Here is a 71,570-nt window from a genome sequence, read left to right on the forward strand (position 1 = left end):
GTAGATTGTAGTTTATCGTGTTTTTAAAATGCTTTACACGCCGACCTTTCTCAAATTTTTGCCGCTTCAATCTTTTGGCGCTGCACGTAGGTTCAACAGCGATTTCTGAAATTTTTGGAGCCGTTTGATGTAGGTTGCGGAAAAAGTAGCGTAACGTTTTAAATACCTTTCCAATATCTATAAAATTTCATTAATATATTTTCTATCATTCTGTAATAAAACCTCGTAAATTCTGGTTTTGGTGACAATTCCTCTTTAAGCTAAGTTTCCAAGGGCACTTGAAAACCTAAACAAACTGGCTATCTGTCCTTCACCGAATATTGCCTATAGAGATTTTCAAAATAATTAATAATTAAGGTTACGGTATAAAATTATGATATATCTAACATTTAACAATGGTTATTCCGCAATTACCGCGTTACGTAATTTTTGGATGGCCCCATAAATTGACCTACAATTATACGAGTAAAACATATCATGTGACTTAAAAAATCGTCTCGGTGTATTTATATACGCGACTAATCTAACTGGTATAAAGAAATTGATAGTAGACAGATTATGCTACCCTTCATAAACGTTTTGTGAGAACTTGTAGGAATGTAGATTGTCCCCCATAAATTGACGTCTACACTCAGCTAAAAGTTTTCCCTACACGCCTGTCTATTTACGCTGTATTCCCCACGAAATTTAATTAATCATATGATAAGGCTTTTTAGCCAACCGAAACAGAATATCAACTTCTCATTTTTTATTTCAATTTCCGAACACAACGCCCCTCAGAGCCCTAGGCTAATTTCGTGTTAATTTCTGTTCTTTCGTATTTATTTTGTTCCAGAGGTTTGGTCGAAGAAACATGCCAAATTTGAGTGGAAAAGTAGCGCTAATCACGGGTAGCTCGTCGGGAATCGGCGCCGCGACCGCTATCCATTTCGCGACCTTAGGCTGCTCCGTTGCCATCAACGGGAGGAAAGTCGAGAAACTCGCCAATACCGAAGTTAAATGTCTCAAAGCCGGTTTGCCCAAGGATCAGGTTCTCCTTGTTCCCGGTGATCTAACTCAAGATGAAGATGCTGTTAGAGTTGTTAATAATACGCTGGCGCATTTTGGAAAATTGGACATCTTAGTCAATAACCATGGTAATTTTCTTTTGGGAGTTATCTGATTCGTATATTTAATCAGGGCTGATTTACGGCAGGTGTCGTGAAGATATCAGATATTTTGACTGATCCGATAAGCGACTACGACGAAGTTATGAATACCAATATGAGGTCTGTTTTGAGAATGACCCAGTTATGCGTTCCGCATCTGCAGAAGACTAAAGGGAATATTGTGAATGTATCTAGCGTCGTCTCTGCTACCTGCGCTCCCACCATTGGCGCTTACTCTATAACTAAGGCTGCGTTAGATCACCTAACCAGGTAATTCTATTTAATTTAAATTGAATAGTTATAATTTGGTGTTAAATTTTGGTTGATATTTTTTATCAGGACTGCAGCTTTGCAGTTGGGTTCGTCTGGAGTTCGAGTAAATTCGGTGAACCCTGGATATATTTACAGTGATTTGTACCTAAACATGGGTCTGAAGGATGACGACGAGGCTAACGTATGGAAAACAGGTGGACCGAAACACGCCTTAGGTCGAGTAGGTCTAGCTGAAGAAGTGGCCCAACCAATTGCGTTTCTAGCTTCTTCAGAAGCGTCTTTCATCACAGGGACGACGCTTCTTGTCGACGGTGGTTTTTCGCTTATGAGGCCGAAATAATACTTGTACATGGCATTGATTTTTATCATAAGCCTATCATGAATTCCCCCAAAGAAATATTTGGCTTTTTTTTTTCATCTACAAATAGCATACTTATTTCAGCATAATTATTAGTAGGCTATAGGTTGATAATCATGAATATGAGGCAAACACGTTCATATGTATCAAATATTGACGTTCTACAAAGTAGTGATTGTTTATAATTATAGTAAATAATAAGTTTTCGATAATCCGTCATTATTTTGCCGAAGTAAACTATCCTTTTTAATATGCATATTTGAGGATATCGCCACCATAATGTTTCCACTTCCACTTCGGGCTCGTGATAAATTAGACAATTTGGGAGCTTCTGATAAGCTTATGTAATTATGAATATAATCCATTGAATAAAATATCGTTTCATTATTTGGTATTAACATTACATAATTGGCGTAAGTATTTCACTTGTAGCTTTATCCATGAAAATGTATTACCTCCTTAGTTGGATTACCAAATTTAATAGTTTTTCTGTGTATCTTTTTCATGCAGTTTTCCTATATTAAATTTACTGTCTTGTTTACTATTTTAGATTTATCTTCTGTTGCTTAGACAATAGACACTTAAATAAAACCTGTTCAGCGGTTTGACTAGAAGTAGTAATCCAGACGAGGACATTGCAAAAGCGTTATATTTTTAAAAACGCGAACAAGTAAAGAGACCAAGAAGTGGGGGAGAAAACTAAGCTTTATTGGGGAAAAATATGCATATTTTTCCCCAATAAAGCTTAATTTTCTCCCCCACTTCTTGGTCTCTTTACTTGTTCGCGTTTTTACTCCTCACTCTCTAGACCATTGGTGGTTCTCGTGTTTTTGCTCTAGCTGTTATATTTTTAAAGCGCACGCTGCTTAATATTTCACTATAGTAGGGCTCGTTCAATTTCGCACGCGCCTCCTGGAAGAAAAAAAAAGAATTCACTATCATAAACAAGTGACTTTTTAATTCAGTGACTCGCGCGTAGGGAGGGGGAGGGAGATGCATTTATTGAAGTGCCAATTCAATGTCAGATTACTACTGTGAGGAGAGGTTGCAATAAAAACATTTCACAAGTGTCATGCTTAATAATTTAATTACTTTCAAGAGCCCATAAAACATAAAACAAATACTGATTAGTAAGTAGGATATTTAGAAATATTTAAACTTTAGAAAATATGGATATAATTTTAAAAGTGTGATGCAGATGTTAAAATGCAAGACCAATGCGTTTGAACAAACTGGGTGAAAATTAACCTCTTTTTTCCCTGAATTGTAAACGCTGAGCTTTGAGGTCATATTAACGTAGTAATTTGTTAAAAGAGTTTCAGTCATCGGTAAATAATTTTCCTTCTGCCCACGCGTTTTACGTCACGATAACTAAAAAACCGACTCTTCCATCCGATGAACATGATGGCTCCTTAGAGATAGAAAAGAAATAGAGGCACTATTGTATCTGGCGAAGTTGACCGCGAGTGCCGAGCCCCTTTTCGCCAATGTAGGAAGCCATGAGATGGGCAGATTACGTGGCGCCATCGACGCGCGGTGAAAAAAAATACATTATGCCTTTTTAAAAATCAACTGTCATTTGATGTAAACAAAGGAAGGATAGATGGCGTTGCAAATTCTGCCCATCTCCGCTTTCATACATGCGCGGGGGGGGGGGAGGTTTATCTTCCCGGTCAAAAACAGGGGTGCCTTAACGCGGTAATCTTCCCTCTATTTCTTTTCTATCTCTATGGATGGCTCATCGATGAGCATCGTGACGTCCAAACCGGAAACACAAAACAGCGTACAGTAGGAAATAACTTATCCCTTTTCGTATCTCGTGATAGCAGATCCTGCAAATTATGGCTGCGTTCAGTAGGAGTAATCGGACCTGCAGCGGTATCTGAACCATTGCATATCGTTTGCAGCGTTACGTGAAATGCTACTGAACGCTTTTCTGTACTCACGCAATCGGTTAAACGCCATTACTTTCCTTAACGTTGTGACGTCACGATACAAATGAACCGGCTCCCCCAGCAGGTTGAAATGGTTTTAATCGGTTGAGCAGCGTAACGTCATACCGTACAGTAAAAAACCGGTTTCTAAATCTTGAACCGTTGAATTTGTTGCAAGTTACTGAACGTTCCCCAGATTCTTGGATTTTTCAAGTCCCATTTCCACATCTAACGTAGAAAGAAGTTAAATTTTTACGGTAATGTGCTCCTTTATGCATTGGGGGAATAACAGGGGTACCGAAATAGAGAACGAGTGGAGAGTTGCTATTAGGCTGGAGCCCCGCCCTTCAAGCCGGCGTAATTTTTGCCTTGCACCATCTGTATTCTCTATTGGTTTTTGAATTTGTTTTCAATATACAGGTGTTCAAAAATAGCTTCGAGATCGAAAGTGCCACTCTTAAAAGCTAAGGTTTATTCCTTTTGAGAAAAACAAAACGAGAAAAACCTAAATTGTTTGTGTGTGTAAACTCGCACAGTTTACGAGAAGATCTAAACTAGGAATATGAAGACTAGCCGTACCATCTTCCTAGATCTAAGGCTCTAAGCTGGCCGTGACCATAGGGAAACGTTGCCAACCGTACTATAACTATAGTACATTTCGATAATATTACCTTTTGATTTAACTATATTTCCGATGTGTGTGCGATAATTAAAGAAATTTTAGAAAGTTCCTTTCTGTTAAGAACGCTGTTTCAGTCTGTTATATTACTCCTCGTAGGCTAAGAATGGAAATATTATACTCCTTGGCCGTGGAACTTGGAAGTGGGTGACTGCACGGACTGATACATTACCCACTTCCAAGTTCCACGGCTAAGTATGATCAAGTGCTACAACGCTATAGCGAGTAATCAAAGTTGGCCGTACTATAATTTTCTAGAAAATTTTATAATTTTTGAGCTTCGATATTATGTTAGGTGGTTTCTGGTCGCTTGTTCCGGGATTTCTGAATAGGGCAGGAAGAGTCATTTTACTCCGATTCTGTAGTGGCGAATAGTTTAAGTCGGAGTAAAAATGTTTTTCCAAAATGGCTGCAGAAGACCAAATCCGATTTACTCCTTTACAAAAGAGTACACTTTTAGTCCGAGAACAGGGATTCGCAATTTGACTGTGCTAGTGTTCAATTCGTTGCGTGTTTTTCTCCCTTGTTCCCTTATAGTACAGCTTGTGATTCGCTAGACCTTTGCACCGAGTTGCGGCCGGTGCGAGAAGATAAAATTTCGTACGTTGACTACGTTCTATTAATTTATTTTTGTTCTATCTGTGTTCCTGTCTATTTTTATTTGTTTTTTGACTTCTCTTTTTCCTTTGCCCCGAAGGGGGTGGGTTTATCGCGCCATGGGGAAGAGCAAGTTTCGCAAATCGCCGTCACTATCGTCCCCGCCGAAGAAGAAATCTACTATTTTCCCACATCGCTCCCGGCTTCTTTCAACAGGGCTTTCTGACGAGACTATAGAGGTTGACGAGATTCCTCCTGTCCAACAAGTAATATTGACGATTCAATCCTCCAGTTCTGCCGAAATTACTCGCGTGTCTTCTTCAGTCTCTTCGGTATCTTCAGGGGCTCCTTCAGGAGCAGCCTCTATTCCTCCGGCTTTTCTGTCGACTCTCATTTCATTTTTGGTTGACGTCCTCATGGCGAACGCGTCGTCGGGTGTTCGCTCGTGGCATTCCTCGCACATTGATGCTTGTGCTGGTAAGCACTTGCGCCCCTCTCCATGGGGTACGCTTCTATGGAATGAACTCAATGCGGTTCTGTTTCCGATCGGTTCCTCCCTGGGTAAGTCGGCGACCGGTCTTTATGCTTAACTATGGCATGGTCTTCCCTTTCTTTGTTGCAATGGAACGTGGTAGGTATTGGTTCGCATTACGGGGCGCTGGCTAACCTTATCCTCGAGGAATTGCCTACCGTGGTATGCCTCCAAGAGACTTGCCTTCACAGCGCATCTCGGTCGAATTTGAGCCTAGGTGTGTATCAAGTTTACCGTCAGGATCGCCCGCAGCGAAGCCATGGTGGTGTGGCGCTACTGGTTAATAATCTTTTCTATCAGTATCGCTTGGCATGCCCCTCCCTTCAGTCTTTGGAGGTGATAGCGGTTAGGGTCCATCTGTCTTTTGGCTGGTCTGGTGCACCTTCGTTAATATTTACAATCCCCATGGGGCAGCCCCGGCTGCAGATTATAAGGCACTGACTCCTCTTTTGACTGGCACTTACTGTATTTTTGGGGATTTCAACGCCCATAACTCTTTTTGGGGCGATTCTCAGGACGATTTGGCGGGTAATATTTTGATTGATTGGTATATGGCCCAGGATACTATGGTGCTCCTCAATGATGGGTCTTTTACCCGTCTTTGCCACCATGGCCAAAGCGACTCTGCTATCGATCTCACGTTTTTCAGCAGTGATCTCGCCCCTCGCTTGTCCTGGAAGCGGAACAAGCTGTTCCTCGTTGCGGGGGTACTCCTCCGTCTGGTTGTCCTCACCCTCCTCCCTGGTGGTCGACGGCATGTAAGTACGCTCTTCGCTTGGCTGCTGCCGCTCGTCGTCGTGCCCTCCGTTCTCTTAGGGATGCTGACCTCATTTTAGCTCGCCGATTAACGGCCCAGGCCAAGTGTCTTGTCCGTTAGGCTCGGCGGCGCTCCTGGCGTTCGTTTTGTTCTACCATGACCAGTACCTCCCCTCTTCCAGTCCTTTGGCGTAGGGTTCGTTCGTTTAAGGGTGCCTCCGGTCCTCAGTCCTCTACTCCGCCGCTTGCCCAGGATGGTGTCCGGGTTAGTTCAGCAGCTTCGGCTGCGGCCACTTTAGCTACTCATTATGCTCAGACCGCTTCGGCAGATGATCCTCGCCCGCCGTTGGTGGTCGCGGACTGGGCCACCCCCCAAACGGTCATTTAGCCACTCTGAGTTTTCTGCTGCCCTTCTTCGACTGAAGAATACTGCCCCGGGTATGATTATGACGTTGCTGTTGCGGAATCTCCCTTCGCAAGCGCCAGACGCCCTGCTCTCTCTTTATAACTTATGCTGGAGTACGGCCTACATGCCCTCTCGTTGGAAATCGGGGGTGTTGCTGGCGTTCATTAAACCAGGAAAGGACCCTTGCCTGCCGTCATCCTATCGTCCGATTACCTTGCTCTCCGTGCTTTGCAAACTTTTCGAACACCTCATTAAGGCTCGGCTGGACTGGTATTTAGAGACTACTAATAAGCGTACCCAGTTTCGGTCTGGCTTCAGACGTGGTCGTCGGGGAACGGATAATTTAATGAATCTTTTTCACACAGCTCGCCACTCCGTCTCCCTTAAGGGTGCTTGCCTGGCAGTCTTTTTAGAAATTCGGGACGCGTTTGGTAGTGTTCGGCATTCTCATCTTTTGCTTAAACTTTCGATGTTAGGTCTCTCAGAGCATTACCTTCGTTTCTTTGTTTCATATTTGACTGATCGGTCGTCTCGTGTCCGTGTGGGAGGTTCCCTGTCCCCCGCCTATGACGTCACCCGAGGGGTGCCTCAGGGGGCGGTTCTTAGCCCTCTTCTTTTTAGTTTTCCTCTTGATGACCTCCCAACGGCACTCCCGGATGGTACAAGTATTGCCATTTATGCTGACGATATAGTTTTATTCCTGTCTGGCTTTTCTTTGACGCTGTTGCGTCGGCATATGCAGGAAGCTCTGCAGAACGCTGTCTCATACTTACACGCCTTAGGATTTTCTCTGTCGCCTGACAAATGTGTCTGTATGTGCTTCTCGAAGAAGCGTGATATCTCCGAGGCGGGTCCCCTGAGAGTTTCTGGTACTGTCTTCCCTTTCAGGACCCAGTGCCGCTAATTTGGCGTAACTTTTTATAGTCGTTTCACGTGGCATCCCTATATTGAAGACTTGCGCGTCCACTGTCTACGGCGTCTGTCTCTCCTTCGGGCTATTGTGGGTACCCTTTGGGGCCCGGACCAGGCCACCATTCCGCTCTGATTCGCAGCCTCCTTGACTATGCAGCGGTTGTTAACTGCACTGCGGTGCCTTCCTTCCTCCGGCGCTTGGATTTGATTCAAAATGTGGCGTTGCATCTGATCTTGGGAGTCCCTTGGTCGACGGCAGTCTCGTTTATGGAAATCGAAGCGTATGCTTCCCCGTTGTCCCTTCGTAGGGCCTCTCAGTGTTTGCAGTACGCTTTTTATTGTCTTCGAGCCCCACCTTATCACTTGGCTCAGGGCTGGTTTCGTGGGCAAGACCTACCTTATATCTTGCTCCGGGGTACTGTCAGTGACAGTGGTTGCAGTCTGTCACTCATCTGGTGCAGAGGTGGGATCTGAACAACCTTTTTGATAGCGTAGTTTCGCAACCACTTCGCCCCTCGTGGCCGGTGGACACACCGTCTCCTTTTGTTCTGGATGTTCGATGGTTGCCTGGGCCCAAATCGGACTACACTGCCCACTCTTTGGCATCGGCTTTTTACTGTTATCCCTTCCCTCAGAGTGGTGTCTTGTCTTTACCGATGGCTCCCTTGTCCCGTCCTCTGCTTCCGGAGGGTTTGCTTTTGTAATTCCTAGTCTGGGTGTAAGCCGGAGTTTTCGGTGCCCTTCTCGTTTGGCTATTTCTCGGATCGAGTTGTGTGCCCTTTATGAGGCGATGTCTTGGCTTCTTGACCATGCTATTTACACTGCGATCTTATGTTACGATTCTCTCTCCGCCCTATATACTTTAGCGGACAACTCGTCTGCGGACTCGTTGGTCCAAACCCTGTTTGGGAAATTCCTCTCCCACACTACTGTCACCTATCGTCTCTTGTGAACGCCTTACCATGTGGGTATTGGTCCCAATGAGCAGGTGGATGCCCTTGCTAAAGCAACCTCCACTGATGCAGTGGCTCCTTTGTATGTCCTGCCTCCAGATACTATTACTATTCGTCGCCGGTGCTCGTCTGCACTTATCCGGATGCGGCGGAGCACTTGGGCTGATGCTCCAACGGGCCGTTTCCTCTTCTCCTTGCAGGACTTTCCTGCCCGTTTGTTGGTCCGGGGCTGTCATCTGGGCAGGCCCCAGGAACGCCTACTGTCATTGGTTCGTGTTGATCGTTTCCCGGTTCCCGCGGTATTGTGTCGTTTCGGTGTACGCTCCACCTCCCATTGTCCGCATTTGGCTCATTTTGCTTTATTCTGCCCCGGTTCAGCGGCTTCCCGCCTGGAGTTTCGGAACGCTTTTCGGGGGATTGGCTTACCCCCTTCCTTGGAAAGACCCCGACCTCTCTATGGTCGTTCTCCGCTCTTCCTGAAGGTAGCTCCCGCCCGGGATACTTCCGCCTGCAGTCAGGATTTTTGCGTACCCTTCAGCGCTTTTAACGTTGATGCCGCTATTGTTTGTTAGGTATATTTGTTGTGTTGGTGTCTAAGGCTCTCGCCGACACCATATCGTGGGCCTTTCAAAAAAAAATCCGAGAACAGGCAAAAAGAAACCACATAATTACCAGACTTGTAGATAGTGGATATTTTTAAGAGAGTCCGCTGGACCCGGACCCCTCCTCCGATCTGTTTTTTCAACGAGTCCACTCCGTGGCCGTGCGAACATCCAGTATACAATTCGATTTTTTTTGTGTTCTCAGAATTTTCCCCTTATTTACACAATTGACGATATAATTGGAAGGAGTCCCGTGGACTCCTTACCCCTTTCTAAAGATATTTTTTAGGAGTCCCTTGATTTTTCTAAGGGGTTTTTGACTCATGGACTGCCGCTATTTACAAGTCTGATAATTACAGTTTTGGTACCTGGCAACGCTGCCATAGGGCACATAGGCTTAAATTCGAAATGGCAGGTATTCCTATTACTCCTCCGATTTTGAAAGCTGTTCAACCGTACATGAAAATTGCTTTAGAACATGATACTCGGGATCCTGTTGTAGCGTATTGGTGTAAGTTTGTTTTTCTTAATAATTTTATTCATTAAATATTTTTTCCCTTCTTGGTTCATTCTAAATGCCGAATGTCATTTTCTGGTACCAAGGCTTAGAATTTGTCGTCTGCTATAATCATATTTCCTTACTATTTGGGCGTAATAAAATATCATTACACTTTTTAAGGTCGATTGTACGCCCTTCAGTCTGCTTTAAAGATTGACAAGAAAGCTAAGGAAAGCGTACAGTTTTTAACGGGAGTCATGGACTGGTTAGAAACTGTAAGTTTCTTCCTCTTGATCATGGTCATCATTTGTATACATAGATTATCTGATTTCTGTACATTTTTAGGTAAAGAAAACCAATAAGGACAATGATGCTATAAGTAACGAAGTAGTTGCACAAGCGCACATTGAGACTTATGCTTTAAAGTTATTTCTTTGGGCTGATGCGGAAGACAGAAATGGAAATTTCAACAAGTAAAAATTCCTTTTATCTCAAAAACCAAATTATCAGCAAATAAGAAAAAATTAATATTCCCAGGAATGTTGTGAAGTCCTTTTTTACGGCTGGAATCATATTTGATGTTTTGCAAACATTTGGAGATTTAACAGATGAAGTAAGTTTATTTAATTGAGTAAAGTTTAATATATTTAATACTTTTTGAATATTATAGGTTTTGCATCATAGGAAATATGCCAAGTGGAAAGCCACGTACATACACAATTGTTTGAAAAATGGTGAAACTCCTCAACCCGGACCCCTTAATGAAGATGGCAGTCAAATGAATGAGTTTGGCGAGAATACAGTGGGATTTCCTGATCCTGGAGAAAGTGGGCTTGGTATTTTTCAAAGTAGTAACAATGCTGGAGCCTATTTTCCTTCATTGCCACAAACTTATCAAAGCAACGTACCATATACACCACCTGGCAATGGAGTTGAGTCAGTTCCTAGCTCTTTAGGTATTCCAACTCCAGGAATGCATGCACCGCCTTCCACTCCAATTGGTTCTAACCAAGCATCCCCGAGCTCGTCACAAATTAACTACACTGCAACTGCCGCAAGTACGTATTCTGTTCTTCTACACTCTTAATGTTAATCCATTTCTCAAATTTATACGAATTAGGCTTATTCAATACACCAATCTCACGGTGTCATAGGAACTAACTTGTTGCAAACACAAACTGGCTCAATTCTCTCATTCCCATATTAATTACTGAACTATTAAAAGGTTGATTTTGAATGTCAGTTACTGAAAATTAGTTATTACCTAACTACTGTTGGGTTAAAATTCACGTGTCATAATATAACCTGTTAATTTAGCTTGCTGTTAGCTCTGGAGAGTGGAAGAGATATGACAGATCAGCTGATGTTATGATTTAGGGGTTGTTAATTTTCAGCCACTGACTTTCAGAATTGACCCATCATTAAAGCTCCCAAGATTCTAGAAACTGTCACCTGCTAAATAGTAGCAATGAATCAATAGTATTTTTGAATCAACCTACATATAGGGTGTAATCAGCTTATAAGTTATAACAAGAATGTATTGAAGTTACTAAGAATATTTGAGCATAGCATTAACCCCTGGTACCATCCTCACAGCTTTTGTGGAGAAAGTTCGTCTGCATTTAAGGTGCATTCAAGGTTATACCATATAGCAAACTTGAATGGGAAAGCAGACGAATTTAAGCTACAAAGGCTGCGAGGATGGGAATCAGAATCCTGTAGTCCAATATTCTTAGTAACTTCAATACATTCTTGGTTATAACCATTGAATTGGGAATAGTAACAATTTTTGCGAAATTGAGAACTCTATCATTTGTTGGTAGCGCCATCCGCTGTTAGCGGCGGGAACTATATCCCTTACAATTGAATTAATAGTACTAGTGTACTTTGAAAGTGATAGATGGCGCCACCCGTATAATGATAGAGTTGACGGCTGAATGCGCCGACTCGAAATTTCAGAATTCGTTTTGCGAAACCACGGCTCCGGAACGCGCCTTTCTCATTCTAGCGGTACTATTCCCAATTCAATGCTAAAAACACTTAGAAAATTTCCAAAGTTTTTAGGAATTTAAGGTTGTTTTGCTAGTTATCCGAAATTAACATAGATGGCGATAGCGATTGTACTTTTGCACTATTCGATACCCTTTTTTTGTACTAAAATAACGTAACCAGCGTTGCCAGACGTACGATAACTATAGTATATGCCGATAATTTTTAGGCCTTACGATAATTCAGCCGGAGTGTACGATAATGTATGATAATTTTTAAACTTGACAGAAAAGCGGTTTAAATAGCAACTTTTTAATTTTAGTTTGTTTTAACCGAGATTTTTTGAATAGATTACTCAAAACTTTGTATTTCTCATAACCATAATTCGACCAAGTTAATATTTCCATGAAATTCAAATTTACTTCAAATTTTCAGCCGTACGATAATTTTTTTCCATGGTACGATAATTTTATTTTAAGGACCTGGCAACGCTGCACGTAACTTCTAAATATGTCATTCACTCGATGGTTTATCTAATAATGTCTCGGAAATATTTGATACCCATAAAATTAAATATTTTCTCGCCGTAGATGGAGTTCGTTTGGGTACCGAAGAATTTATGAAAGCTCAAAAATATTGCAAATTTGCTGGCAGTGCTCTTCAATACGAAGATATCCCTACGGCGATTGACAATCTTCAAAAAGCGCTTTTGCTCCTCACAACCGGCAACGCCGATTAGGTCCAAAATTGTTTTAAAAAAACCATAAAAGCCTAAGCTATATATGTTTATTTTAAAGAGATATTTTTGAAAGTCCACGAAACAATATTTGCGTCATTTCTACAGTTTTGTTGCTAGCGATTGACCAGCTTGTAAATTAGTCAAGCGTGGCCGCCTGTGACGAAACTCCGTATATAAATATTTATTAAATTGTAAAAATTGTTTTTCAATTGACCCATTTGACAATATCTTTCTATGTATATAAAACTTTCACTCCTAAATGTAACAGTTGTGAGCTTTTAATAATGCCATAGTTTATAGTTAACTTTTAATTTGAAAATAAAATATTTCTAGTTTCAACAGATAATAAAATATTTCACGTAGTTAAAGAAGTAGTTCCGCCCTACTCGTCATTCCAGACAATCCAGAGTGAAAAACCGGTATGCCAGATCGCGAATATGAAATTTCCCTTTCACGGCATTAAAATTTCTTATTTCGGACCAAAAATTCCCTAATTTTCCAAAACCCGAGAGACATTCATATTTACATAATCAAATTACATATTAAATAGCCATGGGATAAAGTGGTTTTCATTGTTTTCAAAATAATTATACCTGTAGGTCCCTATGATTATAAATTAAGCGCCGTCTCTTTTCTTAATATTGAACTATATATCCACAATTCATTTCTAATATTGTTTGAATTTTTTAATTTTAGTTCTTTAACAAAAGCTTAAAGAAAATAAGAAAGGGAGATTTATGAATTTTTTCAAGTTTAATCAATTTTGTCAGATCTTGTGAATTTTTAGTACTTTCGAATTTTTGATGCCCAAATTTCCCTAGATGTGGGAAATATCCCTCGATCTGGCATCACTGTTGAAAAACCACGCCAAAGAATATAAAGCTTTATATTCTTTGACCACGCCATCTTTCCGCCTTGCCTTTTGGTCAGTAAAGAGGGTTAGCGTACTCCTGTACGATCGCGGGCTCTCTCTCCGTTTAGGCATAGGCGGAGAATATCTTCTTGGAATCATGCAAACAGAGACTACAGTTGCGGGCTGCATATTCTCCGCTACTTACATGATTCTTGGCGACATTTACCGTTCCCTCATTGACACCTTGTAGGACCCTTTTAAAAAACGTAGTCAACTTCGCTGGGACAATACAATGAGCATGGGAAGGACATTAGTATTTGAAATTTAGGTCCTCTCGTATCTGCAATCGGCATCTCTCAATGATCGCTTCGAATGTTATCATTAAAAGGTTTTTTGCCGGTCGCATCTGGGTACAGCCGGAGGGGTTGCCTTTTACTCGGGGAGCCATATCGGAATAGGATCCCGTTGGTTCAGGGGTGTCTCTCTCTCTGGACCCTGGTCGGTTTGCATTTCATCGGGGTGCTCAATCTACATTTTCGCGCCCCTGACAAAAAGTAGTAAGCCGGTAAGGCGCCCGCTTTGATCGGGGGATTTTAGCAGGCGGTAAACTTCACAAAATCAGGCCGAACGGTCGCCGGTGATAACATTATTATCGGACTCTACAACGTCCCTAATAAAAGTACGAGGATCGAGTTACTGTCAATGCCTTCTGCACGCGTCTCTTCGCCACCCTTCCAATGAGAATGCGTTTTAAATATTTCTAAGCCCCTATTTTTGACGGCAGTTTCACATAGACATAATTAGGTCTAGTTTTCACCACGATAGAGAGAGTAGACGCAAATATCTTCATAATAATAATAATAATAATCAGCTAGGCAAATACCGAAGTCATCTAGCGACTTATATGCCTTTAAACAGGTGGCCGGGTTACAATGCGTAGGAGGGTGGTGGCAAGCCCTTCATGCCACGCTACCCAACAGCTCCTTGCACTAACTATTACCGTTAACATAAAGGCTGGTTTTCACTAAGGCTTAAACGCTACAATGTCGAGAGTCGGCGCAATAAATATCTTAATTAGGCCTAAAGGCTAGTTTTAACTACGGCTTAAACGCTACAATGGCGATAGTATCAGAGTAGAAGCCAAACAAAATCTTCATTAGGCCTAAAGGCCGGTTTTCCCTAAGGCTTAAACGCTACAATGGCGAAAGTCGACGCAAAAAATATCATAATTAGGTCTAAGGCTGGTTTTCACACAAAAATATCTTAATTTTTAATAAATAAAAGAATATGGGAAAAAGATATATATATTTAAAATTAAAAGTTTTTAATTGAAGTAAAAATAGGTTTAATGAAAAAAATAAATTTAAGAATTAAGTTTTCCAAAATATACTTATATTTATGAAGAAAATACAAATTATTTGAGTTCGAATTTTTCTTTAATAACAAAAGTTAAAAAACCTTTCTAAATTAGGTTAGGATTCGGAATATTCGAATGACGAAAAATGCGCGAAAATACGAGTTTTAAAATTTCGAATTTTTTCAAGATTTGAGGATTTGAATGTCTCGAGTAAAAATAAGCGCTAAAGAAGCTAAAGGTCATTAATTCTCGCCGTAGTGGCGTTTCTGCCCTAGTAAAAACTAAACCTTACACTCCTACACAGACCCTCTTAAATTGTGATTAAGGTTCAGAAGCTGGTAATAGTGGTTCCCAACTTCACAAGGCCAATATTTCGGCTTGTCCACTTCAAAGAAAGTCCCAAAAGGCAGCGGCGGCCGCGAGCGTTTCTAAACGTTATTAAGGCAGACTGAATAGACTATAAGGCCTAATTTCGTTCTCGGGTGAGCCGTAACCCCATTCTTTAGTGGATGTTAGCCAGGGAAATGGCTGGCAAACAACTCGGTGGCGGTCTTATGCTAGGATGGTCCTTTAGCCGTCGATTGTGTCGGAGGAGGGACTATCTTCCGCCCACGAGAGCTCGAGTTCAAACGATTCTCCCGCCTCGTTATCCGTCGGAGCCTCTCCATCTCGCCATTCCCCATCCATCCTCCTAATACTCCCATTCTTTTATCGGAAGCCATCCAACCCGGATAAAAAAGCGAATCCGCCGCCTCTCTCTCCTTTCTCTTCCCAGTGACAATAATGGCGCGGGACGGTCCCCGCTCTTTGTAAAAAGGCTTCGAATGTAGGCGATCTTGCCTTCGTAGGGCTGCTAAAACCCATTAAACGAATGGCATATCACTACCAGACGGATTAAAGAGAGAGAGATATGGGCAGATGTTACCCCGTAGAGTTGTCCAAGTCTTAACCAATATATAGTTTTTTAGATATCGCCTACTTTCCCATAAGTCTATTACAACGTTCCATAAGTATGTCAACTAGGCGAAGTAATTACTAATAGTTGAGTGAAGTAAAACTGGGGTCATACTCAAAATTATAGTCGCCTTTAGCTAGAAAAAGACTCAACTTGTAAACAAATTAAACAAAATATCACGCGCTGGGCTTTAAACGCCCCGTACACGCGTTCACTACGTATTAGCAAAGAAATATAATAAAATAAGTTTGACACTTCCTATTGTTTTAATTCGACTTTTTTACCCATCTTTTTGTTTACACTGACTCTCTCGCCCAGTTTAGACTTGGATTTCCAACCGAAGTGAGTATTATATTATCGTCCTTGGTTGTAATATAATTCACCTCGCGTATATTTAGACACCAGAGGGTTCTGTGCCAAACTAAACCTTGATTTTGCAATATATATTATTCTGAAAATCAGTTCGGTGTCTTCTGTCTGTCTTGCGTCTGTTTCTCTATAGGCGCCAGAGTCGTTCAACCTAGGACCTCCAAATTTCTCACAGCTATTCTTATGGCTCAAAGGCAGCGAGTCGCACTATTTTCATCGATTTCCAATTTGGTTTAAGTAAATTAATTAAATAGTATGAAAAAGCGAGTTGAAATCTATGTATTTTTGCCCCTGGAAAGGTGCCGTGAATCCTGCAACCTAATATAAGCTAGCGGTTATTGGCGCCAAATTTCTCACAGCTATTCTTATGGCGCAAAGGCAGCGAGTCGCGCTATTTTCATCGATTTGCAATTAAGTTAATTAATTAAATCATGTATTTTTGCCCCTGGAATTGTGCCGTGAATCCTGCAACCTACATACACCTATACAACCAATATTTTTCTGCCTCAGTCAATTTAGCTGCTGCGCTGGGGGGGGGGGATATAGTTTTGTTTATGCCATGACTCAGTCTCCACGCGATTTTAGTTCTAGCTGGGGCCCGGCCGAAGGACGGGCTTCCCAGCTAGTATATATATATATATATATCATAAGTGATATGTACTGATTTTCATCCTAATGATATTATGTTACTTATGGTATTAGCATATGTAACATAATTACTCATAAGTATGCCACTAGCTCTATTTCTTCCTTAACGGTTTGTTTCACAGATATTGCGTCATCCGTACTCTACGTAATATTTGACGTCATATTTGATGTAATATTGGACGTCATCTAATCTCAAATGCCGATTATGCCATCGCACAATTAGCTCTACGTCTGATAAATCGACGGCCATTATTTTAGAAAAAAAACCTGTTTGAACAACCAAGGCTTAGTAGTTAAAATGAGATACAATATAGTGTCCAGTGCTGTTAATGCAATGAATTTGCAAATTAATGAAATTTTCGGAGACTCACGTTCTAAAATAAATTTGCATTGTCAAATAAAAGAAGGCTAAGAAGCAGGTTTATTGGAAAAATAGTTGAAATTCATGTTGAGCTTTTCTGGGGAATAAAGGTACAGTGGCATACTTATGAGTAATTATGTTACATATGGTATTAGGCATAATACTTATTCTGAAGTCCACCACAAACTTGTGGTCATTCTAGAAATATTTAACACGTGGAAGAAAGAGTACCGACACACTTATATGAAAGCAGGGGCGTAGGAACGTTCTAGAAGTTGGAGGGGGCAAAGATAAACGAAAAGGGGTCTGGAGAATGGTTTTTAATTTTTAATGGAGTGTAGCTTCTCCGAATGCATGTGTACTTGTTACTACTATGTAAATTGGCGGGAAAAGACTGAAATTTAAACACAGTTGAGGTTCTATAAACTGTATATGCTTTTAAAATGATAATTTGAGCCTTTTGAAGATTTCAACTGACCAAAGGTTGGAGGGGGCAATAACATTAGTTGCCCCTCCCAGCAAAATTCTAGGGAGGTGCATTGCCCCCCCTGCCCCTCCCGGTTCCTACGCCCCTGTATGAAAGATAATTATAAACCTATGACTTAAGCCATCATTCTTTCGGTTTTAACGCGTTGCAAATGAGTACTTTTACATATTTTTTTTTAGTAAAGGGTTATTACAATTTTCATAAAACCACTCGAAGGCGAAGATGATATTGGGCTCAAAGTTGCTGATGAAATAGTGCTCGGCATTCGATTAATTTTTATCCATGAATAAAATAAGCTCGGCGATATTTAAATAATATTTATTTAAATAACCAATAGTTGAATAAAATTGTAAAATGCTTGATTGCGTAAAAAACATAATTAAATAAGTTAAAATGATATTCTTTTTACCAACTTTTTTAAAGAAATCGGAAAATTTTTGGATAATGAATAAACAATTCCGGGCACTATGATGAAACGTACCGAACTAGCAGCCTCGTATAGAAACGTTGAAACGAGAAAGGATACGAGGGTGGCCCACGTTTGAATGGACACGCGGCGGATGGAGGGGAATCGTCGCTAAAATGAAGAGTTTTTCGCTACTTCCGGCTACTCTTTAAGTGGAACGCGCGCGTGGGGATGATCCGGAAGTCAATCTTTACGAGAGAAGCGTGTTTCTGCTTTCCGGCTCTGATTTTCGGCGGAAGAAATCGTCGCGTTTGCTCGAGTGGAAACGGGAACTCGTTTTGTTTTTCGACTCGAACACCCTGGAAGCTAGCGCGAAGGCCGCTGAGGGAGTTGAGTTTGCGTGAGGGCCCGTAGAAGTACGATTGTGGTGGTATACACGCCGCTTTGCTTGGCGAAACACGAAGACGCTCTGGTAGACTGGTACGGCAAAACGCGTCAGCTGCGATTGGCCGCGAGCTTATTACCTGCGTAGAAATAGAGGGAGAGATATGGAAAAGGAAGCCGCGGAAGGTGCAACAAGGCACGCGTCTGGCATAAGGCACCTTTCCGCCTCGTTTGAAGGATGTGATTTATACGCTTCCCTCCTCATTCGAAGGAAGTCGCTTTATTCATTTATTTATTTTCCATAATTAGCCGCGTTCTATTACAAAAGTAGAAAATATAAAATTTTGCTAATATGCCAGAAGACAGAGCTGGGTGAAAACTATCATTTAAAGCAAAGGCATAGGTTTTCTTCTGCCTGTCCCCCTTTAAATTAACTTAAAATCCAAAAATAAAAGTAAACCTCTAGACTAGTCTCGAATAAAAATCCTTAAGAAGTAATATATGTTTAAATTTTTTATTTTTCCTATTTGCGGAAAATTTTCTGCATTTCATTTTTCCGAAAAATTCACAACTCGAATTAAAAATCCAAAATTCCATTGGTTACTCTAGTACACCGTACACTCTCGTGGACAGTGACTTAATAGCTACAGTAAAACAAGATCACTACTTTATAGCACGCACCTATTGTTTATAAACACACTCAAATGTCTTTATACGTCAGCATTAAATAACCATATACAATAAGTTTTGTTAGTGCTCGGAATTTTTTATTCATTATCCACAAATTTTCCGATTTCTTTAAAAAACGTTGGTAAAAAGAATATCATTTTAACTTATTTAATTATGTTTTTTTTACGCAACCAAGCATTTATTTGAATAAAAGTGGTATTTATTTAAATAATTGTTTGTTTTATTTAAATAATAGGCTTATTCACTTTCGATTATTTAAACATTTTACCATTTTTATTCAACTATTGGTTATCTATATAAATATTATTTAAATATCGCCGAGCTTATTTTATTCATGGATAAAAATTAATCGAATGCTGAGCACTAACGTCGTAAGTTTTGTCTTATACGCGTTTTACTCCTTTAAATTATATGGTCTAATTTTTGGTTCTTCCGTAATAAACTGTAAATACACTCCCTCATTTATTCGAAACGAGATTGCCCCACTATAACAAATGAAAGATTCCCATTAAACAATTTGAACGATCATTTTCGCGTCAAGTTTAAATAAATATATGGGTGTGTTAAAAAGCAGATCGAGCAAAACATTCGGCATTTCCCATCGTAAAGCACCTGGTTTAAATGAAAATAACTCGATTTCCATACCCGGCTAGTTGTAAAACACACTGATTCGATTTTATAGCGGAGGACTATATGGCTTATAATTCCTGGGATGGCCCTCGGTTCCACCCTCTCGCAGTAGACCATTTGACAATTAGCAGATGCTCTTATTCCGTTTAATATTTCTAGAATGAAGGAGTTCATTGTGTCGGGCTCTCGATTGTTAACACGCCGGCCACGGTCTCGTCCTCGCCGCCTCGCCGCGGTGGATTCCGGCCGCGTTGGCTAATCAACTTTCCCACATCCGTCAGCCGTAACGCGTCATCTCGCCCAAATCTGTGCGTGTCTCCATAGCGCGCGTGCCATATGGTCAGCGGGGTCACCCGCTCCTCCCCGCGGAGCCACCATCGGGTCGTATCCTCTCTCACCTTTCTCTCTCTGGCTGTTTCGTCAGGTAGAACGATATAAGCGGCGCTATGTTACGTGAATCACGGCATGGCTCCCTAACTATTTCGCCCTGCTATAACTCTCACTCTTCGATTACTTTTTTTCACGAGTGGATGTATCCTAAGGCTATGTACGAATTCATTTTTTACTGGCGGGCGGAAGAGAATCCAGGCGCCGTTTCGTTATTAGCGATTTATTTTCCAAGTGTGTTAAATGGAGCGACGAAGATGCGCTTTTTACAGTAAACTCCGTGTTAAAGCAAAAACGATATGACGAAGAAAAGTTATTAAGGATGGTTTTAACTAGGGTCAAAATGACTCGACAGCGAGGGTGGACGCAAAAATTTTTTTTTCACCAGGACAAAAACGCCGCGACAGTGGGCGTAACTTCTAAAATCTCCGTTAGGTCCAATACATTTTTTAAGACGACGCTCGCTGCTGTGGCGTTATTGCCCTAGTTGAGTGACCCGTCGTTATACGCGTTAGTGGAAATTTATTAGTAAACCTAGTACACTCTGTTTGAAAAGTCTTCGACAGCTGAAATTTTTACCCTCTTTTTAATTCTGCTAGAAAACTATAATAGATAGCTCGTTAAAACCAATTGCAACTTTTATTTATTTTCCAATATCTTTCGTTATTTATCGGTTTCGTCCGCCACAAATTAATAGTTTGGCGGGAACCGTCAAAACTCATTTTTGACAACTCTTTAAATATTGGTTCTACGGCACTGACTCGCCCGTTTTTGAATTCACAGTGGTCGGTTCATATTTAGAAAGTGGAAAGATTATCCCTCTACAACCAACGGTTGAGAAGTTATCGCGTTTCCAAATTTTCGTCGAAGTTGCGTTATTTATAATCGCTTGATGCATTTTAGGTGTTTCCTAGTTTCGACGAAAGTTTGGAAACGCGATAACTTCTCAACCGTTGGTTGTAGAGGGATAATCTTTCCACTTTCTAAATATGAACCGACCACTGTGAATTCAAAAACGGGCGAGTCAGTGCCGTAGAACCAATATTTAAAAAAGTGTCAAAAAGGAGTTTTGACGGTTCCCGCCAAACTATTAATTTTTGGCGGACGAAACCGATAAATAACGAAAAATATTGGAAAATAAATAAAAGTTGCAATTGGTTTCAACGAGCTATCTATTATAGTTTTCTAGCCGAATTAAAAAGAGGGCAAAAATTTCAGCTGTCGAAGACTTTTCAAACGGAGTGTAAATTTTTTTTTGCGTCGACGCTCACCATCACGGCGTTTTTGCCCTAGTGAAAGCCAGGCCTAAGGTTTAGTTTCCATTAGCGCGCGTAACGGTTTGTTACTCAACTTTGGTACTTCTGGTACAAAGGTTTGAAAATAAAAAATAATTATAACACACGCTAGTAGAAACTAAGCTTAGAGGGATTATTCGCGACCGAAAACTATCGGTGCGCCCCCTTTGGTTCGCCATTGAATAAATAAATTAATATAACCTTAAGTGGCGATGAGGTTTTGGTGTCTAAGGCCTTTGGCCGACACCATGAGTTTCTTCTTCAAAAAAAAAGTGGCGATGAGGTAATTAGTTATGGATTACCCCAAGGGATAATCCTAGGACCAATCATGGATAGTAGATTTTAAAAAGCCTGGTTTTTAGCCCCCGTAAAGCAATCACACTAAGGGAGTCGTCAAAGGTTATTTGAAAAAAACAAGAGTGGACGATACTGTTCGAAAAAAATAAAAAGATAAACACGAAGTATATTTTTACGAGAAAAGGTATTTTTTCACGTTTATATAGATTAAATATGATATACTAAATATCAGTTGATAGTTTTTATTGAATTAAAAAACCAAAATTAAATATTATTAAAATATAAAGCGCAAAAAAATTACGTAACAATATCAACCGCATTAGATTGCCATTTTGAAATTTTAAAATCACGTGGTACAAACGACCTTGCAAGACTCCCTCGGAGTCTCTCGAGCTGATTGATACTCGGGGAGAAATAAAATGCACTGTGGAAGGCTATCGAAAACCTGTCCTCTTAATTTACTGTCCATGGACCAATATTATTTCTACTGTACATTAACCCTTTATGCGAAAATATTTTGATTCTGTGTTCGCGAAGGCTGAAACTTAAACAATGTTAAAAATGGCTAGATAGAAATTTTCTAATTTTGAATGTGGGAAAAACAAATTACATATTTCATTTTATATGCACTTACATAATCTCCCGCAATAAAATTCTATAAAAATCCACTCCTCAGCTTGCAAAAGAAATCGTATAGAATTAAATTATGTAAAAACAAAAAAAAATTAGGTGTTACATTCATTTGGGATATTCATATTAAATAAATAGTGAAAAAAATATATACATCTTATAATTTGTATTTTTTACGTCATATTTTATTTTGGTCTTATCTGAAATACGCTAGCAAATCTTGGGGCAGAGCTTTTAAATCAAACTTGCAACTAATGTTTTAAGTCGGAAAATTTCCCGCTCGGAACATTTTTCCGAAGAAATAAAAAAAGTTTTCATTCCATGATTAGTCTAATATATTGTTTGAAAATTTAAATGAAGCGGCATTTTCGCCTAATTTTTTCGAATCTGAAAGTAAAACTAAATCTCTAGAGTCTAGACTGATTAACAATGTAACACTATTATTTTTTTGTAGTAGGTTTACTGATATTAGACATTTTATATCGATAAAAAGTTAAAAACATTAAAAACCCTTAAAAAGTAATTTATGATTAAATTTTTCATTTTTCCGATTTTCGGAAAGTTTTCCGCATTTTATTTTTCCGGAAAATTAACAACACTACTTGCAACCTTTGATAAAGATTCAACACAGAATAATTATAATATGTATAAATAAACCAATAGACTACCCCTCCTTTCTATTCTATAATGATTATAATGTATTGTCTATTGAACAAATGTTTATACTTACTATATAGTCTTTTATATGTTTTTATAAATAAGAATAATTACAGTAAAATTGGTCATAACTATTCCACACGCTTTAAATTGGTAATAAAATAGTTCCACCAAAAGTATGAAGGTGTCACGCACACAATCACGCGTCCTCACAAGGTGTATATTTGTATAATAAGTTACCAGATCCCGTCAGAAATTAAACTTCATTTACATTATACAGGGTGTTTCAAAAGGTTATGCAAACATTTTAATTAGTTTTAGGGGGTGAGTTGAGAAGTATGCCTGTTTTTATCATATTTTCCTACGATGAGTTAAAAGAGCGCCAGAGGGCTTCAAAGTGTGGCCTACTAGCCCCTGGAAGTAGGCTGCAACAAGCGCCAAATCAAGAAGCAGGGACTTTAAATTCTGTTTAAGTTTACTTTTTTACGCTGGTTACCTCGATTTGTTACAAAGTCCTTTTTTACCTATCACACGAACCCAAACCTTAATGTTCGCGTTTCCCTGCACTTGGTTTTGCGCTTGTTGCAGCCTACTTCCAGGGGCTAGTAGGCCACACTTTGAAGCTCTCTGGCGCTCTTTTAACTCAACGTAGGAAAATGGGAAAGAAACAGGCATACTTCTCAACTCACCCCCTACAACTCCTTAAATTTTTTGCATAACCTTTTGAAACTACCCGTATAAGAAATATTGATTGTACGATAATTGATATTAAGTGTTTTGTAATTTTTTATTTTTAACTTCTATACTTGTTTTGTTATAGATATATAGTTAAAACTTTACTAACCAAACGACCCATACACAAGTTTTCTTATTTGGGCCGAATAATTCCAAAATGTATTTAAATTACAATGATAATTAAAAAAAAGATATGTTGGGCCTAAGTAGCCGCTATTAGTTTTTCCTCATCGTTATAGGTAAATTTGACTTTATAAATAATGATACTTGCATTTTAATGTAATTTTTACATCGTTTGCTTATATTTTGATACATTTATTTAAGAAAGAAAAAACTTTCTTAAGACTTCTTAATTTGTCTCTAGCAGAAGCTAGATCGTAGACCCTACTTTGGAGAAACTAGCGCCGTTACGCCACCTCGACTCGTTTCGGTCGCGAATACCTTGCAGTATGATGATAAATCATAAAATGGAATTTTCTATTACGTTCTTGACTGTTGCGTCACGAGTGAGTAATAACAGAAGCTTGACCTTCCCTGCTAGGGCTATACTATCTTTAGAGCTAGTTTTCACTTGGGCAAAAACGCCTCCAAGCTCGACGGCGAGTGTCAACTCAAAAAAAAATATTATCCTTAATTGTGGCGGTTTTGCTCGAGTGGAAAACTAGCCTTAATTGTGGCGTTTTGGGGTCGAGTGTAAAACTAACCTTAATTGTGGCATTTTTGCCTCGAGTGGAAAACTAGTTTTAGTTGTGGCGTTTTTGCTCGAGTGGAAAACTAACCTTAGGGTTGGTTTTCACTAGCGCAAAACCGTCGTGACGGCGGGCGTGAACGCAAAAATTTTCTATTAGGCCTAACGAGGATTTCAAAAGTTAGCGCCCCCGTCACGGCGGTTTTGCCTTAGTGTAAGGGTTGGTTTTCACTAGCGCAAAACCGTTGTGACTGCGGGCGTGAACGCAAAAATTTTCTATTAGGCCTAACGAGGATTTCAAAAGTTAGCGCCTTAGTGTAAACCAGCCTTAAACCAGCCTTTAATTGTGACGTTTTTGCTCGTGTATAAAACTAACCTTAATTGTGAAGTTTTTCTCTAGTGAAAACTAACCTGAATTGTGACGTTTTACTCGATTGTAAAACTAGCCTTAATTTTGGCATTTTTGGGTAGAGTGGAAAACTAGCGTTAGTTGTGACGTTTTTGCTCGAGAGCGAAAACTGGCCTTAATTGTGGCGTTTTGGGGTCAAGTGTAAAACTGGCCTTAATTGTGGCATTTTGGGGTCGAGTGTAAAACTGGCCTTAATTGTGCCATTTTTGGCTTGAGTGGAAAACTAGTTTTAGTTGTGGCGTTTTTGCTCCAGTGGAAAACTAGCCTAAATTGTGACGTTTTTTTTTAGTGAAAACTAACCTGAATTGTGGCGTTTTTCCTCTAGTGAAAACTAACCTGAACTGTGGCGTTTTTCATCTAGTGAAAACTATCCTTAATTTTCGCGTTTTTGCTTTAGTGAAAACTAACCTTAATTTTGGTTTTTTTGCTCTAATGAAAACCCGTTCTTAAAATATTTTATAGGAAAACCGCGTGCCGAGATGGTTTTAGTTATATTTATTCGACTCTACTAAAGTGATTACGTAATCGACTACATATTTAGCCACTACCAGAGGCTGTACTCGCTGTAATCGGTGTACAGAATTTGAGGAAGTGGATAGCCCCTCGTATTTATTAGAACTATGTTAGAAGTTATCCACCTTCTAAACGCCCAGCTAAATATCTTTTCAATGAACACTTCAATAAAATATCTTCAAGGAAATCGCCAAGAAGTAATATTTCCGAGAGCCAGGACCTGTAAGTCACTGTTTATTAGTGATTGTTAAAATAATGAAAACTTTTCACGTGTACGGTATCTAACAAGTGTTCCCTTTAAACCAGGTAGCTTTTTTTATACATTAAGCTTAGCAAAAATACCAAAATAAAAAAGGGAACAAGAAAAAACTAAACCCTAACAAATTTAAAATAATGATATTCGGACCAATAGGCTTTCGAGAATAAAATTAAAACGCAAGACTCGGACCAAATAGATCTTCGAGTCCAAAACAAATTAAAATGGAAATTCTAGCTATTTTAATTACATATTGTTTTAAAAACTTCGACTTTTACACAATAAAACAATAAAGGCACTACATGTTTCGACGTTCACTCACGTCGTCGATTTTCGCGTTTTAATTTTAACCTCGAAGACCTAATGGTCTGAGTATTTTGTGAGTTTTATCATCACTTTAAATTTGATAGGGTTTAGCTTTTTTGCCCCCTTTTTATTATGGGCTTTTCTACTTTTCCGCGTAATTTAAACTGCATTATAGTCCATAGGTGGTTTTTATTAACCTTAGCAAAAACACGACGTCCTCTTTACAGGTAAAAAGTTTCCCTTATTTCAACAAGCACTATATAAACAGTACCTTGCAGGTCCTGGCTCTCGGAAATATTACTTCTTTGCGATTTCCTTATTTAAGCGCAGTTTAATTTTGAGCAGCATAACGTATTGGTTTCCTCGCAAATCCTTTCTAGGCTCGCGGGGGGAGCGAAGGTGGATGACGCCAAAGCCGTCGAACCAAATACATTCGGTAGTTGTATCCATGCATTTGGGAGGGGAGTTCGAGGACGAGGTTCGACCTCTCTGAATCAGAACGGAGGCGGCTAGCGACTAAACGGCTTCTTCTCACGGATGGAGGACCAGCTCGACACCCGATTCAATCCATTCCGCCGCTTAATACTTCTCTCGATGACTAAAGAAGGCAAAATGTCTCTCTCTCGCTCGCTCGCATTCAAATTTTCGATTTCTTAGTCTATTCTCGTGGCTCGGATTGAAATAAAAAAAAAGAACGTATATAATGGCGCTGGGCTTCGATAGACAGCAGTCAATAGTCGAAAATCCGCGGGTCCGCTTAGAGCTCTCGGAAATAGATTCTTCTCCGGTCGCCCTCGACAATTCGCGAAAAAGGTTCGGATTCCCCGCTTGGGGGGAGTAACCCGCGGATTTTTCCAGGACCTCGTCGAATGGTTTAGTTAACAGTTTGGGGTTGGGTGTAGTTTGCGCGTAAGGAATGGCGATTGAACTGTTTGGTTGGGTGTAACGGATTAGAGTCGTTTGACAAATGAGGACAAATAAGCTGAAAATCCCTTGACTGGAAGAGTAGTATAGTCTCCTTCTTTCGCCTTGGTAGTGTTTATTTCTCCATCTTATAACTAGCTATAAGTTTCGTCTTCCGTCGAAAATTGTAAATCAATGGATATTTAACGACTTAAGGTCTATTCACACGAGCCAACTTTTTGATCCAACTAGATGAGTCAACTTTGAGTTGAGTAAACTAGTTGGTTCGTGTGAATAAAAGTTCGATGAGTTGATCCACCAAAAAAGTACGCGAGAAAAAAATGGATCACTGATCCATTTTTGCTGACTCAGCATTTTGATTTGAAAAGTTGGCTCGTGTGAAAAGGTCTTTAGGGTAGCTTATTTAATGTTACTATTAGCTTGAATGTTAGCTGTAAAAAATAAGTTCTGGGTGATTCCAGTATGGGACGAAGAATACTCAAGACGCTCCGTAAATTTATATTTCGCGTACTGCAGAATAAATATCCAAAAAAGGTCATACACTTTCGTATACCAGTACCAAAAATACATTTTTCATTCGCCATATTAATCAATTGTATACCCGGAAAAATACCTTTACTTCCATTGTTCAGATTGGCGACCCGCCCCGTAATTGTTCGCGATCGGATCAACACTATCGAATTCCAACGTTTTTAAAGAAATCAAACGTCACCCAAAAGTTGTTTTTCGTGCACACGGACCGAAAACATCTCTCTATCACACTGATTTACCCCCTGTACCCATATTCCCCGCTAAAAAAATCAAATAGTTTCACCAGAAGGAATAAAAAAATATATATCCGGGTCGCCAAAGACGTCGCTCTATCTGAGCATGTGATTTCTTGAAAAGGACACATGCCTTCGCGGTGCCCCCTTTCTTCGCTTTGCGCGACGTACTAAAAGCTACCGAGTATAACCGCAACTTCGTTACCCTTCAACGTACCTCGGGGAAGGTACGCCCCGAGATAGTCGCGACGGAGAAATTTCAAGTTCCGGAATCACGCCGTAACTTCGTTGCGAAGTTGGAAACTTCTTTGATCTTTACTTTTGCCTTCTCTGGAAAGCCATGCTCGGATTTTTTTCTTATGGAAATGTTGAAAGGAAGGAGGATTTAAGCGCCCCTTCCCCCCCGCGTGACTCGCGGAAGGTATTGTACGGCCGACTTCATCAAAATCTCCTTAAAAGTTCCAGCGAAGAATGAAAACACGGCGACAAAGACGTCCAAAATGACAGGGCGGGAAGGCTGCGCTCCATTCTTTCCTGGCGCGGCGGATACGCGACTTTTCGCGTCCCTCGTACTCGATCCCCTCCTGGAAACCGCGCGTACAAATTTTAGACTCCGCATTTAGGCTTTTAATACGGCTCCCTGTTATAAAGAGAGGCCGCGGGGTTGGCTCGGCCATTCGCCTTCCAGCCATCCCACCCCGACAGTCCCCTCCGTTTAGCGTGGACACAATGCCTTTCAATACACAGCCGGTGACAAAATGCACCCTCTTGATCGGAACTTTACCGTATTCAGTTACCAACGTCAACGCGTCTCGAACCAACTCCGCGAATGCGTGTTGGGAGGGTGTCGCCCGCGCCCTGTTTCAAAAATACAGCCGCGAATTTGCATAAACATTTAGTTATTTTCTGCCTGGTTTAACTTGGGCGGCTAATCTTTGCCTTTTATGTTTGGATTTTCGTGGACGGATCACATTGGTTTACGGGTTAAAGCCACGAATCTGTACTGGCCAAATTTAAATCTTGAACCAGTAAGTAGGATGTAAGGTGTTATTGGCCATTTTAATCGATAAATAACCAGCAAATTTGATAAAATAGTTGGAACAATTTATTCATACGTTAGTGTGATTTTAACACGATTGGTCACTATAACGTTTCATATACAAAATGTACAAACTCAAAATAAAACAATTTTCAAGATAGAAGCGTAAATAACGTTTGGTTATTTAGTCACTTTTCGGTTGAACAGACCGAACGGCGTCAATTTCCAAGCGAAAAAGTCCGAAGGGGTCGCGAGAGAGTTTTTCAGAAGTTGTTCGACTTGTACATATCACACAAAAGCCTTTCGATGGGGATGCATCCGATCGTCTTCCGGAAAAATAGTTCTTGGATTGTGTTGTTTCCTACCAACTTCAGCGTGGGCAACAGCAAAAGCAGCTTCCCGAATCGAGAGGGTTGACTCGGATAGGCTCGCTTGATGTAGGTTTGGAGGGTCAGTTGAGCCTGGTCTTGCAAGTCGGATACGGTGGAGAGGCAAGCGTCCCTCAGACCCCGCACATCCGCTGCGTCGTTCACGAAATCAAAGGACCGTTAATAACGCTCTCATTTTAAGCGCCATGGCAAACAAAGCTAACTTCTTACCAGTTTTGAACAGGACTATCGCTTTGAGACAAGCGTATTCCGTGTTGTCCACTCGCAATTGCTTAAAGTTGGTGATAATCTCTTGGAAATTTCTCACTTCCGTCATCATGGTTTCGACTTTCCTGGACGAAGATGGCTCGGAATTTAAACCTGTTTGAAAATCAAAGATTTAAAACCAAAACGTTTTAATGTGTCTCAGTAATAGTTGGCACGGCTTATGATATTCTTACCGGAAGCCTGTAGTAAAGGTCCGAATTCTAGAAAAGGAAAGACTTGAGACGCGCCTAGTAGGAATAATTCTCTCCAACTTTCTTCGACCAGTACCAACTGATCACGTAAAGGGAGAGCCGTAAATGCCGGGACACTCTTGACCCATTTGACGTTCATGAAGAGCAACCTCGCCGCCGTTTCGCAAATGGCCTCTGGACTGCTGACGAGTGACAGGGACGATGGGTGAATAGGAGGAACTATGGGGGTCGGAGACACGGGTTTATGGACGCCCATGGAAATTTCGTGAGGATACTGCAAAGATATCGTATTTTGTAAAATTTATACGGAAAGGCTTTAAGTGGGAAACGTGATAGCGTACCTTAGGTAGAGGTTGGCACAGAAGAGGCGGTTTGGGTATGGTGGCAGTTGGAATGATGGGACTGACGGGGGACGTGGTGGAAGAAATGGCGCTTGACCCGCAAGACGATTCATCGGGAGTTCTCGGTCCGCTCACTGGTTCCGTCGAAGGAGGGGAAACTCGGTTGACTAGGGCGGCTTGTTGGCTTCTGGACTGATGCATCAGAAGTTCGTGGAAGAAGTGATGTCGCGGCGGTTGTATTAAGGTGACGTGGTGAGAGTACGGGATGCCTCCGGCTAACATGTCCAAGGTACGAGGAACGACGGAGTGCTCCTTGACGTAAGCGCCGAATTGTCTCTTCAGAGTCGACGTCCTAGGTCCCCTTTCGTGTTGAACGGCTGCGCGGGAAAAAATAAAATGTTATTGTTTGAATTTTGGTGAGTAAAGGTTTTCGTTTAGTTTGTACCATTACCATCTCTATTCATTCCCGCTTCCAAACATTTCCGGAGACGACAAGCGCGGCATTGATTTCGGTGCGTTTTATCCACCGGACAATGATTGACCCCGCTGTCCCTCGCTTTGCAAGAGTACTGGCGATTGCGACGGATCGAGCGCTGAAACGATTTCAACATTTATTAGATAATGTATTATCCTTTCGTTGTACAATAAGTAATAGACCGGTAACTTCATCGTAGAATTTTGCCATTAGAGAGGTTAAGCTCGCGTTAGAAATCACCATGCAGGGGATAACTATTTTGAGTGTAGGCTGTACCCTATAAAGCTACATCTACTCTCCTAAACGCGTCCTAACGCCGGCTTAAACTCTCTATGAGGGTTTGGCAACACTATACTCCATGAGGTCAGTTCAGTCTTTAAGTACCGTACGGGGCGTGCGATAGTTGATGAATACTTACTTTGAAGAAACCGGCGCATCTGGAAAGAGAAGGAAAGATATTTTACTTGGGATATGGATATGAAACGGGGGGGGGGGGGGGGGTGGTCCGGGAAATCACTTTAATATAGACTCTTGTACAAAGAAGTTATCGGAGCGGCATTTATCCGAATATATAGAGAGGGTCCCCGTTGCTAAAAGCCCGGCGTAAGTGGAGGATCGGTAACGTTACGAAGGGCCATTATGGACGTAAAAGCGCGGGACCGCTTCGGCTTTTTAGCTCCTAACATTATGTTAGGGTGCGCGGAAAATTTGGCCAACCGTTCGACGCGTATTTTCTTCATAATGGACGACGCCGACGAATCTGATTGTCGACAAGGCGCGGAACGAGGGTCATCGAATCCGTACGTCCCGTTGCGCGTGACACGATGGGACCTGGCTGGTCCCCTTCGACGCGCGGGGTGACGGAGACCCTGGGACAAGCTCTTGAAAATAATAAGCATCACTGACGCCATCGGAACAGTCATCTCGTTCGAGACCGATTGTGTCACGCGTTTCAAAAGGATAGAAAGAACGACGCCACTTTCAATAAGTTTCGCCAGAACTCGTAGAAATATCGCCTTCCGAAACGAATTATCCGCTACGGTTAATATCCATCCGAGTTTTCGGTGTTTTTAATAGTCCCGGTACGTTTCCGAGTGATTGGGCTTATCACAAAATGTACTTTAATTTAATAAGCCGATCCCACCGTGTCATGGCGACTAGCGCTATGTAGCGGACAACGTGCCTCCATCTTTAGATTAATTGCCGAACTAAGCTGTGGTTCGGAAACAAATCTGGAGATGGCTGTAATGTATTTTCAATAATTATAAGGGATGCTATGACAGGGTTGCCACATTTTCCAGGTTCAAATTCCCAAACTTTTCTAGGTTTACCCTAACCATTTCCCGAGATTTCTTTTACGTATTTTGAAATTTTTCATTTGACACCAAAATTAAATTTTCTCTCTTTTCCCTGACGTTTTTTCTCGAAATTAAAATTCCCTGACTTTTTAGGCTTTCCAGGTACCGTGGCAATCCTGTATATATTTTTACCAATTTAGGATGGTATAATGCCTCAGTTGGAATTTTAATATTGTAACTCAACCGCGATTGTTTTGATTTGGGACGTTCGTAGCGCAGATGTTATTTTCCTCTGGGTTCGAGTCTGCCTAAAAGCCAGCTAATCCTTAACGCTAAACCCGGCTATACCGCGATGTATTGAGATCCGTATTTTTTCTATTTCCCGCATAATAACGCGTAAGGGGAAAAAAACGGTCTTCTATCAAAGTTTTCTTCCGAAATGAGCATCCCAGCTCGGTATCGCGCACGTATAAAATCAAATTCTGGCGTCCGCGATTGGTCGTATCGCGACGGACGCTTCGAAAACCACCAATAGGGTAATGACTCCTCCGCGTTGCAGGGTGAAAGGAAAAAATCCCCGGAGGCCATGGCCGAAGATTCTAATGGTAATTTGGAAGCCGTTTTCCGAGCGCCTAAGCGGGACTTTTTCATTGATACGGTGGCGCTATCAAAAGCGAGCCGGAGGGAGAAAATCCCCAACAATGTCAGTAAAAAAAGTAAAGCCTTCCTCCATTGGATCAATTGAATGGAGAGCGTTGAAAGAGTCTCCTCAAAGAGGGCGCTGGCTTCGACGCGACTCCCATAGATGGGCCTAAAAAAGAGGTGATTTTTGACGGGACGTTTTGTGTCCATTTTCGGCGAATAATTCATCCACGTTGCCTTAAATCCTCCCCGCTTATTATGCAGTAGCGAATATACCGCCGACGGTTATTGTAAACACTCGCCGAAAAATTCTGATTCTATAACATCTGCGAATATCGCCCCCTCTCTCTTTCGTCTCCTCAACTAAAAACAGGCACCCAATTTCCCCCCTCCCTCGGGTGTTAAACCGCCAGAGCTGTCGAAGGCGGGGGAATGACTTCACCCTCTCATTGCCCTTCCTTCGAATTTATCGGATCAACTTCGGTCTCTTTCGGAGGGACGCGAAAAAATAAGAATTTCAGATTTGGTCAGAAGTGGTCGGATTATCTCTGAATTATTAATCCCTCTAAAACGGTTTCGATTTTATTACGCGCTCGCTTCGCCCTCGGATATCGTTTCTCTCGTTCCGTACTTCATGATCTTGGGTTACATAATTCCCCGCGTTTCCAGTAAACGGTGGAAAATTTCAATAAAAATAACTTTTTTCGGCAAAAAAAGGGGAGGTCTAAGAGGGCAAATAGTTTTCGTAACAAAGTGGGATCGATTCTCACTCGAGATTTCTGTTTGCGTTAGAAATGGGGTGGTGCTATTTGGCAATAGAATGATTCTTACCCGTCGCAAGCGAATATCCCGTAATGTTTCCCCGAGGAGTGGTCTTGGCATACTTCGCAGGGAATGTCCAAAATTCGACCTATTAAAAAAGATTTCGAACAATTAATAAAGGCCGACAATCCCAATTTGTTCTAAAACAGAAATAACAAATTTTTCAGAGTGTTAGTCTTAAAAATAAAGGTCGGCGTTCGATTAATTTTTATCCATGGATAAAAAAGTTAGGCGATATTTAAATGATATTTATTTAAATAACTAATATTTGAATAATAATTGTAAAATGTTTAAATAATCGAAAGTGGATAAGCCCATTATTTAAACAAAACCAACAATTATTTAAATAAGTACCATTTTAATAATAAATGCTTGGTTGCGTAAAAAACATAATTAAATAAGTTAAAATTATATTCTTTTTACCAACTTTTGTTAAATAAATCGGAAATTTTGTGGATAATGAATAAACAATTCCGAACACTACTTAAAAATTACGAATAACACGCTAGGCTGTGCATAATTAAAACTAACTATAGTTCGTTTTAGCTTTGAACGTCCGAACTAGTTTTTAACGTAATTAGCGCCAATTAGCCCATGCTTTTGTTAAATTTGGTGGAAGAAATGTCAAATTATTATAATTTTAATTGAGATTTCGTAAGTTTTAAATTAATTTAATCACTTTGCTTATTATTTTAATTAATTATAAATACCAAAGATTAATAAATGCATAAAAATAATAAGCAAATTATAAATTATAGCATTAAGTTAATATTAGGTTATTATATTTCTCATTGAATCTGACCCCTTTTACAATTTTCCAATAAGTTCGCAAATTATTTTTCGAAATAACGGTTATAGTTTGTAGGCGTAAACTAAATATCTCACAGATGTCGATTTAATTGTGAAATAGATTAAAACGTTGGAAACACTTGTGTTTTTGGCTTCCCGACGAGAGTCGTATTTGTCGAGCGGTATTTTCCAGTTATCCGTGACGTATTACGAGACATCGCGCCTCGCTTCTGATGTTTGGGGTATAAATTACCCGAGTGATATCAAGTCAGTCGGGGGTCAGCCGGGCTTTCTATAGCGGAACCGTCACGCGTGTTTGACCTTTGCTGCCTCGGAATCGCGAGTCTCCTCAACACCTGACCAATGACCACCTGGTGCACTGGCGAATCTAACGGAGCGCGAAGGAGGATGCGCGGGTGCCGTTTAGCGGCTCCGTTTCCGCCGCGTCTCCTTCCGAAGATGATCGAACTCGTCCCACTACCGAAAGGATCTGCCGAGCTCCCGGTCTGTCATTTCCGCACGTTGCATCCTTCCGTCTAATTTAGGGGTCAATACCGGCCCAGATTTAATTATTTTTGGGGAAGGTGGCGGGATCTCTATGGGGGCCATTTTATTCCGTTCGGAGGCAGCTGCGTCCTTTCTTATATTCCGACAATTTCACTTAATAGGATCTCTTTAATTTGAAATAAACTACGCAATTACTACAGCTAAATCGATACTCAATAGGGAGCTAACAGTTCTACGTCACCCATGCTTATTCTCATTGAAAAAAATTCTACCCAACATGGCGACCACAGTGTTAGTTCCCTATGTTAGTATTTCATTCGGAACTTTTATCACAGTTAAAGATTTAAATTTTGGGTAATAGCACTTCGACTATATTAGGGTCTACGGGATAATAACGTAGCCGATACTACTCTATAGCTTTAGCCATGGCTGACGTGTTGATATACAACTTTTTATCTATAAGAAAAAGCGTCGGTGACGTTCTATCTTTTTTAACGTATAGATTTCGGTGTAATTTTATAACATGCTGTTTTTAAAACATAAAATTTATGCTGGGGAAAATTTGCCAAAGTACAGACCCAGTGCATTGCTTTATCTAGCTAAGGGCTCCAATATTTCGTTTTGTTTTTTTATACAAAATAGTTGACTTCGTATAGGTAAAACCATTTCTTTATTTTAATAAGCAACTTCCCCGTGATCGTTTGCCTAAGATCAAGGGGTAATATGTTTTCGTATCAGCTGTTTAATATATCTAATATTAAAATTATATCAATCTATTCGATTTATACTCCCTCGATTGATTATTGGTTAAACTAAATACTAGTATACATTTTAATTTAATTGGTCAAGTTTATACAGCTATAGGACCCTTTGCTAATATGAAAGGATATTAGAAAACCGGTTTTTATAGAAGTGCGATAGAAGTGAAATTTTAGGATTTGCAATGACTCAAAATTAAGGAAAAACTAAAACTAGGAATTTGTTCACATATAGGCGAGGGAAAGATACTATGTTTAAGTGTGTCATGATTAAAATGATAAAATAATCATTATTTTTTAATTTCATTTCATCATTTTAATAACGATTAAATCATTTCAGTCACGATTTAAATTTTTCGAAAATTCGAGCTGACGGGGTGCTGGCGGAACTTCTTGCGGAGTTAATCAATTCAATCTCGATTTAATCATTTCAATCACGATTTAATTATAAATCTCGATTTAATCATTCAAATATCGATATAAGCATTCAAATCTCGACCTAATCACTCAAATCTCGATGTAAGCATTAAATCTCGACTTAATCACTCAAACCTCGATGTAAGCATTCAAATCTCGATGTAAGCATTCAAATCTCGATGTAAGCATTCAAATCTCGACTTAATCATTCAAATCTCGACATTATAATTCAAATATAGATTTAATCGTTTAATCTGATAAATCATGATTTAATATGATAAATCATTTGAGGGTGTCCTCCTAGTAATCATGATAGGGACCTGTCCCTCGCAAAAAAAATTCAGTTTTTCAAGTTCGCAGTGGAGTTTTAAATCATTAAAATTTCTCCATACAAACACCGAGGGGCTGATCACTCCACGTATTCGGTGTACAGAGCCGTACCTTTGACTGTACTAATGGGACTACGCGTAATCTTTGAAGTCCCTGCCTTTGGCAGTGCTAATCTAAGCGTAATCCAGTGTACAGACTTTCTAAGAGTGGTTAGCCCCTCGACAAACACGTATAATAATAACCGGTATAGAGCAGAATGGATGGCGCGCAAGACTAAAATTAAGTAACCTGTTAAATAGAGTAAACCAGCGGCGGCGATCGGAAAATATTTCTGCGGGGCACGGGCCATTATTTTTTTATCAAAAATTCATAGCAAGAAAATGTACATCTCTAAATTTATATATTTTTTAAAAAGTGTTCTTTCTTATATCTCATCCGTCAAGGAATACATTGATAATAAAAGTTAAGTCGATATCTTTAGAAAAATATCTGTGTACATGGCTAGATAATTAAGCCTTTCTTGGCCACGTACTTTACGAAGGTATTTTAGGTAAAATATGGTACACGACGGGCCGATTTTTTGTTTGGACGAATCTATCGGAATCAATTTTAAGGTTATATCATCTTAATGCTACTCGCATCTGCAATCTCAAAATAACTTCTGTAAAAAGACTGAATTCGGACCAAAAATAAAGGCAGTGAGATTATAAATTTTTCCCTGTTGCTATTTTTCCTCAATTTTATTTCTGTGGGGGCTCTGCCCTCGTTTGTTTTTCCCCGTGGGGGCTCGAGCGCCAGAGCCCCCACGGGATCACCGTCACTGGAGTAAACTATAGCAAAGGTCACGTTTTACCTTAAAACCCAGTTTAACTCGGATTGATTGCCAGTTTTGGCCATTTAAATTTAGAGAAATCGGGTTTGAAGCGATAATGTGAGCGTGACTTAAGTGATTTAATTTAAAAATGTTACAAACTTACTAGATGTCCCGTTGACTTTTGGCGGAAGAGAAGAAGCCATTGGCAGGAATAACTGCATGAAAGCCTCTTGAAGATGTTAAAACGGGACTGTAAACAAAGACTAATAATAATAATAATAGAGCGCGTTTCGGGACTTGTTCGAAGCGAGCCAGGACAGTTTCACGAACACGACATTAGCGAAGGAGACTGTTCGAACGAATGATGAGTCTCCGCCATAGGACCAAGGATCCCCTTTTTTACGTGCATGAGATCCATATAACATAATAGAGGGGCGAATTCGTCCGAGGGGGCATATTGGGGAAAGCCCGAGCCGGAGTGAAACCCCGGAGAGCCGGGTGAAGGAGGAGCCAGCAGTCCCATCGCGATTGGTTCCCCCTCCACGCAAAAAGAGAGAGAGAGAGCTTTTTGTAGCTCTCCTTACACGTAAGCGATCCTCGCAGGGGCATCCGAAATCCGCCAGGCGTGAAAACGACTCTTACCGTAAGCGCGCTATACCGGCGGCGCCTTCCACACCACTTACGATACTGGCTCCGTCAATGTAAATATTTTTTTTTACTGGAAATCGATCGACATTGACATTTGTCAAAGGTTAAACTTGCCATTAATTACAGGGTTCCTACAGACCTGGAAAACTTTGAAAACCTGGAAATATCAGGGAATTTGATTGTCGACAGAAAAGTCAGGGGAATTCCAATTTTTTTTATGAGGATTCAGAAAGTTTGCCCTGATGAATACCAATTTACATCAATACGTTTTTCATATTAAATATTTTACTTTATTTATTCTTTATTATATTGGATAATTTTAACTTAAATTGCAATCATGAAAGGAATTACTCTGTAAATCTTAGTTTTATTTTATCTTGCACCTGGAATAATCAGGGAAATATTCGTGGGAAAACCTGGATTTATCAGGGAAATCCGGTTGCCAATAGCGGTATTATTTAATGGAGGATATTTTAATTAATAGTTCTTTTTATAAAATAACCTTGGCCATCTTGTTGAAATGTTGCCTCCCCGCTTCAGCTGTGGATCCGTTTTCTCTCCCACTAAAGAGCTTATGAACTCATCCTTAGGCATTGGCTGAATTATTCCAGGGCAACATTTCAACAAGTTGGGCAAGCGTAAAGACATTTTATAAAATCAACTATTGTTTTTGTATGTAAAATTAAAATATAATTAATTTTAAATCCGCAACACTTACAAAATTGTTAGGGTAATACCAAAAATAAATAATATTTGACGTGATATTTCCATCGAGATTCCCAAATAATTGACGTACTATGGCTACGACATTGGACCGTACTGTCTTGAGAGCGCTCTAAGATAATCATCACCAATAGAGTACTATCAGTGCTACATCACGCAACTTCACCCATGCTTTTTCCTATAGAGAAAAAAACGCGCGTAAAGTGGCGGCCATGGCCAAAGCTACGAGGTGATACTACTCTATAGTACTTTGAAATATTTTTGAAGTTCAATTTCGAAATAACCAAAACTATAATTTATACGTTCTTTTAAACTTGATCTACATGAAAGCGCTTTAGCGATTTCCAGTAACAGCCCGCGATTACAGCAGCGGATAATGTTACTTCATAAGGAGCTTTTAAGTAAAAGTGGTTTTTGTATTATTTAATACTAGGTAATTTTTGAAACCCCCTGAGACCACGAGGCCCTAGACGCGCCACTACTATGCCGGGTGTGGTTCAGTGGCGTAGACAAGGGGGGGGGTTACGCCTCTCAGGTATTTTACATAGTTTAAAACCCTCCCTTGAAGGATTTCTAGCTACGCCACTTGTGTGGTTGATGATAATTGCAGTCGAAATCGTTTGAAATATGGCATATTTAAACGGCCATGTAGCATATCGGCCTTTTGGTTAAAATCAAAGCAGATCACTCCACTTTCTCACCCTTAATATCTAGTCACAAGCACCCGATATGATATGTTTGGTTGGCTAAAGCCACGTTGCCAGACGTACCATAATTATGGTACAATTCAATAACTATAGCTAGAAATTTGGAACGTACCATAATTTCACCAGCGTGGTACGCCTTTTAGCAATAATTTTAAAAGACCGTAGCATATTTTCAATGGAGAACTAACACTCCGTAGGTTTGGCTGTGACCGCTATGTTGGGTAGAAATTCTTCTTCAATAGGGAGCTAACAGTTCTAAGTCACACGACGTCACCCATGCTTTTACTTATTTAAAAAAATTCTACACAGTCAAAGCTACGGAGTGTTTAGAGATCGGGGTTTGGATAAGAAATATCCGTTTTATTGGTTTTTTTTCCATAACCTAAAATATCCGAATAAAAACTTATTTTTTGCATATTAAATAGTTTTATAACCGCCAATAATATCCATAAATAAACAGTTAACCGAAATTTTTATGAATAATCGAAATTTAGGCGGTAAATTTATCTGTTCCACCGACCTCTAGGAGTGTTTGTTCCAGGACCGGATTAACACTATTGGGGGCCCTGTGCAAAGTAGAATTTGGGGCCCCTAAAAAATTCAAACCTTACTTTGGTGCTATATGACTTTAGTCTGAGATAAATTTTACAAATGAACTTAAAAAATATATTTAAATATTAATATTAAAAACAAATTGAAAACATATTTATTTCGAAGATAGGGGCTCCTGTGCCATGGCACACTTGGCACATGCCTTAATACGGCCCTGGTTAGTTCCCTATAGGAAAAAGCATGGGTGACGTCGTGTGACGTAGAACTGTTAGCTCCCTATAATTCTGATAATTCTAATTCTAACACATTAACATTTTGCACTCATGTGTCAGCTCAAAAGGCGCTTAAATTAAACATCTTCAAGGAAATCGATTGCCTAGAAGTAATATACCCGAGAGAGTTAATGTTTATATAGTGCTCATGGAAATAATGGACACTTTTCACCTGTAAACAGAACGCCGTGTTTTTGCTAAGGATTAAAAAGTAAAAAAAAGCTACCTGTTTAAATCGAAACACTTGTTGCATACCGTACAGGTTAAAAGTTTCCATCATTTCAACAAGGACTATATAAACATTAACTTTCAGGTCCTGGTTCTCTGAAATATTACTTGGTGATTTCCTGGAAGATGTTTTATTGAAGCGTCTATTAAATCTATACGTCGACCACGGCAATTTTTGGTGCTTTGTTTTTTAAAAATAACTTTTAATTTTTAAAAACTAGCCAAGATTCCGAAAAAAGCCTACATATGTGAAATAAACTAGTAAATAGAAAGTAATATACTATAGAGACAGATACTTCATGGTTTAAAATAAACTTTTATTAAAAAATAATATTGGGCAAGCTTTTCGAGCTCACTCGCTCCTTTTCAACCCTTAGATAGAAATGTCGAAAAATTTAATCTCTATAGTATATTACTTACTATTTACTAGTTTAAATTAACCATGGTTAAATTTTGCTTTTATGATATGTGAAATAATTTGGCCAAGAATTCAATAATTTTTGAGTTCGTATACCATAATTTTTTAATTTTTACAACCCTGGTCTAAAATGAAGTCTGCTGCGGGGAAAAAACTTTACATCGAATCATTTATCGTTTTCTGTTCATTATGATGTTACATCTAGGAGCAACACAGCTCCCCACACAAGAAGAACGCAGTCCGTCAAAAGTCGTACATTTTCTTGTGTACATTTTTCATTGGTTAGACGTTTTATCGCCTGCTGCCGTAGGAAGGGAAAAATTCGGAAATTGTCTTCCCCCTTTCCGTAAAACGTTCAGCGTAAAGGCTCGTCCAATGAAATTTGTACACAACACTGCGTTTGCGTGTTTAAAGGCTAGCTGCGTTATCCTAGGTTACATAGGATTTAGAAACAGCGTTGTTATATCTTCTAAACGTAAGCGAACGTTATTATAAATGACTACTGTATAAATAAATACGTCACTGTGTTACTTTAAATTTGAAAGTTAAATTAGAAAATATATCTATTATAATATTTTTCTCTTTTTTTCTCTTCAAGAATTAGTGTACCTTTGCGAGCTCGCGTTGATTTTTTCCAAAAACGTTTAGAGAGAAAAATAGTGCGAGGTGAAATGCGTCGTACCGTAACAGTGGTGGATTACCCAAAAATTATGTAGCTAAAAAACTAAATACACTTTTACATAATAAGATTTCGCATAAATATGATTTATGAATAAGTCTAATTTTGACATTTTACATGTTTAGGCAAATATACACATATATGCGGTGTATACATTCGCGTTTTGATGGGAAATTCGCGAGCAATAGAATCTGCGTAAGGAACACGTTTCATTTGGATGGATACTTCCAGCGTTATAAATATACTATAGAGACTTGGCACTCCGTAGCTTTGGCCATGGCCGACATTGTGGTCATATTTTTTCTCCCCACGATAAAAACTATTTAAAGAAAACTGTGACGTAGCACTGCCAAGTCCCTATTAACGTTAACTCTAATCCAATATTGCTTCAGAGCGAGCAACCTTTTTAGCGGTCAGGGTTTGGAAAAATTAGAAATTCTTTAAAATTTTAAGTTAATTATACGAGTGGATGCAAGTACATTATTATACGTAGTTAGAGTTAGCTACTCTTCGCCTACTATTTGGTGACATTTAGGACTATGGTCGCGGCTCAACTAACTCGAAAGTGAACGTTCTTGACAGCTTATTATTGAGATATTAGCGTGTATGGGGCCTTTCCCGCCTGCCACCACATTTCATCGTCTTTAGCACAAATCTGCGGGAGGGATCTCTTTCCTACTCCTTTTTGGGGTCTCAATCCCCCCCAGCGAAAGCAAATGTCAAGTTTCCCCCCTCGTCCGAAATCCGTTATGGACTTTCGGGACCACCAATTAGTTTTGGGAGGGTCACTCCGCTTTACAAACTCTTTTTTTTTCGCGGGATCTAACATAACTTTACAAGTACCTCTTCTCTCGAAGACGTAGACTGAACTTGACCCTGTACGTTTCCAACGCTATTAAGTAAATTTTAAAGTAAATCTCGTAGCGATTTCCGATAAGTTGCTAGTTTATTCGAAGGCACTTAAAGAGTACGGGCTGCAGCTCTGTTCGTTGCTTCACAATTCGGGATGGCGTTTCGACCCCATTTCTTGACCTTTTTGCGTTAAAAGGGTATTTTGAAAACTAGCGTCTTTGTGGTCGAGATAAGCCGTTCAAAAATTGGCGAAACGCGTTTCTGTTTATTGTTACCGTTGAAGATTCTCGACTTGATAGCGCGGAAGGGTACAAGTTTGGTCGAAAGTTGGAATTCACCGGAAGTTCGCCATCGCGTACGCTTCCTTTTTTAAGGTGGGGTTATCATTTTTCGCGGTGATCTCTACTTTGCAGCTGAATGCACTTACCCTTTTTTGACTCCGCGAAGTTAATTCGACCAAAATGGACGTAGGGGGCAGGGGGGACGGGCTACTTTGAGTGTAGATGACTAAAGTCCAGAAAAGGAAAAGAGAGGGTCATTTTTCACGGGCGTGTGTCACTGTCTTCAACAAGAGGATTATAAGTATTCTTGGAAAAAAAACTAGAGCCCGTTGATAAATGAGGGCAGACTTTTTGGTCCTTTCGATGGTGAACGTTTCACGGTTAAATCTCTAATCGGTGGAAAATTTGCAAAAAGGTGTGGAATGACATTGATAGACTTCGAAAACACTCTTTTTGACCGCGTCTTTACGGAAACAAAATGTCTTCTCTTAATTTACGACTTTCCAGCTCGGCGCACCTGGGATTGCGCTAAACATTTCCATAACAACCTTTGTATTATCCTTTTTGGTTTGCCTTGATATAAACCGGTACGGCCCGGTTCACAAATTGGTTACTGGAAAACAAACTAATACTCTTTTTAGATAAGACTTCCAGGGTTCTTCAAAATGTTTTTTTTTTCAAAATGCAAATGCAAAATGCTAAATACTTTCTCCATAACTCCAAATGCCAAATGCAAAATTATAAAAATACATTCTCCATACCTCAAATTGCAAAATGCAAAATATTTTCTCCATAACTCAAAATACATTTGTCATTTTGAAAATTGGTTTTTCGAAATGCAAAATTAAAAATTAAAATGGCTTTTGCAGCTCAAAATTAAAATGTAAAGTAGTTTTTGCAGCTCAAAATTAAAATGTAAAATAGCATTTTCAAAATGCAAAATGTTGTTATTAATAATTAATTAGTAATTAATAATAATTACGCAGAGATTTCAAAACCATCCTCGCATCCCGCGTGGGAAATAAAGCTGTGGCACTGTACGAATGGTCGTCTGCTTCTGGGTAAGTGACTCAAGTGAGTAACTGATTATCGCCATCTGTTAATAAATAGCAGACGAACTTTCTCTGCAAGAGCTGCGATGATGGTACCAGAGTAAAAAGATTTTGAAAAAGCATTTTTAAAATGTTTTTCCACCCAAAAAATAATGCAAAATACTTTTTCTAATTCAAAATGCAAAATGGTATTTGGCATTTTGCACCCAATTTAAAATCTTTTCGGCGGGTCTAGAATAAATTAATACTTATTAACTTTTAAACACATCGATAAACGATATTTTATAACAAAAGTTCAACTCAAGGTAAATAGAAACAAAAATAAACAATCACGATTTTTATATAATTTAATAAACTATTGTTACTGAAGTGGTAAGAATTTTGGTGTATAAAAATCTGCCTCTGATGGCATTGTCCACATGAAAGCATGTTTTCCAGTGGCGTCGCTAGTATTTTCTTTTTGGGGGGTATTTTTGCGAGTATTTTAATTTTGGGGGGTATTATTGGCGAGCATTTTCATAAGGGGAGTATTTTTGGCGAGTATTTTCATAAGGGGGGTTGCGTAACCCTCGAAAAGTTTAAGTTAAACTTTTTGTGGTTTTACTTCCGAGCTTAGGTCAAATTGGCCGCTTTAGCTAGGAATTTGTTGATAGAACTATTGTTATTGAATATCCACAGAATCGAAGGAAAAATTCGGGCCGAAACTCAGCTAGCTCCCCCGCTTCCGTCATGTGACCCAGGCATACCTTCTCGCTTCTCAACACTCATGGACTCTGTAGCCCAACTCTTAAAAGTTAAACAATTAATGACTAATGGTTGGAAAGGTATTTCGACCATTTAATATTCATTTACAAAGTAAACAGTTTATAATTTACATTTTTCAAAAGGGCAACGAAAAAATTTGGGGGCTATAGTGTCCCCAAAAACTGGCCGCTTTCGACCACACTGATGTTCTCAATTGGCAAATGTGAATCGATCATAAATCCAAGGAAGAGAAACCCACTATTTGAATATTTGGTTTCGATTACATTATATCAGAAGTAAATGAACCGAAGTTATTGAAATATAGGAGCAACAAACACAACACCCCACACAAGGAGAACGCAACCCGTCAAAAGTCGTGGATTTTCTTGTGTACGTTTTTCATTAGCTAGACGCTTTAGCGCCTTCTGTCGTCGGAAGGGGAAAATTCGGAAATTGTCTTCCCCCCCGCCCGTAAAACGTTCAGCGTAAAGGCTCGTGACGCTCGTCCAATGAAATTTGTACACAACACTGCGTTAGCGTGTTTAAAGGCTAGCTGCGTTCTCCTTGTGTTTGTTGCTCCTAGTTGAAATAGCGCTCAAAATTGGAGGGCGTTTTCCTTATGAAAAAAATGATAAAATCGAGTCAAATAAAAGCTAATTTCCATCCAATTGGGAGTAGTTTGTACAGCCTTAGACCAAGAAACACAGGGACGTCTCGCTCATAGCATACCCAACGCTTTATTTCTCAACGGGGCTTTGTTGCGGCTGCGGTAGGGAGAGGGGGGTTAGTGGATACAGATAGTCAACAGGCGAAATCCATGAGAGATAAAAATAACGTTTTTTTAAAGAACTTGAAAAAATAATCAGCTAAGAGTTACATATTCTTAAATTATTTTATATTTTTTTAATATTTTAGGGACACAAATATAAAAAAACATACCAGAAATTTCGTTTTTGGGAGCCACGCAGTTGCAGGCCACGTGCTGACAGATTTTAGGGCTGTGCACGTGACTCAAATAGCCAATAAAAATTGACTCACCTTCCCTACTAGCGACACCGCGCGAGATAAATAGGAAATATAGGCAGCCGCAACGAAGCTTCGAGCGCGAAATATCTACCGTGTGACGTCCCTGTGTTTCTTGGTCTAAGGTATAGCTATTTCTATGTTTAAAAAATAGTTTCATAAAAACCAAAACGTTTTTTTTTTCGGTCTAGGAGCGCGCAAATTTTCAAATTCGAGGTCAAAATGTAACTTCATAAGGAAAACGCCACCAACACGGGGAGTATAGCAGTCTGATAACTTCGGTTCATTTACTTCTGATTATAATCCATATATTTAACAACCACCATTATTTCAAAACGGTATCGTTGTGAAATCGCACCAATATAAAATTAAATCCATTTTAGATACTTCTAAACGTGGTGCCCAATTATAGTTCAGAAATTAATCTTTCTATGACCAAACTCATCACGTTGTTGTCCAGTCCGTTTGAAATCCATTCATCTCTAATCTCGGACGTCAACCGCAGCCTGTCCCCTCATTTTCGTTTTTGGCGGAATATACGCCCCCTCCATTTCCTGACCTTTCACCCCGCACAGCGAAACATTTTCCCCGAATGTCGTCGGTATAGGCGCACGCGGATTCCGCTTTGTCCCAACACGAGCGCCCGAATCCGTCCCGGGCCGAAATCTTTGTTTGCTTTGATCGGCACTCGCCCCTTTCGCTTGGCCGTCTTTCTTGGCGGACCTGGAAGGTTTGTACATACCCCTTGTATTCAAGTACCACCAGGATTTCTTTGATAGAAGCGAGTAAAACATTCTGCTATTGATATTTATGAAGCTTTTTGGAATCATTTCAGCGAGTCAATTATTTTTCTGGCGTGTGTAGTGACCTGACTAACGAGTTATTCCGCTCTAGAAAAGTGTGACAAAGATCAGGGCGTAAAAGCGGCTAGGTTCAACTTTGCGTCCCTTCTCGTCGCACTCTATCCTCGGATTTACCCTCATTATTAGGTTTGTATAGTCTCGTCTGACCCTTAAATCCGCGTTAAATCCATATTTAATAAATCGTTAACGGGGAGCTGATGAATCCGGCGAGCGTCCGTTACACTTTTCAAACTCGTATATAGATTTCAAACCCGCCCACACAACTCGTCCGACAATGTTTGCAGTTCACGACGCCCCTTGAAGATTAATACGACCGCGTACCCGCTGCAAGGCAGTCAACTGCCTTTGACCCGCGATTAGGGTGCCAAAAAACCGCGCTCTTCGTAAAAGTTGGTGATACCCTATTTTTTAGCCACTGAAGGGTCTCTGGGGCACTTTACCCTCCCTCCCTTCTTCGCGTGGTAGCGGGATGGCCGGGACGCTGCGGCGTCGGCTGGTGCTAAACGACAGCGTCCTCCTCCTCACTTGACCCTCTCCTGGGAACCGATTGTAGTTGGGACCATCTGGGGATGACAGACCAGCCCGTTCGGCGTTATGCACCGACGCTGGCGCGTTATTAAGCGTTCGGTTTTCGCCTCTGACTATGAACCGCGACTTATTACGTGACTCGCCGGGATTTGATAGACTCTGGGCTCATCTATTCGCCCAGAATCACGCTGGGAAACGTATAATTAACCGACCCTTACCATCCGCGTACCCCTTATCCACCATTTCATATGGTCTAGTTGCGCTCGTAGAGAGCGTCATCCGCGATACTCTTCCGCCAATAATTCCTTGTTTGGCCATTTTCCCAATGAGGTTTTTTATTTATTGTACTTGTCTAGAGATGCGCCAGACGGCGAGTTATACAACGATTCGCCGATTTATTCTTATTTGCTTTCCATCACGATTTTCAATTAATATGCGTTTTGTATGTTTTCGTCTAACTCTCGTGAATTTTGATCTTTTTAAATTTTGGGTAAATGGACCAGATTTCACCCCCTAAAAATAGCAGTGACAGCCCCAGAGATTTTTGGTTGGGTAGACCAAGTATAAGTGAACACCCCAATTGTTTTGGACCCGTAGGAGGGTATTCCCAAGGCTAATAAAATCATACTTGAAAATTGAATTTCTATGTCCTCTGTAGTAAATTTCAGAAGTTCACTGTCGAACTTTTTCGCTAACTAACAAAATTTTGGGGCCCGAAAGATGGGTTCAAAAATAAGTTTCCAAATAGGTCGTGACCCTCAAAAATAGGCCCTAATAAAGTTGCGATATCCGAACCACTCTACAGCAAGGTTCACACTTACCCCTAAAATCGCTTCGTTTAGATAACTAGTTTTTAAAACCAGCGTGAGAAATAACTTCGTGTTGGTTCGGGAAGCAACTCATCCTAGTCGGATCGTTTAGAATCGCTTTCCAAACGACAAGGCGGGGAAGTAAAATTGCTCGTATTTTCAAAAATAATGGGAATAAAATTCTAAATAATGTCAAATAATATTACTGTTTGTATAGTAAACATGATTAACTAATTGTTTTGGGATATATTTTAGTATTTTCAAAATTCTGGTCATAATTTGAAATGACGTTAAGCCTTGGCTATAAGCGAACCGCCCTAAACTGGGTTTTAGGCTCTAGTGTGAACGTGGTTAAATAGTACTACCCTTTTTTACGAACCTTGAGTACTACCATAAGTAACAAAATATACATAAGTACTAAGTAAGAAAATAATCAACTTTTTTGTATAATAATTTTTTTTATTTGATTAAAATTTTAATTTTTGAAAATGCTAAAAATAGAAAATATAAATAAGAAAATAATGAAAAAGTTCAAAGTTGACTAAAATCTTTACAGGGGTACCCTTACATTTGGTCAGATTCCCATGTTATATTCAATAGGAAAATTTCCATTTTGTATTGTCAAAATCATTTTTGGTTGCCATGGCAAAACGGTTGCCTATGGAGACATTTCCCTTTAAGGTGTTTGAAGTTACATGAAGCATGGGCCAAATAATGATAAATTATTATTTGGCCCATGCTACCGAAGAGTAGGCTTATGCTTAACACGCCTGGAACTTAATATTATTTAATCTTCTAATCATCGTGATAAATGAATTTCACACACAATTATTGTTTAAGAAGAGATTAAATACCTTTAGGAATATGAATCCAAGTCGATATTATTAATAAAACCGACTAAAATAGATGATATAATCCCCCTGACTCCCTCGTGTTGATTGACTACTTGATTCAATTTTTATCTCTAAGACTCTAACGGTTTTTTTAACTTTGATTGTCGCTCGATGGCGCGACAGCGAGCGACAATCAAAGTTGGCCGTGACCGGGCAAGCAAAGGTTGCTGTCAGCCTTGGAAATAACGGTGGTCAGGTGGTCAAAGACCAGTTTATTAATTGCTCAGACCAGTTTATTTATTCAAAATTTTTGGGGTCACTGGTCACCGTGTCCAGTTTATTAATTCGATATAATTAGAAAAAAATAGAAGGTGACCAGTTTAATAATTCGAAATAATATCAAATAATAGGAGATGAACAGATTATTTTTTCAAGGTTTTTGATTTCCCTATTCACCGGATTTCTATGTACCGCGACTCCGCATCCCACGAACGAGTCGAACTGTCAAACCCCCTCTGGCCCAAAGCCTCAAACCCTCAATCCTCTGTCTCGCATTCCCCCGAGTACGGTAGGCTACGCGGTAACGGACCGGGGACTCGGGATCTACGGGGCCTAGAGCAGAGAGAGAGAATACGGTAAATTACGAGGGTCGTCTAAGCTATGGCAGTAGTCTTAGATGAGATAGTACTATATTGTACTATTCTTGTGATACTCATAAAATAAACTATACACTATTTTGAATACGTGTAAAATTAATGTTACCATGTAGTATAGGTTTTTATAGGTTTATAAAATGACATTAGAACATTTTATATGAGACCAGTTAAATAATTAATAAGCTAGGGGTCACTGGTCATAATGACCACTTTAATAATTCATATTCTAAGGGGTCAGTGGTCATAAGGACCAGTTTAAAAAAAAACTTATTTCCAAGGCTGGTTGCTGTAGTTCAAAAACCGCCAAAAAAAAGGCAATATAAATATATTTCTTAAATTCATTACTAAAGAAAACAACTATTTAAATTAATTTTGAGAAAGACATAATAGTTAGACAAGATCAAATAATATCAATGTTTTAATAATATGCATTTTACTCTTTGGCATAACTTTAAAAAAAAACACTGAAAAAGGAATTATACTCTAGCCAAATTAATGATTATTCAGGCCAAACTGGCATACTAGTTCCATAGATTTATCGCGTGAAGCAAAGGAGTTTCTCCACTTTGCCGACGTTGGCCCAACCACGATTTGATTTGTATTTTACTCAGTTGCAAATTTGAGTATTATGAAAATTTATGTTTACACAATGCTCGTAAGATACCGTCGGCCCGATCGCGATTGAAAATTATAGTTAAAGTAGTAGTCGGTATTGCGTCGGCGTGACGTACAGAATCCGACTCCGACTGCCCGACTGCCCGACCCGACCAAAAATTGGATTTCGTGTGCTACTGGGGTTGTGGTGGCCGTACTTACCTGACAGTTCTAAATAGTCCTTAACCACGTTATGATTTATTAGCTCCGAGATTATAGGCAGTGTCAGACTTGTGTTGTGTTCATTATATAACTTATGGTACTACTGTATAGTAGGAATAATACTAATGACTAAACGTAGCAATGGTTCTCAATTTTCTTTCGTCGAAAATCGTATTAAATAGTGAATTTTCAAGCCATCACGAACTGCAGCCAATGCAATTAGAAATCGTTGAAACGATTAGTCGTAGTATGGAAATCCATTATAGTTTCAATACTAAAATTAACGAAATTTCCTAAACGATATCAATTTTTATTTTCTTTTAAGCGCGACTTTTCTCCTGTGTGTCGTAACTTTTTGGCGAGAGTTGGTGACACCTTGAAGAGGTTTGCCGATGTTTGACATCCAAAAGTGTGTACACTCTTTATACAGGGAACTAATTTAACTTTTGAAAGGGTACAAAGTTGGCTCTTGGGGGCCGTTGTTGTCTGATTTCCGAGAAGCGCGGAGTCTCTTGAAAATCAATTATAATCCGAGAAGCCACGCCGATCTGAAAATTCTCTCACTTGAGAGAGCGCCTGCCGCGGACAAGTTAAAGAATTTTTCTCGAGTGTCTCGACGCGAAGGTGTCTAAGCCTTCGCCCAACCAAGCAGCGCAGGGGAGGGGCTCTCCTAAATTTTTCCATTTTACCTAAACTCGAAATTTGGGATCCTACGTCGTCATTGTTAAGTCTTCTTTAGCTCCGCGCGATAATAAATACAATAATCGGAATTCCTATTATGAGTTATTTCGATTTTACAGATGGGTAGGAAAGATGTCACTTGTCTCGATTTTTATCTTCGTTTGAATATATAATAAAATAAACGCGGTTTAAAGAAACGGACAAAAAATTGAGGAATTTCTTTGTAAATAATCATAATGAATCGAAAAAGAAAGCAGTTTTGGCCCGGCGGAACAATCGTGTTTATTCTTCCTATATCTCGACGCCATTTACATTTTTTTGCTCACTATTTTTCTGTTAAAAAGGCGTTTATAAAAGATTTTTTCTTACCAAAAGACCGAATGATGTGGTCGCAAGCCGAGCTGCGGGTGCCCATTGTTCAAAGTTGCGCGGGGACCCCGCGATTTTTTGGGACCAAAATCTTTTACGCAAACAAGACGTTCAATACCATATTTCTAACTTCTCTCCATTTGAAATGCTTTTTGCCACTGCCATAAACAGTTAGCTATCGTCGGAGTTTTTAGTGGCGGACTGGCTTGGGGTCAGCTTGACCCATGGAAGGTGGGCCCTGTGAACCCTCTTTTACATTAAACAATATGATAAAAATGATAACAACCTCGGCAATCAATATTTTTAGAGCCAGTCCACCATTGCCTTAAGCACGGCGATTACCAAATTTGGTTTTTCTTAAAAAGGATCAAAACAATCCCCTTTATTCTATTAAATTAAGCGCTTTCAATGTCTTACAAAAATCTACATATCCAGAAACAATCTTGTCTGCAAAAGCTTTTAATGAGTTTCCTTTCAAATATAAGAGATTTATATTAAACAAATGATGTATAGGGGTTAGCTATAAATACGATATTTCTCTCGAAATCTGTAATCTTTGTTTGGAGAGGTTGTTCTCCTGTAGGTGCCGTCCCTATATTCGTCCCAAGCGAAGTGGGGACGTTTTTGAACTGATCAAACTTCTTGGGTGTCAGGGAGGTGGTTCCTTTTCATCGTTTGACGCCTTTTGGATTTGAAAGCTATAAAGTCCCGCATAATATACCTGCATGCGACGAGAGATTGGATGAAAAAAATGAAAACATTCGTCGGGCTACGCTACTTATTCTTCGGGCGACTTTGGAATGTCTCGGAAGCAACGGCGCTTAAGGGCGTGGGAATAGGTGAGAGAAAAGAGAAGCCGAAGAACACGTGCTGGCGGTGTCAGTTTTATAAGCGCCAATCCCCCAGCTAGACCCCAAAATCGCGTTAAAGGGTGTTGAGTTGACGAACGCCAAACAATTCAGGCCTCCCTCCGAGACGGCGGGTGTACGCGTAACCAAATTACCGGTGACCGCCCTTTAAACTTTTCTTAATTTTTTTCAGGTACCTCGTTTTATTCGATTCCACCAAGAGCGTACGAAGGCGCACAATACCAAAGAAATTCCCCGAAGCACCTGGGTTGATATTGTCCTCCTGGTACTTGATTTAATTTTCTTTTTTTATCGGGTAAAAGAACGCGTTCTCGGGGTAAAGAAAAAAGGAATTATAACAATAAAGAACATTTTATTTTTCCTCCAAAAGCTGGTGCCATCACAATTTTTTTCAGTCACTTTTTGAAATTTATTTTCCCGTTTTATCACTCGGAGAATGGTCCGACTCTCCGAACGGCTTTTGTAATATTTTCTCGTGAATTTAAGGTATAATAAATAGTCTTAAGAACATATCGACGACGTTCAGTGATGGTGGTGGTGAGGCTTCGAGTGCTCGGCCGGTTGACTTATGTAATATCCAAATGGCGCGCTACCATGTCCGTGGTGTCCATGATGTCCATGATGTCCATGATGTTCGTGACTCGATGGACCTCGCCACACTTTAACACTGACCCTTCCGTGGTGGCCGTATCCTTGTACCACACTCGCGGAGATGGTCAATAGAACCACGGCGAAAAGAACGATAGCAACCTAAATGAAATGAAACGGGATTAGAATATTTAAATGTATATGGACCAACAATCGCTTACTTTGTTCATTTTCTCGTCCTCTTTCGATGTTTCCTAAAACTAAAATGGACGTTGAATGACTACTTTATTGCTGGGGAACTTCGCTTTTATAGTGTAGGCCACGGTGGATCTGATTTGGTAAGGTCTCGGTGTCAGTCGGAGCAAAGTATCTCTCTTACCCGCAGCGGATTCTTTTTTATAATTGGTTGAATCTGCCCCGAAATAATAACAATATAATGAGAGAAACTGTAGCGCTGACTTCTTTCGAGACGTTCAACCTTAAAAAGTGGAGCGAGCTGAGGTTTTTGAAGAAAGTATTCTTCTTCGTGTCCCTTCATTTCACTCTCACTTGACGCTCGAGTGACTTCGCGAATCGGGTCAATTGCCCCGAAAGCGTAACCAAATACACATCGTTTAGGTATTACGTAAATAAACGCTATAGAATTATTGCCGTAATTTTATTTTCTTTGGCTTGTCGAGATGATATCGAAATATATATATATATATATATATATATATATATATATATATATATATATTATATTATTAACAATGTGAGTAACAATGTCGAGCCATCCCGGGAACCACCCTGCGCAATTTGAATTTATACGAAGACCCATCTCGCAGTTTCTCGTTTTCATTTATATTAAAATTATCGGCATTTCAGACGATGTGTCCGCAGGGTGCATCGACATTTTCATCTACCTTTCAATGTTGGAGTAGTAAACATTTAATAGACACATAACAAAAGAGGGGCCGCAGACAAGACTTAAGTGAGACCTCTGGACGGAACATCCTGTTTGTGACGTTTTGAACCACGTGACCGCCATTGAAATATACAGGCGGAAGTAAGGAAACGGATGTTCCGTCCAAATGCTGAGTTGCCAGGTAAAAATGTTAATTTTCGGCAACTATTATTAGGAAATTTAGTTTACAAATATTTAAGATCGTTGTATGATAAAATTGCACTGGAGGGGTATTCTGTAAAAATAATAAAAACTGATCCGTCCAAAATGGCAATGGGCATGTGGAGAATGGGTGGATATCGAAATATCAAACTATCGATTGCGTAAGTTCAATTTTAAATAGTGGCAGTATGTTACGCTATATCCGGTATTTTAGTCAAATCATAAACTAAATGCTTAAGCGGACGTAAAATACCTGTTTATTTTTGGTACCCAAGACTTAAATTGGCATCATCGACCGTACGTCGAAGCATTTCATAAAAATCACTTACGTCAGCATTACAGACCACCACGATTTTTATTTTAACCGATACGTCTATATTAAAAGGTGGGTAAAAATGTCGACCCACCCTATGAAATTTTAATTTATATGGAGATGAATTTCCTGTCTTGCGCAGTTTCGTGTTTTCGGTTTAAAATTGTCTGCGTTTCAGACGAATTGTAACGAAATTGCAGTTTCTTATTGGTCCTTCGTATAAATTTTACCCACCTTTTAATATAGGCGTATGCTATCGATAGTTGGATATTTCTATAGCAGCCTCTTCTGCACACGCGCAAATTTCTATTTTTGACTGATCATGATTTTTTTTGTCATTTTGGATTTTGACAGAATAGCCTCCCCGGGTAAAAACTGTCTTTGAATAGGCTTCGTGCGATTTAGTACCCACTCCAATTTGGAAATGTTCTTCCTTTGTCAAAATTATAAAACAAAATGACGGCTAACATTCAAGTGACTTTAGTTAATACCAAAAGTCTTATGCTACTTTTGTTGATACTGAATACTATGACCTTTTATATAGTCATAGCATATGTAACATAATCACTCATAAGCAGTGGTGTAGTCGGGCCAGGGCGGGGCAGGGCGTCGCCCCGGTGCTTTTTTCAAAGGCAGGGCCCCGCCCCGCCTTGGTTTTTCCATTTTTCCAGGGCGCGCCTTGCCTCTATTTCGTATATCATTTTTCTGGAATAAGGGTGTGTGAATTTATGATCAATTTTGCCCGCAGAAAAATACCATAACAATTTAAAATCGTTACCTAGGTACAGCCATCTTCGATCACGAAGTTGGACGTACATTTCGTCGGCTGAGAGCAAAATCCACGTAATTTCTTAAGATTTGTGTACATTGTTACGTGGATTTTGCTCTCAGCCGACGATTTATAGCGGCTGGTACAGCCAACTTCGATTACTTGCAATCGAAGTTGGCTGTACACAGGTAGCGCCCCGGTTCTTTTTATTTTAGGACTACACCACTGCTCATAAGTATGCCATAAAAGCATTTTCGCTAATGAAACCTTGTTCACGGGATATGACGTATATTACGTCACTTAAAACTCCGTGACGAAATATGCGTCATCAACTTTACTGATGGGAAACGGAAGTTAGTGAGAATTCCTCGCGCGTTTCTGGCTTTGTCCATGTCAAGTTTAGCTCGTGCCTCGCGATCACATGATTTCATTTCCATGGTAACCTTTTCAATAGCGCAAGGATTATAAGCATTTTTGCATTTTTGGGTCCGCTCAATGTATGTTCCGCGTGAAACAAGGTCTCATTGAATTTTACAATGGAAATATTATACAGAGGCATACTTATGAGTAATTATGTTACATATGGTCATAGCAAACAAATTTCGGATAAACGTACGCTCATTTTACAAGATATTTTTCGATTTAAATAATATATTAATGATATATATTGTCTGCTACCGTTAAAAATATTATTAAATATACTGCTAATCAAAGGCCATTGAAGCCACTTGATGTTAACTATATTTAAAATAATTATTTTTCACAATTTGTAGGGGCTAATCACTTATAAAAAATGTACACTAGCTTTCTAATTTATCACTATTGGCAATAATTCTTAGAATATCCCGGGTTAATATTTCTTTTAATTTTTAAAACTGCCTATATTTCTTGTTGATTTTCAATATGGCTTAGGTGATATTTTTTCAACGTGGAAGCCGATTAAGAAAGATTCGAAGTTCCCGCGGAAGTGAAAGCTGTAAAATCAAATGGCTCCTCTCCGCCATCTGTTGGGTGTAGTTGAAAGTATTGAATGTCCTCTTCTGTCGTCTGCTCTCAATTAATATTCCGCAACGGCCTTTATTTTGGGGACTCTTATTTTTTCGATATATTTTGTATTTATTATGATATAAGAAACGAAATAATTATTTTATGAAAACAAACCAGTAAGTAGTATGATTTTTTTACTTTGCGTGAGTTTAATGTTTCATAAAACCAAGTAGTTAGCTAACTATTTTAAAGTCATACACTCATTGATCATCGATTAAATAACCTTATCCATGGATTGATGAAGACTGAACCTATACATACATCTGGAAAGTGTTATAAGAGATATTTTTGTGAAATTCATTTTAATTTGGTACTTATAGAAAATGGATGATGAAGACTTTGAAAAACAACTAGCTCTTGAAGAACAAGAAAAACTGAGGAAATCCAAACCTGGAGAAGCTGATCCTTATACCTATATTGACCCCAGTGATGGCACTGCTTACGAGTGGGATTTTGAAAAAAAGGCATGGTTTCCTAAGATAACGGAAGATTTCATCGCTGCTTATCAAGCTAGTTATGGGAACTATGAAGAATTAAATCCGGAACCTCCTAGTAATGATGCTGAGAATGCACAATCTGCTGAGAAAAGCCAAGATAATCTGAAACCAGGAGAGAAAAGAAAACCAACTGAACCAAGTATTTTATCCTTAATTTTGTACCAATTTCATTTTTCTAATCTAAATAACATAATTATTTTAGCTTGGTTTGAAATGGATGATGCTCATAACACTAATGTTTACGTCAGTAACTTACCTTTGGACACGACGGAGGATCAGTTTGTTGAATTAATGGGAAAATACGGAATGGTAATGAAAGATATGACAACTAATCAAATGAAGGTGAAACTTTACAAAAATGCTGATGGGACACTTAAAGGAGATGGCTTATGCTGTTACATTAAGGTATAATATGTTAACAGGAAACAATTTGTATTTTTTAACTTTTTTTGAATCCCTACACTTCTAGATTGAATCAGTTGACTTAGCTCTCACCATTTTGGATGGTTCAATGTACAAGGATAAAGAAATTCATGTAGAAAGAGCAAAATTTCAATTGAAAGGAAGTTTTGACCCGTCAAAGAAACCTAAAAAGAGGAAACCAAAGGACAAAGAAAAGATGAAGAAAAAGATTGAAAAGTAACTAATAAACCTCTTATTGTAAATTTTTATTTTTAAAATAAATTTAATTTCCTTTTAGATTGTTTGATTGGAGACCGGATTTGCTCAGAGGCCAAAGACTTAAATGCGAAAAAACAGTAATCATAAAAAATATGTTTGAACCCAAAGAGTTCGATACAGACGCTGCTCTTGTTCTGGAATACCAACGTGATGTAAGAGATGAATGCTCAAAATATGGAGAAGTGAAGAAAGTTGTGGTTTACGATGTAATTAAACTGTTTATTTTCACGTTTTGAATTAATATTATGCAATTATAAATCTGTTTTGTATATTTTTTTCAGAGGAACCCGGAAGGTGTGGTGTCTATCACCTTCAAAGAACACGAAGAAGCTGATCAGTGTCTTCAGGTTATGAATGGTCGTTGGTTTGCTGGTCGTAGGTTGACAGCTGAACTTTGGGATGGTAAAACAAGGTACAAGATTGAAGAAACGGAGGAAGAATTGGAGAAGAGGCTGAAAACGTGGGATGAATTTTTGGAGAGGGATGAGAATGAAAGCGGAAAAAAGGAATCTTCATCTTCAAAAAGTACTGACAGTGAAATAAAAATGGGTGAGGCTGGAGAAAGTGAAAACGGCGTCAGAACAAGTAATGAAACTAGTTTATCTGATGAGAAAACAGAAAGAGTTAATAAATGAAAATAAAATTGATGTAAATCGATTTGCTATTAAAATTGTGTGTGTCCAATTTCGTTTTTTCATTGAATTTCAAATCCTGAGAGAGTAATGTTTGAAATATAAAGAAATGCGTTTTTTATCCATCTTCGGTAGATGGCGCTAGCTGTATGAATCAAATTTTACGATAGATGGCACAAGCTGTATGAAACAGTTTTGACGATAGATGGCGCTAGCTATATGAAACAGAACTTTGGCGATAGCGTAATTAAAATATTCTTTTTGGGAAAGATGGAGTTCAATATTTCATGGACCAAGAATTTAGAGGGACTCACTGATTCAGAAGATTTAAAACTACGGGCGTGATCTTAATTAGGAAGGTTGTCACTTGAAGTAGATTTAGAAATCGTAAATAACGGCCTATTGCGCGGGTGGGCCCTTCAAAAGATTCTAGACAAAATGGTACTCATGATAAAAATTGACCCCAAAACGAGATTCACGGGTGTCCAATATAACCTTTATTAACGACACTGGAAGCGCTTTAAGAATACTCAGTTGCGCCGCTACATTTAGGCTGAGATATGCTAGAGTAATGGCACTGTGACGTCCTAGTACGTCACCCATGCTCTTTCCCATGGACAAAAAATTTGGGACCAAAATGGCGGCCATGGCCGAAGCTACGGAGTGCTCTTTTACGCGCGTCTTTCCCCCCATCAAGGACCCTCCCACGATTTGCTCCACAGGCAGCTGCCATAGACGTACTGCACGTAGCTCTACGGTGGAAAGTTCTTTCCCCCAAAACCCGTTCTCTCGCGTGTAGCACGGTAATGGCGACTCCCATGAAATACGCGCGTAAAAGAATCTCAAAATATCGTAAAACTGACCTCAAATTATACACGAAAAAAGACCTAAAAATACACAAAACTGCAAAAGCCCCAAAATATCCTAAAAAGGATCAGAATGCTTCTTAAAAAAGCCTAAAAATATCCTATGAATGGCAGTAGGTTAATACTTTTCGCCTCTTCTCGGAACTAAAGGTGTACTCTTTTAACGCTAAAACGAATTACTATTCGCCTGTTCCGGGGGTGCGAATTAATCTACACCATAAACCATTCGTTTGTTCCAGGCTATTCTTTTTACTTCTTCTAAAAAGGTGTAAAGAGAGTAAACTGATAAAATCGTCTGCCAAGGCAGCCATTTTGGGAAAACGTTTTTACTCGACTTGAGCTATACGAGTATAATGACATCATAGGGTTACTCTTCTTACCCTACTCTGAAATCCCGGAATAAATTATATACTAAATATTATCTCAAATACCCACAAAATGGGCTCAAAACATCCTAAAAATAGCTCCCAATATATTTTAATAATTATCACCATTTACAAATTGAGTTATGTATTTGTAAATTTCTTAGTCATTTTGAATCTAGCATATGTTGGGAATAATGCTGGCGGCACTGAATTGCGTTCAACTATCTCAACACCTAGGAGCAACAAACACAAGGAGAACGCAGCTAGCGTTTAAACACGCTAACGAAGGGTTATGTACGAATTTCATTGGACGAGCGTCACGAGCCTTTACGCTGAACGTTTAATGGCCCCGGGGGAAGACAATTTCCGAAATTTCCCCTTCCGACAGCAGCAGGCGCTAAAGCGTCTAGCCAATGAAAAATGTACTCAATAAAATCCACGACTTTTGACGGGTTGCGTTCTCCTTGTGTGGGGTGTTGTGTTTGTTGCTCCTAGCTCAACACGAAGTGGTCAGAAATCAATTGCAAGTTGGTCTTTTTTCTAAATGGTTCAAAGGGAGCCTCTTACGTAACATTTTCGGCGCTGATTCATGGATTGTTGCGAAGGCACTCCCTAAAGTTGTTGGTGTTTTCCGTAAAGAACGCATTGAAGGTCATATTCCCTTTAATCAAGCATTATATTTTTGGTACATATACTGTATGTATACGAAGGGGACGATAAAAAGAGCGTATACTTAGACGTCACCACAGTTACTTTGCGTTCAAACTCCTAGAATTCTTACTGACGTTAGCCTCACAATGGGTTGTGGATGGCCTTACTTTTAAAACCGAAACTTTTAAGAGCTAAATTGAGAGATTGTGAAGCTGATGTAGTAAAAGCATTTCCATTTCTCGACACCTTTTTGGGGTGTGGAACTATCTATGCTTTACAACAGAGAGGTGCTGGCTCTCTTAAAAAGTACAAACGCTTATTCCAAGAATCCCATTTCTCTACCGGGGAAAATGCAGAATGATATTTGCCTATGCGTGAAGGTAACCCATTTAGCGATTTTTTAAAGGACTTTTCACCTTTATACCTATATTTTTGTCATTTCCGTCTATGGACCAGGGATCTAGAAGGACTCACTTCTTTAACACCAAAATGTACGCCTTAATATTGGATATCGTAACCTCAATTACAAGTTTCCTGAAAGAAATTGACACAAAATTCTTCCTGGAAAATCGTGTTTTAGATCTGAACCTCTTGCAACCTTCTCACAGCTACCAACGATTGAATCAAACGGCTAGCAAAGTATTTTCAGCACGAACCTTCAACACGGTTTATTCGCCGTTTTAGAATCTCACAGAATCATTGGATCTGATCTTCCGTGGCTTACAGAATTACCAGTCTACCGTTTTCAATCGATGCTTCTCAAAGGAATTTCTTCAGATGCGCTATGCCCTTTCAATGGTGTTCCTCGGGGGAGCTGCATTGGACCCACTCTTATTAACAGACAGCACCAGTGATCTAGCTTCTGTAGCAGTCTTATTTGTTCGCAGATTACATAATAATTATAAATAGTGTTAATGATCTTGCTTATCTAATTTAAATTATAATATAATTCCATGAGTGTGCCAAGTTAAGATACTTTAAGTAAACTTTTTGATTTATCAAATCATAGCTGGGGCCATTAAGACAAATTAATTAACAATTGGAACACATTCTAAATTTCCATCGCTTGTTTGTGATTAGTGTTATAACAAGTAACATAAGTATGAGATTTTATTTTTTCCCAAAGCTCATTTTTTAATGATAGTCTGTTTTGACCGAAGGGCAGATCGCTAGAACTTAGAGTGTCCTAATAATCATGATTAAATTATTAAAAATTTAATCACGATTTAATCATTTCAATCACGATTTAATCATTTCAATCACGATTTAATCAATTCAATCACGATTTAATCATTTCAATCACGATTTAATCATTTTAATCACGATGTAATCATTTTAATCACGATTTAATCATTTCAATCACGATTTAATCATGATTTAATCTTCATTCAATAATTTTATTATTCATTTAATCATGATTTAATCTTTATTCAATAATTTTATTATTTATTTAATCAAGATTTAATCTTAATTCAATAATTTTATAATTTATTTAATCCTATTTAATCTTTTAAGCATGTCCTAATAATCATTATAGTGACCTCACAACGTGGTTAAGGACTGACACCTCTTCGCTGTCATATGTCTATTATGTTACTTATGAACTTATTAATGTGTTATTCATTTTTATCCAACAACTTTATCCAATGACTGAACGCAAATAAGCATGTGTAAGTATGAAGTAAATAAATATTTAAAATAAAATGATTAACCACAAGGAACCTTGATGCCCAAAAACGTCAGCACCAGAAGTTAAAAATTGAAACAACAACAAACTCTGCTGTTATAACTCTGATACCACTACATGATTAGGTCTAGGAGGCTTGTTAGTCTTCATTTTGGAATCTAGCAGTATTTTTACGCTCAATCTCAATTTTAAAATTAGTCACTTTATCAGGACATTTTACCTTCGACTTCGAGAAGAATTAGATGGTCGAAATAATATGTATGGCAATGCTGGGAGTAGTGGCATACTCCGCCTCTGGTAAGCAGGGGCGTAGGAACGTTCTAGAAGTTGGAGGGGGCAAAGAGAAACGAAAAGTGGCCTGGAGAATGGTTTTGAATTTTTAATGGGGTGTAGCTTCTCCGAATGCATGTGTACTGTTTACTACTATGTAAATTGGCGGGAAAAGACTGAAATTTAAACACAGTTGAGGTTCTATAAACTGTATATGCTTTTAAATGATAATTTGAGCCTTTTGAAAATTTCAACTGACCAAAATGTTGGAGGGGGCAATAACATTAGTTGCCCCTCCCAACATAATTCTAGGGAGGGGCATTGCCCCCCCTGCCCCTCCCGGTTCCTACGCCCCTGCTGGTAAGTCAAGTTCAATGACGTGACTGACGTCCTTGCGCGAAAGTGACTATAGATGGTTCGCTACTAACCAATTACTTAAAATAAAGATTTAGCGAGTCTGATGCCATTGAATAAGTTCGCAATTTTGGCTTTTAATTTGGTCACGAGTATTGAACGAAATGTTTTAATAAACCTTACTTTTGAATTTCTTACTTTGGGTCTTCGAATATGAAAGGCCACAAATTACTTGACTCTAAACAGGGCCGGCTTGGTGTTTTGCGGGTCCTGGTGCGAAAGCCAATATCGGGGCCCCTTTTTTTAGACGATTTTTAATGAATACTATTTTTTTGTTAAAGAAACTACACAATCATATTGCATTAAATATTTATTAAGATATGAAATCAATGAAATTTTGAGTTGTTTTAACGTGCGTACTATAATTCCAATTTTGCGGGGGGCCACAATTTTTTTTTGGGTACCGCGGGGCCTTGTGCACTGGCACTTTATGCACACCCATCCAAGCCGGCCCTGACTCTAAACATGAGCCATAGCACATTTTCTAAAGGGTCTGCATTCGTTTTTCCTAAAATGTTATTTTTTTTAAATGGATTGTTTACTCAAAAAATATTCCAGATCAATTTTCGGTTCGTGTTTATAATAAATTTTCTAAAATGTAGAATGTAAAATAGCAATGCATTTCCTCCGTAAAATCGGAACGAAAATGGGCAAGCTTTCTATGTAAATTAACATTGGTATGTAGTAAAATAAAAGATTTTACTGATTCATTAATATAATTCTTTAAACGTTAATCAAAATCGTATACAAAATATTTTTCAAAATTATCTAAAATTTGAACGTCAGTTAATTTTTATGTGGTGTAAGAGTATAACTAGAAGAGTTCATAATTTTAAACCTATTATTTTGTCTTATTTTTAACGCAATCCGTTTCACTACCGACTTGTAAAGGATTTTAAAACTGAGACTGCGACATAACCAGAGAATTCCAATCGCGTGTAAACTACGATAACCGCGAGTACAAGATTTTTACGATCTCGAAAGGTTAATTTTGTCTTCGTGTCGGAATTCCCAGGGCACTTACGAAGCTTTTTCAAAATTGTCCGTCTGGAAATTAACCGAACCTGGGAGACCACCCAGAATTTTAGAGCTTTTCTGTCCCCTGATAATTTTATCATTGGGAAAAGTTTTATTATTTTCTAAACGACAAGGTTTGATAAATCAACGCACCGAAAACCCTTCAAAACTGACCTTAAAAATAACACTTCTAAACTCTCCCAACGCGTTTGTTTATACTCGTATCTATTTGGAGATAAAGGCTTTCGGTTGGTGAGACCACTGTGTCTGACTAATAAGGGTGATCTAAACCAATAAATAACCCTATTGGTGGGCACGACGACTTTTTTGATTCATTTCGAACCATAATAATAGAGAGAAAATCCCCTTGGAGATAGGGTACAATCGACACGTTCGTACAATCCGTTTTGTACGTTTACTGGTCATTTTGGTTGATACGGGTAACCTTTCAAAGAGTCTCATATGGGAAATTAGTCTAATATCTACGATTGCTGACCTTAGCAACCTATAGACGGTTAATGTAGCGTATCCGGACGAGGAGTCGATGCTAGATGACAACGTAGTCCATTCTCTCAGTTCCTCGGAACCAGAGCCGAGGATGACCCCAGGTTTTTTCCACTCGGGTCCGTGTCTCCTTCCGTCGCGCCGCGGCTGGTAATTAGTCCGACAGCCGTAGACGAATAGACCTCCTTCCTGGAAAAGGGCCGAATTTGGTTTCCAAGGTATCTCGTTGCTCAATGACGTCATTGTTAGCCACTTCCTACACCAGGTGGCGAAAGCGTTTCGTAACGTCTTCTTTCTTCGGAGTCGCGGGAAATTTGTCGCTGTTGGTCCTTGTCGGTCGGTCGAACTCGAGCCTGGTCGCGGGTGCCACAAAGAACCTCTCAGTGCCCGTAGACCTTCGAATGGCGGTTTCCCGCCTTTGAAATTGAAACCATGACCCCTAAATGTTAGGATCAACAAAAAACACGATGTCCTTCTACTATTTTTTCTGTCTCTCCTCGTTGGAAACCTACTACGAAGGACCTCTCTTCGCGTTGGTCTACAAAATACCCGTCCTTAAATTAAAGTCGAAAATTGTTAATCTAGTAATCCACTGAAACGCGACTGCTTAAAAAGGGATTGACGGTTTTAATTTAGATGGGAGCGAAAGCGCGGTGTTGAGTGGGAGGATTGACCATTGACTACCGAACTAGTTCCTTCCGGCGGAGCCGCTATTATCACCCTATCTACGGTCTATAAGGACGCCTTTACTGCCAAGTAAAACTGTCAAAACTGGGACCGGGAGAGCCCGACAAATGATCTTTTCCCGCGTACCGTTCCCACTTTTATCACGTTGCGTATCCCCTTTTATCTTGTCCTTACACTCTGACTTCCCTTCGCTTTAGCTGGGGTACGCGTTACCAGACAGCCTTCAACAACAGTGCCAACAAACGTCGTCTTCTCAGTACGATCCGTGACCCCGAGCGCTTGGTGAAAGCGAACGTAAAGAAATGGCGCGGACTTTACCCGTCTTCCCGGTTCGCACCGAGCCTCGAGGTGATACCGCGGGGGTAAGGGGAGCGCTGGTAACGTTGGATCGCTCGAATTGCCCCCACGAAATGATTTATATTGGCCTAGCCAAGCGACAGGGACAATATTGCTCCGCCGTACGTTATATAACTTTTCCTTTTTTCTAGCCCAAACTTTTATACGGTGGGGGGCTTTCCCTAAAGACGTTTCCGTTTAAAATATTCCGGCGAAGATTTTGTCAATTTTATTAGGCCTAAAATAATATAAAATTATAATTTTTGTTTCTTTGAAAAGGGTCTTCTAAATTGTATTTTTCGTTGATTTTTTCTGAATTTTATTAAACGTCGGTAATATTGAATTGTTGGAATTTCCCCCGAGGCACCCCGCTATATTTTATTTCACCCAGAAAGCCTCCTTTTTTCCAAAGTTCAGGTTTTTGGTATTGCTTAGAATTGGAGGGAGTGGGTGCGCTTTTCACGCGATTTTACGCTTCGATTGCAAATCGAGTGAAATGATATCGTATTTTTATGAAAAAATTCCACTCCACCTGTTCTTGTTTACTTCCAGCGCTTAAGTTTAACTTGTAAGAGGTTTTGGCTATCACCAACTTACAACTGTTAGCACGATAATTTTGGTAACAGAATAGACTTAATAATCCTACTCCATTTTACAGATACGATGTATTTTACCGACAAGGAGACGACCCGAGGTGATAATCACCGATTTGGTTCAAACTCGGGTATAGTGTACACCTCCATGTACCTTAAAAAACCTGCAAGGGAAAAGTTGCGACGGGCTTTCGTTTTGCCATGGCAACCGAAAACGTTTTTGACAACATGATTTTTGATTTTTCCATTGAAAATAACATGGGAATCTGAAGGATTTTGAGGGTCCCCCCTGTGAAACCTTTTAAAAAATGAAACATTTTGAAAATTTCAAAAACGTAAAAAAAATTTTAATTGATTTTAAAAATTTAATTTAATCAAGTTTAAATGCAATTTGGTCAATTGGGGGACCCTTAAAATCCTTCAGATTCCCATGTTATTTTCAATGGAAATAATTCCAAATCATGTTGTCAAAAACGTTTTCGGTTGCCATGGGAAAACGAAAGCCCGTCGCAACTTTTCCCTTGCAGGTTTTTCAAGTTACATGGAGGTGTACATTATACCCGACTTTGAACAAAATCGGTGATTATCACCTCGGGTCGTCTCCTTGTGAGTTTAATAGCCTTTTTAATTTACACGCTTGAAGGTCATAAACTGCTGGTTTTTGTCTACTAAGCAGACTCGTTATGGTTTTTTTAGCAGATAAACCTCTCGCGTTGGCAGCTAGGTGACTCTATATAAAGTCTATATATTGGAAAAAAATTAAAATTCATTATGCAATTTATAAAATTCTAAACACAAATTAAATTAAATTCGAGAATACTTAAATTTGCTATAACAATCATAAGTTAAATAATTAATTTAAATATTTCATTCTACTATGTTTTTGAGTCGATATTAACGTGAATTGGGAAATTGAACCCCCTCATAGGTAATATTACATATTAGTATTGATGGATTTTCTGGATGAATCTCCATCGGTAAATTGAAGCCAACTTTACAAGTCCTTACGAGAGTACCGCTCGGAAACCCGAAGCGCGGAAAATTTCACTTCGCAGCTGCACGTGGCCTTTGAGGATACCCTCCAAGAGAGGCGGAATACACTTGGCCCGGGCAAGCGGAGGGATACAGAGAGAGAGTCAATGTTTTTCACGCTCCATTCGCGGAGTTTTCACGGTCAAATATATTCATTCGATTAGGCGGGAAACTCGCTTTAATTAAACCGCTTGAGCTGTCCGAGGGAGGGCGCTCCGCGGATAATCGTCGGCGCGAAACAGAAGCATTAAGGGCCATTGCCCAGCGCCGAATATTTGGGAGGGAGAAGAATTAAAGGGAGCCGAGGGAAGGGGGCGGTCTAATTTTTGCGCCCGCTACGATCCACGTTTAAGCGGCCACGTGCGGGGCATGCGCTCCCTCCCGATTTGATGGCGGTATTAGTAACCAAGGGACACTCGCCAACACCGTCCGTAACGCCATAAACTATAATAATATCTCCCTCGTCATGGAAGTCCCAGATCCCCTATTTCCAATATAGCCCTTTCTGAATGTCATTGAAGTTAAGCCGAGCGTTTTATACGGCTCAGGTTTTTTACTTTTATTAGCGTCCGACACTTTCGAATGCCGCTTTTCCTTAGAGTAAAAATGATCAGCCAATATTACATCGTAGCATTTTTTTCAAAACGCAAATTATATAGGCCTATAGTCTTAGTTTTAATAACGGTCAAAAACGCCGCCGATCAGTTTAGTCGGCCATTTCGGTATGCAGATACAGGCCAGAAGGCAGGCAGATTTCGATAGACCGAAAACGGCCAACTCTCTCAAATGTTTTCGTTTTCAAAACGAAAATTTTGCGGCGTAGCTATCGACTAAAAGACTATTCACAAACTGTTTACAAGGAAACAAACATATAGAGGTTCAGTTTTAATGTTTTTATTTAGACTAGATGGTGTCAGTTTAAACATTTACTTACTGATTTATTACGTATAAAAATACATCTAAACGTGTCACCCAGAAGCAACAAACACAAGGAGAACGCAGCTAGCCTTTAAACACGCTAACGCAGTGTTGTGTACAAATTTCATTTAACGAACATTTACGAAAGTTTTGCGGGCGGGGGGAAGATTATTTTTGAATTTTCCCCTTTCGGCGGCAGCAGGCGATAAAACATCTAACCAATGAAAAATGTACGCAAGAAAATGCACGACTTTTGACGGGTTGCGTGCTCCTTGTGTGTGGTGCTGTGTTTGTTGCTCCTAGGAGTCACGGTTCCTTCGAAACTTTGTATATTAAAATAAATTTATATTTTGAATTTAAACCGTTTTCAAGGGAGGGGTTTAAACTATGTAAAAGTTACACCCAAGGCGGGGGGGGGTGACACTTAACCCCCCCTTGTCTACGCCACTGACCGTATTTATATCTCTTTGTTAACTTTCTTTTGTTAAACAATGGGCTTCTTACTAGAACTTCAAACACTATTTAAAACTATGTTTTACGTAAAATCTACAAACCAAATTATATCTTGAACATCTGAGGACATTTAAAAATCTGACTCTTTTGGCGTTACCCCTGTGAAAGGATCTTCTCCCTATGTTAAATGTGAAACTTTTTAAATGGTTTCATCCCTGATGTAAAAGGGATTTGTTTATAAAAAAGATTGAATAAATATTAATTCATTAAATCACACGTGCAAACCATATTTATGGTTTCCTACCTGTTATAAAAGGGATTTATTTTAAACAAAGAGTAAATAAATAATTCATTCATCGGTCTATTTATCCATAGAAATTATAAACAACAATATCATATTTGAACATGTTTCTATAGCTGTGACAGAATTGTAAGGTACCCTTCACTCATCCTCCATCTTCTGCTCATCTTCCGATCCTCGTCCGTCCCAGCTGCTCATCTCCGTGGAGCATTTCCGGTTGCTGCCTCTCACTATACGCTTAGGGTTTTAAGTGGTCTTCTCCAAAGAGAGAGAGAGAGAGATAGTCGCCCATTATGAAAGCTGTAAAATGTTTAATTTCTCCCATAAATCACGAAAGGGTCCCGGCTTCTCTGAAAGCTTATATCTGGCGTTTGCTTTGCCTCCACATTTTTTCGGCGGATTTTTCACGCTTCTCACATTTTTTCGAGGTTTACGAAAAAGGTCCTCTCCGAATAGACATGTTGATGACGGTGACGAATTTTTTAGGTTTTTTTTGGGTCCACGTTTTAGTATTTACGCTGTGGCGTACCGCGACAGACGACCATATAAAATTATTATCAAAAGGACCAAAATATGGCACAGAAAGTTTAGTGTTTTATTTATAAAAAAAGTTTTATTTCATAGAGGCCTACTTAGGTTTTGGTCTGCTCTAGATGCCAATTAAAATAGTGAGAAAATGGGGTTGTTTTTATATTTTACATCTTGGATTTTTATTAGGTTTGAATTTTCGCGTAAACTTCCGTTTCCGGTATTTTTTAATACGATTAAGGGCTACCTCGAAGTAAATTTAGTATTCGCTTTAAATGTGAGATTATATTTTTCAGCCTGCACCTGCAAAAAACCGCCCACCCTACAGCCCTCTAAAGGCCCCAGATTCGCCCCAAATTCGGTAACGTTATACTCGAATCTAACCCATCTCTATGACGCAAAAAATGTCCCCGCAAAGAATTAGCAATTCAATGGTCGTACGCCTTCCCCACTTTTTTTTTTATTGTTGGCTGCAGGTGTTCCGGTGTTCCCCGAATTTCCACTCCTCACGCTGATAAAGCGATAGACTGTCGCAAACCTCGAGTTATTGATTACCCCGAATTAGTGACAGTTCCCGCGAAATTGGCCCCTGCATGGTTTTTATTCAGAATATTATTTTGCCTCTGTCAGAATTGGCATTGGTGGAAATGTTGTTGGATAAACTCTTGGGCGTCCTTCCCGCAGCGCCAATCTTGGATGACGGATACTGATGAGGCTGCGTAACGCAGATTCTGAGAATACGAGTTTTTATTTTTTTTAAAGATGTAAAAAAAGCAAAAGTTAGTGTCTTCTCCGCTGTGGAAATAAAAAATTTAAATTTAAACGCTTCTTTAATACGTGTTGAAGCGTTTCGTGTAGTTCGACACGGCTTCCAGCAGAGGCCGCCGCCTTCGCTGTCCTCTTCCCATCTTCACGCGCCATTCTCTCTCTCTCTCTCTCTCTCTCTCTCTCTCTCCGTTCGACTGTCTTGAAAACGGATATCCATGTCCAACCGCTATCTCGCGACTAAGTTGGCGTAGGACGTACCGGAACCATTTCGCTAACCCCGCCTTTGACCGCGCTATCACGTCACGACGGAACCCAACCATTTCTAACGTCCCACTCTCGTAGACTGTCTCAAACTGTCTCAGCGCCTCGCTCCTCTCGGTTTCTTCATAATAGTTTCCAATGTGTCTTCGGACGAAGTTGGAGCGCGGAAAACGCGAGAATCAAGCGAGACGGGCAGGCTGTCGCTAATTAATTTTCTAACTGTCCTTCTCCGGTTTTGCAAGTCTTTCCTCCTCCACGTAACCCCTCTTCCGTGGGCTATAAAGCCGCCTAGTACAATCAAGATTACTTTTCCTCCCCGTCGACTCTGATATCTTCGCGAGTGGCGGGGAAAGCCGGGGGCGGCGACGTCTTGGGATCCTTTATTTAACTTTTCAAGAGCCTGTATCGGATGTCATTTCCGAGAGCGATGAATATGTATTTTTTGAGTTTCCTATGGCTGAGATGACGGCGGTTGAGTACGAGAGAAGGAGAGGAGGCTGCGAGGGTCTCCGCGAATGACCTTCTGGCTTTACAAAGGCGACGAGTCGATCTCGACGTTCGATAAAGTCGGGATTCATTAAGAGGCGTCTTCGTTAAATTGCCTAACGACGCGCCCGCTAATAACCGCGCGCTCCCGGCCCTCCTTTGTTGGCTCATTGGAGCCAGATTCCTCGTACAGATAATCCGACATCGTGTTCTCTCTCTTATTTGTCTTCCGCTTAATCCAGATAAGGACAAAAGGGGTCCCTGATTGGCCGGAACCCCGCCGCCACGACGCGATCTTCCTACTTACTCCTCAAAGAAGCCATTCATATATAAACGCGGCCGGCCTAATTTGAACGGGACGTCATCTGACTCGCCTTTGTTCTTGCCTAATTATTATCCGGGCTCCTTTTAGCCGCGGCTCATCCTTGAGTAAAACCATTTCGAGAAACGCGTCTGCACTCTCGTAAGCGATCGTAATGGGAAGCTTTTCACCACGCAGAATGAGCGCCATTGTGATTTAAGAATGGGATGTAATAGTTTCGGTCGGGTTATTGTCGTCGTCGCTGGTGTTCCGACTAAGTTGAGTTTTACTCGGCGGGAGGGGGCGCGATAACCGCGATAGGGATTTTTCATTATTCGCTTCAAAGCGAGCGTGGAAAGTATGTCGCTCGTTGACATCAAAACGGCTCCACTATGCAAACAAATTCATTCCTGGCGTTCCTTTTTCCGAGCATCATATCCCGCAGCCACACTTTGCCAACATCCCATTCTCTCTCGCCATCTCCGTCCCGCGACGCCAGCCGAGAGAACTTCGAATCAGGGAGAGAGTATCAGAGGAGCTCCGTGTGTATAAAGTCGAAGAAATTTGCCAAAATATCTAGGCCTCCGTAATAAGCGTAACCTTTCAGGGGGGATTGATAATGCCGAAAAAACCTCCCGTCATCTAGACTGGCGTTTTCCCCATCCAAGACGTACAAGGACAGGCTACTTCGATCGAAGCGCGTCTCGTCCCGATTTGAAACTCTGGAACGTATATTCGTATACAGCCTTAATTTGGTTTGGCTGCCGTATCCGTTACGGAGTCGTAGTCGTCTTCTGGCTTCCGAGGACGGCCCGGGCTCTTCCGCGACCTCATTTCCGCAAAAGGTCATCTTAATGGCGTGTAAGAAGGGCCCGAGATGGGTGCTGGCCCGAAAACGGGGGAGGTGCGGGGAGTACGCTCGGATCTCTCGCCACCCGAAAAAGTAATCGTCACCCTGTGAAATGACCTTTCACAGAGACAGAAAAAGACACGCGCGCCCCCTTTTGAGCGTGAGAAGAGACGCGTCTTGGCATTGCAAAATAAATGGTTACTAGGCACTTAAGAAAAAAGCTAGCGTCACAGGGACTACAGCGGGTGTCCTTCTATTAGGTTACTTTGCGATCCAAATAGTTAACGCCACTGCCCTTTCTCTATACTGTGATGTTTACCGTAGTTTGAGTGTTAATATTTCCCATAAAATAGTAGTCTATTTTCTGTATGTGAAAATGTGCTTAAGATTACAATTATTAATTTGCGTAAATGATACACAGATTCATGGTCCTCCGCGGACATTTAGCTAAGGGGTAGGGGGACCCTTCGTATCTTTATTCGTGTATTCATAGCCCATGAAAGGAATGAAATTTGCCCCGTTGGCCCCTCCAAAGCGGACAGCCACGCGCAGATACAAAATATAAACAGTGTAAGAAAACCACAATATTTTGATTTTAATTTTTTTATTTCCAAAATGAATTTCTGAACCTAACAAAACTGATAGGGAGCTATACTTCCAAGACTATCATAAAGCCATATTCACAGAGCCTCATTTACATACTGAGCAATATTCATTTAGCCACGTGTCATCCGTATTTCCATCTTAACTCTCTAATTTAAAGTGGCCTAAAATTAAAAATATATTTACAATATCCATGAAAAGAAATTCGTCGTCATGGTAATATATACAGTAAGAAATTAGGGAAAATGTTTTATTATTATTCCAATAATTAAACGGGCCTTAAATTAGCCTTTGTCTCTTAGAAAAATGAATGACGCTAATTAACTCATCAATTATCTCTTAAAACGTGATATATAACAGTTGACGATATTTCGCTCAAAAAAAAACAAGAAATTTACGAAATAAGCGAAATCGTCGAGTGACTAGAGATGCTTTGGCGTTTCTGACGCCGCTGATTATGATGGCAAGGTTAATTTTAACTCCATCCCCGCATTTACTATTTTTAAGGTAGACTGATACGGTAACGATTAGGACAGGCTTATAACATCTCAGACCTCTCGTATAGACGCCTTTTTTTCCGGAGGAAAACACGTGCGGACGATATGACGACCAGAAGAGAAGGGAGGGGGGGGGGGAGCTCTCTATTTCACGTGCTAGCCGTCTGGTTTTCTTAACAGAGGCGGGACATTTATCATACGCGAGCTCTAAGAGTCTATAACAGCCTCGTCAAAGGCGTGGGTTCCGTATGGAAAACAAAACAAGTCTCCTCCTCAAAAATTAAGTTTTCTTTCGAAAGTCTTCCCGTCGTGTTTGTTTCTTCTTCCAAGTATATCGTTTTTTTCACGGCTAATATATATTTACAAAGTGGGTTTTTAAAGTCTTTAAGTATAGTAGCGGGTTTTACTGGTTTTTCGTAACTAAATTTACTCCGCCTAAATAAACAAAAATAAATCGTTGATCCCCCTACAGACGACAAAAACTCAA

General features: G+C 39.7%; 5 protein-coding genes across 7 annotated transcripts in view; 3 read left to right on the top strand and 2 right to left on the bottom strand.

Moving 5' to 3' along the window:
* Window positions 1–672: 672 nt before the first annotated feature.
* LOC149932774 (uncharacterized) lies at window positions 673–1,849 on the top strand. Its single transcript, XM_090155796.1, has 3 exons — window positions 673–1,136; window positions 1,196–1,418; window positions 1,488–1,849. The coding sequence occupies exons 1-3, from the start codon at window positions 854–856 to the stop codon at window positions 1,759–1,761; spliced, it is 780 nt and encodes a 259-aa protein (XP_090011922.1). The 5' UTR covers window positions 673–853; the 3' UTR covers window positions 1,762–1,849.
* A 7,660-nt stretch (window positions 1,850–9,509) lies between these two features.
* Window positions 9,510–12,723, top strand: Vta1 (vesicle trafficking 1). Its single transcript, XM_090155795.1, has 6 exons — window positions 9,510–9,661; window positions 9,830–9,924; window positions 9,995–10,122; window positions 10,187–10,262; window positions 10,320–10,707; window positions 12,229–12,723. The coding sequence occupies exons 1-6, from the start codon at window positions 9,559–9,561 to the stop codon at window positions 12,375–12,377; spliced, it is 939 nt and encodes a 312-aa protein (XP_090011921.1). The 5' UTR covers window positions 9,510–9,558; the 3' UTR covers window positions 12,378–12,723.
* Window positions 12,724–28,639: 15,916 nt separating this feature from the next.
* tll (nuclear receptor subfamily 2 group E member tailless) lies at window positions 28,640–50,237 on the bottom strand. The gene is made up of 8 exons (XM_090157176.1): window positions 50,192–50,237; window positions 32,852–32,930; window positions 30,499–30,517; window positions 30,057–30,198; window positions 29,606–29,982; window positions 29,247–29,538; window positions 29,017–29,166; window positions 28,640–28,937 (listed from the first exon to the last, which is right to left on the bottom strand). The coding sequence occupies exons 1-8, from the start codon at window positions 50,235–50,237 to the stop codon at window positions 28,681–28,683; spliced, it is 1,362 nt and encodes a 453-aa protein (XP_090013302.1). The 3' UTR covers window positions 28,640–28,680.
* A 4,656-nt stretch (window positions 50,238–54,893) lies between these two features.
* barc (RRM1_TatSF1_like and RRM2_TatSF1_like domain-containing protein barc) lies at window positions 54,894–56,747 on the top strand. The gene is made up of 6 exons (XM_090155609.1): window positions 54,894–55,001; window positions 55,206–55,521; window positions 55,585–55,787; window positions 55,852–56,021; window positions 56,083–56,269; window positions 56,345–56,747. Exons 2-6 carry the CDS (start codon window positions 55,209–55,211, stop codon window positions 56,696–56,698), a joined length of 1,227 nt encoding a protein of 408 aa, XP_090011735.1. The 5' UTR covers window positions 54,894–55,001; window positions 55,206–55,208; the 3' UTR covers window positions 56,699–56,747.
* Window positions 56,748–70,636: 13,889 nt separating this feature from the next.
* Window positions 70,637–71,570, bottom strand: part of vg (transcription factor vestigial) — a 20,065-nt gene continuing 19,131 nt past the window's right edge. For all 3 annotated transcript variants that reach the window (XR_016472786.1, XR_016472785.1, XM_090155423.1), the window contains one exon: window positions 70,637–71,570. This exon is cut by the window's right edge and continues 361 nt beyond it. The gene's annotated coding sequence lies outside the window, so the exon portion shown is untranslated.

This window comes from Leiobunum rupestre, chromosome 8, assembly GCF_980474605.1.
Source record: "Leiobunum rupestre chromosome 8, qqLeiRupe1.1.hap1, whole genome shotgun sequence".
In the NCBI taxonomy this organism is placed as follows: Eukaryota; Metazoa; Arthropoda; class Arachnida; order Opiliones; family Sclerosomatidae; genus Leiobunum; species Leiobunum rupestre.

Coding starts and splice junctions, on each gene's coding strand:
- LOC149932774 (XM_090155796.1), top strand. CDS start 854: ATGCCAAATTTGAGTGGAAAAGTAGCGCTAATCACGGGTAGCTCGTCG. Junction 1,137..1,195: donor CATCTTAGTCAATAACCATG/GTAATTTTCTTT, acceptor GATTTACGGCAG/GTGTCGTGAAGATATCAGAT. Junction 1,419..1,487: donor GCGTTAGATCACCTAACCAG/GTAATTCTATTT, acceptor ATTTTTTATCAG/GACTGCAGCTTTGCAGTTGG.
- Vta1 (XM_090155795.1), top strand. CDS start 9,559: ATGGCAGGTATTCCTATTACTCCTCCGATTTTGAAAGCTGTTCAACCG. Junction 9,925..9,994: donor TCATGGACTGGTTAGAAACT/GTAAGTTTCTTC, acceptor GTACATTTTTAG/GTAAAGAAAACCAATAAGGA. Junction 10,708..12,228: donor CTACACTGCAACTGCCGCAA/GTACGTATTCTG, acceptor TTCTCGCCGTAG/ATGGAGTTCGTTTGGGTACC.
- tll (XM_090157176.1), bottom strand. CDS start 50,237: ATGGGCACCCGCAGCTCGGCTTGCGACCACATCATTCGGTCTTTTG. Junction 29,539..29,605: donor TGTGCCAACCTCTACCTAAG/GTACGCTATCAC, acceptor ATATCTTTGCAG/TATCCTCACGAAATTTCCAT. Junction 28,938..29,016: donor GATAGTCCTGTTCAAAACTG/GTAAGAAGTTAG, acceptor TGAACGACGCAG/CGGATGTGCGGGGTCTGAGG.
- barc (XM_090155609.1), top strand. CDS start 55,209: ATGGATGATGAAGACTTTGAAAAACAACTAGCTCTTGAAGAACAAGAA. Junction 55,788..55,851: donor GCTTATGCTGTTACATTAAG/GTATAATATGTT, acceptor CTACACTTCTAG/ATTGAATCAGTTGACTTAGC. Junction 56,022..56,082: donor ATGAAGAAAAAGATTGAAAA/GTAACTAATAAA, acceptor ATTTCCTTTTAG/ATTGTTTGATTGGAGACCGG.